Genomic DNA, 71,006 nt, shown 5'->3' with positions numbered 1-71,006 from the left:
GCAGAAGGCTTTCCTCCCAAGATGTCTCTTGTGCACCCTCTATTGACAAAGCTTAAAACTCTGCCAAGTGGCAAAGGAAAACTAAAATTTTAGACTAGGTGCAAAAGGGATGAACTTGGACCTGAGAGACACTAAATTTGTAATCAGCACAAGGAATGTTCATATTTACCTTCCTGATGCTGTTCCTCCAAAAGGTTGCTTAATTAAAATACCTTCCCATCCTTTGTCTTTCTCCTCCTCGGTATGCTGTTCGTAAGTACGTGCAGTTTTGCTTTTTTTTTTTTAGTGTCTAATTTACAAAGAAGTTCCCTAGGTAGAACAGTTTGCTCTGGACTACTAACCTGAAGATTGTTGGTTTAAACCCATGCAGTGGCACTGTGGAAGAATGTCCTGGCAATCTGCTTCTGTAAAAATTACAGCCAAAAAAACCCTATGGAGCAGTTCTACTCTGTAATATGGGGGTCTCCATGGTTTGGAATCAGCTGGATGGTAACTTTTTTTTTTTTTAATTTACATAGAATTTTTTGTTATACGAAGTTAGGGGGAGGAGGGTCCTTTAAAATTTTCTGTTTAGAAAAATGTAATATTGCCTGTTCTTTCCTGACCCTATTCACTTCTTATCAAGAAGGAAAAAGTGATGAGTTTATTTTTGGGTTTGATGTTTCCTCATGATTGGATTCAGGCTGTGAACTTCTGGTTAAGTTGTCCGTTTGTCTCAATCTTGGTGATATTAGCTTTGATCACTTTGTTAAGTGGTGTGTCTTTGGCTTCTGCGCTATTTTTCCCTTTATAATTAATAAGTATCTTGTGAGGAGATACTTTATGCCTATGCGTATATCGTGTTAACTCTGCAAACTTCCACCCATGGTTTCAATATCCATTGATGATTATTGCCCGAATCAGTTATTATGATAATGGCTCCAAATGGCAATTTTCTATTTCTATCATTCCATTTTGGTTGGCTTCCTGTTGTAAGGAAGAGCTTTCCTTCTCTGTTTATTTCCTTCCATGTATTATTATTAAAAAAAATTACTGTTTATTCCAGGCTGAAGGCAAGAATGCTCTCTTGACTGCTGTTTAACATTGAACTGGAACTGGATGTGTCAGCCAATATGGTTAGACCAGAAAATCAGAGGCATGAGAGTTAGGAAAGAAGAAGTAAAACTATACCTCTCTGTAGTTGGTATGGTAGAGAGTTAAGGATAAAACTAAATCAAACAACAACAAATTCAGTAAAGTGGCAGGATGTAAAGTTAACATACAAAATTCAGTAACCTTCATATACGCAAACAAATAACATAATAATCATTAGATAACATAAAGGTAGAGAAAATCATGTTTAAAAGGCAACAAAAATAATATATTTAACAAGAAATATGCAAAATCTATATGAGGAAAACTTTAAAACACTTGAACAGCACAAAAGTAGACTTGAAGAAATGGAAAGATATCTGTTCTTGAATAGGATAACTTAACATAATAAAAATGTCAGTTCTCTGTAAGTTAATTTATAAAATTAATAAAATTCTGATTAAAAACATGAACAAGTGTTCTTAAGGGGCTAGACAAGTTGATACTAATCTCAAAGAAAAAATAAACACAGAAGAACACCCAGGAAAATACTGAAAAATAAAAGCTATGAAATGGGACTATCTCCACTGTTCATTAAAACACACTCTAAAGCCTCTAAACTAAAAACCATGGGGTACTGGTGTATGAAGAGATAGGCAAGCCAGCAGAATTGGAAAGAAACTCCAGAAATAGACCCAAATACATATGGGAATTTACTATACAACAAAGATGGCATCTCAGACCATTGGGACAAAGACGGACTTTTTAATAAATGGTGTTGGGACAACTGGTTAGCCTTTCGCTAAAAGATAAATTAGACCCATGCTTTACACTATCAGAAAAGAATCAACTCCAAATGGATCAGGCGTTTAAATATAAACGATGAAATTATACAGTACTAGGAAAAAAATGGGTGGATTCCTCTTTAACATGGATGCAGGGAAAGGATTTCTAACTATGTGTCAAAAGTCCAGATGCATTAAACTTGACTACATAAAAATAAAAAAGAAACCCTTTTAAGGCCAAACAAACAAGCAAACAAATAATCAGACAGAAATACCCAAAACACCATAATTAAGTCAAAAGACAAGTGAAGATTGAAAGCATTCCCCTTGAGAGCAGGAACAAGAAAAGGATGCCCATCATTACTTCCCATATGCAGTATTGTACTGGAAGTCCTAGCCCAAGCAATAAGGCAAGAAAGGTAGATAATGAGTACTATCCACATTGGTAAGGAAGAAGTAAAACTATCCCTATTTGTGGATGATATGATCCTACACATAGAAAATCCCAGAGATTCTGCAAGAAAGGTATTGAAACTAATAGAAGTGTTCAGCAAACATGAAAATCAGTTGGGTTCCTCTGCACTAACAAGAAGAACGCCAGAAAGGAAATCGAGAAAACAATACCATTTATAGTAGACCCCAAAAGGATAAAATATGCAGGAATAAACTTAACTAGGGATGTAAAAGACGTGTACGAGGAAAACTAAAAAACACTACTGGAAGAAACCAAAACAGGCTTACATAAATGGAAGAACATTCCATGCTCATGGACTGGAAGACTAACATTGTGAAAATGTCAATTCTACTGAAAGTGATCTATACATATAATGCAATCCTGATCCAAATCCCAACATTCCTTAATGAAATGGGAAAACTAATCTCCAACTTTATATGGAAAGGAAAACAGCCTCGAATAGCTAAAGCAATATTGAAGCACAACAAAGTAGGAGGCCTCGCACTTCCCAATCTCAGAACTTGCTATACAGCCACAGAAATCAAAACAGCTGGATACTGATACAATGTCAGACACATAGACTGATGGAACGGAATTAAGAACCCAGAAGTAAATCCATCCATTTATGGACAGCTAATCTTTGACAAAGGCTCAAAATCCACTCAATGGGGAAGAGACAGTCTCTTTAACATAGGGTGCTGGCAAAACTGGATAGCCATTTGCAGAAAAATGAAAGGGGATCCATGCCTCACGCCATACACAAAAACTAACTGAAAAAGAATCGAAGACTTAAAATGTTAAAGCTAAAACTACAAAGTTCCTGGAAGATAAAATAGAGACAAAGCTAGGGATCATAATTTTTGGCATAAATACACTATCAAATATATCTAAAAATGCACAAACGACAGAAGATAAACTAGATAACTTGGACCTCCTAAAAATTAAATATTTATGCTCATCAAAAGACTTTACCAAAACAGTGCAAAGAGAACCTACAGACTGGGAAAATTTTTCTGGCAGTGACATATCTGACAAGGGTCTAATCTCTAAAATATGTAGAAAATTTCAACAACTCAACAACAAAAAGACAAACAATCCAATCGAGAAATGGGCAAAGGACATGAACAGACACTTCACCAAAGAGGAAATTCAGGTGGCTAACAAACGCATGAACAGTTGCTCATGATCATTAAATCAAACTTATTACAACCAACAGCCATGGAAGCAGCAGTCAAGAAATCAAAAGACGCATTGCATTGGGTAAATCTGCTGCACAGGACCACTTCAAAGTGTTGAAGAGCAAGATGTCACCTTGAAGACTAAAGTGCGCCTGACCCAAGCCATGGTATTTTCAATCCCGTCATATGCATGTGAAAGCTGCACAATGAATAAGGAAGACCGAAGAAGAGTTGATGCCTTTGAATTTGGTGTTGGCGAAGGATATTGAATATACTATGGACTGCCAAAAGAACGAACATATCTGTCTTGGAAGAAGTACAACCAGAATGCTCCTTAGAAGCAAGGATGGTGAGACTGCGTCTTACATACTTTGGACATGTTGTCAGGAGGAATCAGTCTATGGAGAAGGATATCATGCTTGGCAAAGTACAGGGTCAGCGGAAAAGAGGAAGACCCTCAATGAGGTGGATTGACACAGTGGCTGCAACAATGGGCTCAAGCATAACAATGATTGTAAGGATGGTGTAGGACTGGGCAGTGTTTCATTCTGTTGTGCATAGGGTTGCTATGAGTCGGAATCGACTCGACGGCACCTAACAACAACAACAACAACAACAACAACAACATTGCGGTCCAGTTGATTTCAACTCAGAGAAACCCAACAGGACAGAGTAGAACTTCCTCATAGGGTTTCCAAGGAGTGGCTGGTGGATTCTAACTGCTGACCTTTTGGCTAGCAGCCAAGCTCTTACCTGCTGTGCCACATGTTAAAGGCTACACATGTTAATTCTGGCGAAGGGAAAGGCAGTACATAATACGGGGCAAGTCTGGACAACATGACCAAGGCAAATGAAGATACTGAGAGATACACAAGAATAAAGGACAACTAAATGCTACAACATACACAATTTTTTAACAATAGTCATAACAAGTACAAAATAAGGGAGTGGTTATATAGGCAGGTTTGTATGCTATATGAGTGTGGGAAGTCGAAAGGAAGTACACGAGTGTGCATATATAGGTATGTTTGTGGGCATAGGTATATACATGTATATGCTGCATATATGTATTCATGCATGCAATAAAGCACTTAGCGGGCACAGTTGTGGGTACTGCTGAGACACACACAAACACTTTGTGAGATTGATCTACTGGGTTTGAAGGCTCAGGACCATAGTTTCGTGGGCCAACTAGGTCAACTGGTATAACTTAGTTCATAAAGATAATACTCTAGATCCTAGTTTGGTGAATAGCATCTGGGGTCTTAAAAACTTGTGAGTGGCCATCTAAGATACAATTATTGGTCCCTTCCCATCCGGAGCAAAAGAGAGTGAAGGAAACTAAAGTCTCAAGGAAGAAATTAGTCCATGGGACTAACAGCCCACGTGAACCCCAGCCTCTTCTAGCCTGAGACCGGAAGAGCTACAGGATGCCCAGCTACCACTACAGACCATTCTGACCAGGGACAGAATAGAAGGTTCCAGTTAGAATGAGAGAGAAATGTAGAACAAAACTCAAATTCATAAATAAGGCCAAATTTACTGGAATGATAGAGACTGGAGGAATCCCCAGACTATCGCCCTAAGACAACCTTTTAACCCGGAATGGAAGCCACTTCTGGAGGTCACTTTTCAGCCAAATAATAGGTTGTCCTATAAAATAATAACACCTGTGAGGAATGTGCTCCTTTGAACAATCAACTACACACGACCAAATGGTCAAAATTTACCCAAAAGCAAAGGTGAGAAGGCAAGGAGGGGCAGGGAAACTGGAGGGATGGGGTAGGTGGAATGGAAATGGGGAGAGTGCTGACACATTGTGGGGATTGTAACCAATGTCATGGAACAATTTGTGTATGAATTATTGAAAGGGAATCTAATTTGCTGTGTAAACTTTCACCTAAAACACAATTAAAAAAAAAAACTGAAACACTATATGAAGGGCTAATATCCCGTTAAACCAAAAATCAAACCCATTGCCACCAAGTCAATTCCAACTCATAGCGACCCTATAGGACAGAGTAGAACTGTTCCATAGGGTTTCCCAAGGAGCAGCTAGTGGATTTGAGCTGCTGAGCTTTCGGTTAGCAGCTGGGCTCTTAACCCTATGCCACAGGGCTCCAATATCCCATCAGAGTACTGTTAAAAATGCAGGGAAAAGACATTTCTCTGATCAGGATGCAGAAAGCTACAATGAACGTAACTCCCTCTCTAACAACAAAAGCAGGCGAACCACACAATCACCATTTAATCAAAATAATCAAAGCTGGGATGACAAGGGAAACCCTGGCGGCGTAGTGCTTAAGTGCTACAGCTGCTAACCAAGAGGTTGGCAGTTCGAATCCGCCAGGCACTCTTTGGAAACTGTCAGGCAGTTCTACTCTGTCCTATAGGGTCACAATGAGTCGGAATCGACTCGACAGCAGTGGGTTTGGTTTGGTTTGGTTTTGGGATGGCAAGATGACCGAATAGACTGAGTTCCTGAGAGGAACAAGTCCCCTCAAGGAGAACCCTCTCCCCCGACCCCACAGGGGTTTGCACTCGCTCAAAAGCTCTTTCCTCTGGCCTGTACTAAGTGCTCAGGTTGGTGAGTACATGGTTTTCTGCTTTATTACTCTCTGAATTTTTCTGTAGGTTTTACGTTTTTGTGATAAAATATTTTTTAAAAAACCCTGAGATTTAAAACAAGTTTTCTCACCCCTGGGGTCAATGTTGAACAACTTGCCTCAATAAACTTGTTTTGAAAAGTTTCTCCCTTTCTGAAAGTCAGCCAATTACAGATTTAATAGAATAAGTACACCACACCCCTGAAGGTCAACTCGACTCATTATCATTATGTATGGAAGTAGATACTGTTTGGCAGCTTAATTGTGATGAAATCACTGAAGCATTTGTAAGAGCAAAGAGTAGAAAGAAATGTTTTTAATTATAACATGTTAGAGATGAAAGATCTATGTAAAAATAAAATACAGTAGTTTGTTTTCCGATCATTAAATTTTCTTTTATGAATCTTTTTGTTCATTTATACATATAGCACTTATTAGAAAACAAGCATCAAACTTGAAGTATGAGCGGTTTAACGCAACGCTGGTGAAAGCCAACTTTTCACTGTGGGAGATCAACAGAATTTTGCATTGATTGAAACAACTAAGTTCACTGACTCATTTTCTTTGTTGTGGAATATTGTTTTTGTAGAAAATGTGGTGTATAGTAAAAATCTTAGTACCCCGCATCCACTAAAAATTTTATAATCCAGGTCATCTCATTCTCATAAACTTGTAGTATTATAGTCACATTTAAAAAGAAGTTACATCATGGATAGTTGAGACACACACATATGTACATAACTCACACATTCTGTCAAATGTGTGAGTAAGCAGAGGAGCAGACACCACAGGTTATCGATGTTTAGGGCCCTCATGTGCCTTACTCCGGCCCTGGAAGTGGCCAAGATACTTGGAAAGATGAAGCTGATAATTTTGTAGTCTCAGTAGACTGGCAGTTCCTCCAACTGGAGCTGAAGAGAGAATGAGAGGTGGGAAGTGGAGACATCGCGTGGACATTTAAAGGCAGCACACTGCAAACTGACGCTGCGCAACTTCCTATTTTCTGGTCCCTATTTTTTTTGGTTTTTATTGGGGTCCCAATGCCATCGAGTCAATTCCAACTCATAGTGACCCTATAGGACGGAGTAGAACTGCCTGATAGAGTTTCCAAGGAGCGCCTGGCGGATACGAACTGCTGACCTTTTGGGTAGCAGCCATAGCACTTAACCACCATGCCACCAGGGAATCAACTCAGTGGCACTGGGTTTGGTTTTTTTTTTTTTTTTTTTTTACTGGGGTCCCGGAAACCCTGGTGGGGTAATGGTTAAGTGCTACGGCTGCTAACCAAAGGGTCAGCAGTTTGAATCTGCCAGGCACTCCTCCAAAAGTCTATGGGGCAGTTCTACTCTGTCCCATAGGGTCACTATGAGTCAGAATCGACTCGATGGAACTGGGTTTGGTTTTGGTTTTTTATTGGGGTCCCAAACTAGAAATCTGGGAGACATCCTCAAGTCCTCCACTTGTGGACCTCACATGCTGTTGTTCACAATGGCATCCTCTTTCACATCCTAAACACTTGATTCTCTTTGTTCCATCACTATTTTCTTCCCGGTAGGAACTTGCCATCTCTAATCTTCACTACTAAGGCATCTTCCTAATTATCCTCATGGTTATTCAGTGTCTTTGTTTCCCTCAAAAATCTGTTGCCGAAGACCTGGACACCCAGAAAGTGGGAGTTGGTTGTGCTATCAGAGTGAATTTTCAGAGACACAAATTTTACAGTCTTGCTGCTCTCCTCAAAATCTTTGATGGCTCCTCATGGAAAAGGTTTAGTGTTTCTATCCTTGAGTTCTTTCCCTCATTTCCAGTTTAGCCTTCTCTCCCCCTCCCCCCAAAGATTGTCAAATTGTGCACATACTCTCTTTCCCAAGTGCCCCTCCCAGGTATTTCTATGGAATTCAGTGTCTACCTCTGCTGCTGTTCTCACCTCATTTGTTTATCCATTCATTCATCATGTTTTTATAAGTGTGACCCTAATGCCTTGCAACATGTTTTCTTCTTTTCAAAACAGGTGATTGAGAGCCTGACATAATTAATGCCAAAATGATACTCCAAGTAACCTATAAGTTTTTTTTTTATTGCACCAGCTGCACTGATCTCTTACCAAAGGGGTGCAGGGCCTTCTCGGCTCTTTTGGCCTCGGTCTCCTCCTCTTGGTTCTCTTGGGGGATGGCCTTCAGCCTGCAAGATGGCAGCTAGGAAGGCAGCCTGGTGCATTTGGTCTGCAACTTACTTTCTTGCTCCTTATCTCACTCAGAGTAAACTTGGGAGGCCAGTTCCACTAGTCGAAAGATATATATATATATATATATATATAGCCTCTTACAAGCATACAGATTAGAGTCCAGATGTCCAGCATGCATATTTTTAGTTTAATAAAGAGTTTCTTATAATTGTTTTGTGATGTATACTCATCTGACCACATGTGGGCTACGTAATCCTTGCAAAATTGATATATAAGCTCTGATGTAGAAATTGCTTTTCGAGATTCCATAAAGACAGTCTGCGTTGCTGTTGGACTTACCGTTGGTGTCACCTCCTAATAAACTGTCTCTCCCTTTCTGACTTGGATTATGTTTCATTGGTTCCACTGCTCCAGGGCACGGACCCCAATTGGGTAACATGAATATGTTTCTGTGGACTTTACAACCAAACCACGATCTCGTTGAGGTCAGAGAGCTTATCTCATCGCATTTTGTATTTCCAGTACCCGGCACATGGATTGACAGACACATCAGAAGGTGCACAATCTAGTTTGTGAGTACAGTATTGTTGATAGTTGCCTGGAGTCGGATTCATGGCGACCCCATGTGTGCAGAGTAAAAGCCTCCATAAGGGTTTCAAGGCTGTGGTCCGTTGGAAGCACATGTCAGGGGGGTCTTCGGAGGTGCCTCTGGTTGGGTTCAAACCGCCCAAAGCCACCTCTTGGCTGCGATCGTTTTTGGCACCCGGGGGCTCCTTTGTGAGTAGTAGGAGTAGCCAGAGAAGCCGTGGAGAGGGCATTGCTGCGGGGAGAAGCACGGCTCTTCTGGTTCTCAGTGCGGACAGCATTCACCTAGGAGGCAGATGAAGCTAGCAGGAGACCTGCACTTTCTTCCGGGTGGACGCGTGCAGGGTCTGAAATGGGGGTGTCAACAGGGTGGACGCGTGTGGGGTCTGAAATGGGGGTGTCAGCAAGGTGCACGCGTGCGGGTTCTGAAAAGCAGGTGTCAGCAGGGGGGACGGGTGCAGGGTCTGAACCAGGGTGTGAGCACGGTGCACGGATGCTGGGTCTGAATCGGGGTGTCAGCAGGGAGGGCGCGTGTGGGGTCTGAATCGGGGTGTCAGCAGGGTGGGGGCATGTGGAGTCTGAAATGGGGGTGTCAGCAGGGTGGATGGGTGCTGGCTCTGAATCGGGATGTCAGCAGGGTGGACGGATGCTGGGTCTGAATGCGGGTGTCAGCAGGGAGGGCGCGTGCGGGGTCTGAAATGGGGGTGTCAGCAGGGAGGGCGCGTGCGGGGTCTGAATCGGGGTGTGAGCAGGGTGGACGCGTGCGGGGTCTGAATCGGGGTGTCAGCAGGGTGGGCGCGTGTGGGGTCTGAATCGGGGTGTCACCAGGGTGGGCGCGTGCGGGGTCTGAATCGGGGTGTCAGCAGGGAGGGCGCGTGCGGGGTCTGAATCGGGGTGTCAGGAGGGAGGGCGCGTGCAGGGTCTGAATCAGGGTGTCAGCAGGGTGGACGGGTGCGGGGTCTGAATCAGGGTGTCAGGAGGGTGGGCGCGTGCGGGGTCTGAACCGGGGTGTCAGGAGGGAGGGCGCGTGCGGGGTCTGAATCGGGGTGTCAGCAGGGAGGGCGCGTGCGGGGTCTGAATCGGGGTGTCAGGAGGGAGGGCGCGTGCAGGGTCTGAATCGGGGTGTGAGCAGGGTGGACGGGTGCGTGGTCTGAATCGGGGTGTCATCAGGGTGGACGGATGCTGGGTCTGAATCGGGGTGTCAGCAGGGTGGATGGGTGCGGGGTCTGAACCGGGGTGTCAGGAGGGAGGGCGCGTGCAGGGTCTGAATCAGGGTGTCAGCAGGGTGGACGGGTGCGGGGTCTGAATCAGGGTGTCAGGAGGGTGGGCGCGTGCGGGGTCTGAACCGGGGTGTCAGGAGGGAGGGCGCGTGCGGGGTCTGAATCGGGGTGTCAGCAGGGAGGGCGCGTGCGGGGTCTGAATCGGGGTGTCAGGAGGGAGGGCGCGTGCAGGGTCTGAATCGGGGTGTGAGCAGGGTGGACGGGTGCGTGGTCTGAATCGGGGTGTCATCAGGGTGGACGGATGCTGGGTCTGAATCGGGGTGTCAGCAGGGTGGATGGGTGCGGGATCTGAATCGGGGTGTCAGCAGGGAGGGCGCGTGCGGGGTCTGAATCGGGGTGTCAGCAGGGTGGATGGGTGCTGGGTCTGAATCAGGGTGTCAGCAGGGTGGGCGCGTGTGGGGTCTGAATCGGGGTGTCACCAGGGTGGGCGCGTGTGGGGTCTGAATCGGGGTGTCAGGAGGGAGGGCGCATGCAGGGTCTGAATCGGGGTGTCAGCAGGGTGGACGGGTGCGGGGTCTGAATCAGGGTGTCAGCAGGGAAGTCGCGTGCGGGGTCTGAATCGGGGTGTCAGCAGGGTGGACGGGTGCGTGGTCTGAATCGGGGTGTCAGCAGGGTGGGCGCGTGCGGGGTCTGAATCGGAGTGTCAGCAGGGTCGACGGGTGCGGAGTCTGAATCGGGGTGTCAGCAGGGTGGGTGCGTGCGGGGTCTGAATCCGGGTGTCAGCAGGGAAGGCGCGTGCGGGGTCTGAATCGGGGTGTCAGCAGGGTGGACGGGTGCGGGGTCTGAATCGGGGTGTCAGCAGGGTGGACGCGTGCGGGGTCTGAATCGGGGTGTCAGCAGGGTGGACGGGTGCGGGGTCTGAATCGGGGTGTCAGCAGGGTGGACGGGTGCGGGGTCTGAATCGGGGTGTCAGCAGGGTGGGCGCGTGCGGGGTCTGAATCGGAGTGTCAGCAGGGTCGACGGGTGCGGAGTCTGAATCGGGGTGTCAGCAGGGTGGACGCGTGCGGGGTCTGAATCGGGGTGTCAGCAGGGTGGACGGGTGCGGGGTCTGAATCGGGGTGTCAGCAGGGTGGACGGGTGCGGGGTCTGACACGCGGTTCCTGTCAGCAGGGAGGCGAAGCGGCCGGATGGCGAGTCGGGAAGTTTGAGGCGCCGCGCGGCCCGCCTCCCTCGCTAGCGTGCCGTGACGTCATCACGGCCGCTCACGTGAGCGTGCCCTGCGTCTGCGTCACGTGTCGGCCGCGGTCACGTGACCGCTGCCGGTGCTGGCTGTGGCCGCCGTCTGCCCGCCGTCGGCCCGGGTCCCGCCGCCGTCTCCGGCGCCGGATGGAGGACGAGGACGAGGAGGCGCGGGCGCTGCTGGCGGGTGGCCCCGACGAGGCCGGCGGAGCGGTCCCCGCGGCCGCCAGGGTGCTGCCGGCCCTCTGCGACCCCAGCCGCTTGGCGCACCGGCTCCTAGTGCTGTCGCTGATGTGCTTCCTGGGCTTCGGTGAGCCGGGGGGCTGATAGCCGAGGGCGCCGCCTTCTCTCGGGCAGACGGAGAGCCCGGGGTCCGCCCCGCGCCCGCTGGTGCCGCGGGGCCTCCTCTCCTCCGTCTGCGCCACCTCGGCCCGGGGACTGCGCCCGGCGAGCCTCCCCCTGCGCCACCTCGGCTCGGGGACTGCGCCCGGCGAGCCTTCCTCTGCGCCATCTCGGGCCCGGGGGACTGCGCCCGGCGAGCCTCCCTCTGCGCCACCTCGGCCCGGGGACTGCGCCCGGCGAGCCTCCCTCTGCGCCACTCGGCCCGGGGACTGCGCCCGGCGAGCCTCCCCCTGCGCCACCTCGGCCCGGAGACTGCTCCCGGTAGCCTCCCTCTGCGCCACCTGGGCCCCGGGGACTGAGCCCGGCGAGCCTCCCCTTGCGCCACCTCGGCCCGGAGACTGAGCCCGGCGAGCCTCTCCCTGCGCCACCTCGGCCCGGGGACTGCGCCCGGCGAGCCTCCCCCTGCGCCACCTCGGCCCGGGGACTGCGCCCGGCGAGCCTCCCTCTGCGCCACCTCGGCCCGGGGACTGAGCCCGGCGACCCTCTCCCTGCGCCACCTCGGCCCGGGGACTGCTCCCGGTAGCCTCCCTCTGCGCCACCTCGGCCCCGGGGACTGCGCCCGGTAGCCTCCCTCTGCGCCACCTCGGCCCGGGGACTGCGCCCGGCGAGTCTCCCTCGGCGCCAACTCGGCCCCCGGGGACTGCGCCCGGCGAGCCTCCCTCTGCGCCACCTGGGCCCCCGGGGACTGCACCCGGCGAGCCTGCCTCTGCGCCACCTCGGGCCTCGGGGACTGCACCCGGCGAGCCTGCCTCTGCGCCACCTCGGGCCTCGGGGACTGCGCCCGGCGAGCCTCCCTCTGCGCCACCTCGGGCCCGGGCATTGACCTGGGCGAGCCTCCCTCTGCACCATCTCGGGCCCGGGCATTGACCTGGGCGAGCCTCCCTCTGCGCCACCTCGGCCCCCGGGGACTGCGCCCGGCGAGTCTCCCTCTGCCACCTTGGCCCCGGGAGCCGCAGAGAAGGATCAGGCCCAGACCTCCACAGCTTCTGTTAGGGCAGTTTGTGCTGGGGAGGAATCTAGGAACTGAGAACACAATGCCCCTACTCTTCTTCAAAAAACAAAACCAAACCAAGCCCAGAACCGTGGAGTCAATTCCGACTCATAGCGATCCTATAGGACAGAGTAGAACTGCTCCATAGAGTTTCCAAGGAGTGCCTGGTGAATTCGAACTGCCTGCCGACCCTTTGATTAGCACTTAATCACTACACCACCAGGGTTTCCACTCCTCTTCCAAGGGAACAAAAAAAAAGCCCTAGTCTTTAAAAAAAAAAAAAAAAATGTAAATGATTTCGTTGGCAGTCTTTTATGTTTCTCACCCTACTCGGGAAGATGTGTGAATGCGGCTTGCTGGTTGCTTCAGAGAGCTTCTCTTGCCCTTCCGCTCTGAAGCAACCACTCTGGCTTGGGGTACGTGATAAGCTTGGCGGTGGGAGGTTGACTTACGAAATCCGATCGTTCTGAGAGCAGTTTCTGAAATAATTTCTACAGCATCTTCCTGTGTTCCAGTTTTTTATACATTCAGCAACTACCGCAATGTCAGTATTAGTTTGGTGCGAAGGGAATCGTGTTTTCCAGGGGGGGCAGTTGGGACCTGTGCAATAAGCAGTTTTAAGGACACAGGTGGACAACTTTTGTGGTATCACTGGGATGTATAAGTAGGTATGAGGGATGCTTTGGCTTCTTAATAATTCTTTCTGTTTTTTCTTTTTTAGAAGAGCTTTAAAGCAAGTAGTGGATGTCTTTTACAAGCTAGTAAAGCTGGAGCCAGAAATTGCTGAATTTAGAAACAAACAAAAAGACAAGAATAGCACCACCAAAGCACTTAAACAGATTGTCCCTATTCAATCATAAAAAACAGACCGTTTTTCGTAATTTCTGGTTACCTGCTTGGGTTTCAGAGCCAGATTCCTATCTATTTAATGACAGTTGTCTTTCCTTTGAACCGGTAGTTTCTGATAATGCGTTTTTGAATAGAGTTAGTGGAGGAATGGAGGCGGTATTATCTTGTAGCCTACCGGAGAACCTGTCAGTTATATTACTTTTAAAATAAATTTGAGTGCATGATGTCAGCCCTCTCGCAACTTCTCTCCCTTCTCGTCCTAATATACATTATTATGTTTTATTTTGATCTTTTAGTATTCTCAGTTTAATTTTCATCATTTTTGTGTTCATTGAATTACTTGATCTTGGGTGTTCTTTTTTGTAGAGTTGTAAGTCTTGTTTCAAGTTCTGGTTTAGTTAGAATAGCTAGAGTCCATTCCTCTGCTCTTATGTATCAAACTCACGAGGAAACTGCTGAAGATGTTTGTAAAATTCCTAGCGTGTGTACTGGTAGCTCTTAAATGAGGAAGATGTAACAGCTTGATGAAGATACTAAAGAACAGTAGGGTGTGAAGTGTAAAACTAAAATGGAAGAACAGTTAATTACTAACTTCTTAATTCAGGTTCCCAATATTTACTGTATCTGCACGCTAAGAATTTGATAATGATTTGGCATGTTTAACTTAGAAAATCCTAACGGATAAGGGCTCATGCGAGTCCTCGAGCCCTTAGTGTAAGCATTTAAAGTCGCCGTTTGAGTAGTCATCAGAACTGGACATTTTTATAAGGACAGTGTTATTATATGATATTTGCTCTTCCCTTTTCTAGGTAGCTATTTTTGCTATGATAATCCTGCTGCCCTTCAGACTCAGATCCAACGGGTAAGTTAATATTTCGCCTGTATTTCTTTTGTTTACGTTGGAGCAGACTTAACCATTGAGCTCTCAGGCTGCCTGGCCTGAAAACATTGTCCACTGACTCCACTTTAACATCTGAGTTGGAGTGAGTGGCTACAAAGGATTAAGTAATAGCACGTGTGACTTTGAACTGTTTCCCTCCTTAGGTGCGTAATTACGTACTGTTTCCACAGTATTGCGCAGCAGTATTAGCAGATTTTTGTTTGCATTTCACTGTCCCATTGCTTGGTCACCAGAATGAAAAGTGATTTGATGGGATAGCTCTTGACTTCTAAATATGTGGTTGTCATTATTTGTTTTTTAAAGTATGGATATTGATTGCAGAAGACTGTCCTGTCAGTAGTATTTCTGTGGTTGTGCATTGTAAAAAATGTATTTAATATTTACACTCATGGGTTTTTAAATAGTCTTTTTTCTTTGTATAGTTTTTTACACTTGCACAGGGAGAAATTTGTAGGTTGGCCCTTTGCATTCTAGAATGGGAAGGAAACGGGGGAGGTGTTGGTGGGGGATAAGGATGGCGTAAGATTATCCGTTTCTATGTGGGAGGAGCCCCCGTTACAGGTAGCAGAGAGGGAATGAGAATGTAGACGATACAGGCAGGTGTCGTGGGGGATCTGTCACAGGGCACCTGAGCCTGGGATCATGAGGCCCCTGAAACAACGTGTCAACGTAGCTTTCACGAGCTTCTCAGAGCAGTTAGTGACTTACAAACGGCTAAGAAACCCCTGCTCCGCACAGAAAGAATTAATGCAGCCGCTTCTTAGTTTAGATTGCTGTGCTTTGATTTGTAAGTTGATGAATGTGTTTGCAAACAGTGGTTTTATCTTCTTTTTGTGCAGGATATGCAGGTGAATACCACGAAGTTCATGCTGCTCTATGCCTGGTATTCTTGGCCCAATGTAGTTCTGTGTTTCTTTGGTGGCTTTTTGATAGACCGAGTATTTGGAATACGGTAAGCGTGAGAAAAATCTTACTTATGGGTAAAAACTGATTATTAGGAAAGTACAGAACTAAGTTAAGGTTATTTCTAGAAAGAACTGAATAAACTTCTCTATCGATAGTAGTGCTAATCTGTGTTCTTGCTTTTTTCCCCCATGATCTTTATCTCTCTCTGGAGTTGGCTTTTGAAAGTTGGTTGGCATTTCCTAAAGTAGTTTACTTGAGGTAAGGACTAGTAAATAATGTGGATGGAAGAACGTAACTCAGTTTTCTGGAGGTAGATTGTACCCACACTGGGGGTCAGACAAAGCAGGGTCTGAATCTCATTACTGCCACTTGCTCCACCTTCAAGCTGTATGACTTCCTGAGCTTCAGTTATCTCATGGTAAAATACAGAAGATAATTCCTGCCTGTTATGGTGGTTATGAGGAGTTAATGAGAGATGAATGTAAAGTACCTGGCATGTAGGTAGTGCGTGCCTCCCTAGCTTCAGTGAGGTTTTCTGCCTCTCTTTGGGCATTGACCTTTTTTGACCACTTCCGTTAGATGCTGAGGAAGGAATAACATTGCAAGCTTTGTCATTTTTCATCCTTGCAGTTCTGTGTGTGTTGTTAGTGCAGACAGTGAGAGGGATATAGACTGGGAATATTTTCGGTAGACAGAGACCAAGATGATGAAGGGTCTTCAGACCGTGCCAGGTGGGTAAGGATTGAAGAACCTGTCAGTGCTTAGACTTGGGGCTTAACTTGAAAATGTTTTGAAGAGTTAGAGCATGAAGGAAGAATTCCGTTTCTTTTGGCTCAGTTCCAAGGTATAGAATTAGCTTGAAACTTCGGGGGAACAGATGCCACTTAGTGTGATGAAGACTGTGCTCGATCACATCGACAGGAGGTGATGTGAATTACCTAGGGGTCATAGTGGCTTTCCCAGGGCTGAAGAACATCCATTGGAATGTGGTGTGGCCATCTCACAAAGATCTTGAGAGAGATTTGAGTTTCAGAAGCACGGTTTACTCAGATGACATTTTAGAAGTCTTTCTATGCTGGCATTTTATTACTCTAAAAAACCGAACCAAACCTGTTGACATCAAGTCGATTCCGACTCCTAGCGACCCAATAGGACAGAGTAGAACTGCCCCATAGAGTTTCCAAGGAGCAGTGGGTGGATTCGAACTGCCAGCCTTTTGCTTAGCAGCTGAGCTCTTAACCACTGCGCCACCAGGGCTCCCACATTATTGATCAATTAGATGTTGATTGTAGTATGTTAGGTTGGGTGTATCTGTAGCTGTATTAACATGGTTGATTTTTGTTCTTTTAAAAATAGCTTTTCATTGTCAAGAATTATAACCATTTAAAATTATCTAATTTGGAATTTTTAGAATCAATCCTAAACTATTAATAAAAGTTTTACAAAGATTTTCCATATTTTACGGTTTTGACCCTCAGAACTTTTTTTTCCCTAATTTATATTGTGCTTTAAGTGAAAGTTTACAAATCAAGTCAGTCTCTCATACAAAAATTTATGTACATCTTGCTATATGCTCCTAATTGCTCTGCCCCTAATGAGACAGTATACCCCTTCTCTCCACTCTATATTTTCATGTCCATTTGGCCAGCTTCTGACTCCCTCTGCCCTCTCATCTCCTCTCCACACAGGAGATGCCCACATAGTCTCATGTGTCTGCTTGATCCAAGAAGCTCATTCTTCACCAGTATCATTTTCTGTCCCGTTGTCCAGTCCAATCCGTGTCTGAAGAGTTGGCTTTGGGAATGGTTCCTGTCTTGGAGTAACAGAAGGTCCAGGGACCATAACCTCTGGGGTCCTTCTAGTCTCAGTCAGACCATTAGGTCTGGCCTTTTTATGAGAATTTGGGGTCTGCATCTCACTGCCCTCCTGCTCCATCAGGATTTCTCTGTTGAGTTTCCTGTCCTGGCAGTCATCAGTTGTGGCCAGGCTAGTTCTTCTGGTGTCAGGCTGATGTAGTCTCTGGTTTATGTGGCCCTTTCTGTCTCTTGGGCTCATAATTACCCTGTGTCTTTGGTGTTCTTCATTCTTCTTTGCTCCAGGTGGGTTGAGACCAATTGATGGATCTTAGATGGCTGCTTGCTAGCGTTTAAGACCTTGGGAATTTCTTAAAGATTATTTGATAAATCTTGTTTAAGAGATGACAGTGGACTAATTTAGCATATGCATTACTGAAGACTAGAATCCCTGCAGGAAGTCTAGACTTCTGTAGGTCAGCATTCATTTGTGCAGGTCAGGGAAGTTGCTGACATCCGAAGCAGACCAGCACTTCATTTTTCTTTCCTTGGAGGAAACGCAGAGGGTGGTAAAAAGCATCAAGGTGAATATTACTGAAGGACTTGGTAATTGAATTAACGGCAATGTACTCTTAACTCATACCCGTTTTCTTTGTGTGTGTGTGTCTCTCTCTCTCTGACAGATGGGGCACCATTATTTTTAGCTGCTTTGTTTGCATTGGACAGGTAAGGAAGGCCAAACTGTTCATGGATCATGTGACAGTGGCTTTTGAATTCTTGTCTCCTTCCACCAGCAAAGATGTGTTTAATGAATACCTGATGTAATTAAGCAGGGCCCACAAATGGCCGTGTGGTATAATGCATAATTCTCTTTTAAGCCTCAAGACAGGTTAACAGTAATGCTTTGATTTCATAGACTTACTAAGGAAGAATATTAAAATTAATGTAGAGGGTGTGATTCGTCATGAGTTATTATTGTTTCTCTTTAATACCTGGAATTTACTTTTTCATTGACAGCAGAATTCTGCCTTTTAGGTGGTTTTTGCTCTGGGTGGAATATTTAATGCCTTTTGGCTGATGGAATTTGGAAGGTTTATATTTGGGTAAGTTCTGCATAATTTTATTTGTCCTAACGTATTACTGTTTTAGAGTTTATCAATACATTAAGGATTTAGAAAAAAAATTGTTCTGGAGAATTACTTCAAATCCTTGAAATCTCGCCACATCTGCATAAGCCACATACTCTCAGTTGTCTTAATTTTCTTTTAAAATAAGCAAAAATTTTGAGTGGTTGTAGTTAACTCTGTGTGGAGTTTGAATATTCAGTAATTCTCCAGAAATGTGATATTTTTCCTAGAAGTTTTTGCTTGCTCTGTTGTATTGAAGAATATGATTTAAACCTCACTTAAAAGCGTGTGGACTGTCAGGTCCTGAGTTGGTAATTCATGGACATTTCACTGTTCCTTAGTAGGTGATGTGCAGGTCTATTTTGGAACCTGTTCAGGAGGCTCGCAGGAGCAGAGTTCCCAAAGGCTGGTTGCTCTCCGTGGGTGTCAGCATCTGCTCAGTTAGCCCATTCTGAGTTCAGCCTCGGGCTTCCTGCCCTGAGGGGTGCAGACAGCAGAACTTATTCAGGCTCCAGCTTAAAAGCATAGCTTATTCACGCTTTCCACGGGGCCCGGGGACACGTGGGCATATGTGACATACCCCAAGAGAGCGCTAAGTAAGAGAGAAGGGAACAAAATGTATATGAAAATTTGAAAGGAATTCAGGGAGGGAAATGTGGTCACTAATGGCCTCACGGTGGAAGTAGCCTTGGTAGAAGTCTACAGGATTCAGGTTAGTAGGAGAGCGGGAAAATATTTCGAACTAAGTGGTAAAGAGGGTTCAGAGGTAGGATATGGAGGAAGGGAAGATCCTGTCTGGAAGCTTGGAGGGGCAGTGATGAGTACAGGAGACTAACTGAAGGAAAGTTAAAACCCAGGAGGTAAGAGAACGTTGAGCATGGAAGGTGAATTGGGGGATGATTGATGGAGAGCTTATGTATTAGCCTGAAGAGTATAAATTTGTGTGTTCACAGAGCAGGCCAGACTCCCTGTATTGGCTGTTGGCAGCTACTGTAAGTGCACCACCAGCTGCCAGTGAGTCAATCCTGCCTCCTGGCGACCCGGGTGGCACAAATAGTTACATGCTCAACGACTAATGGAAAGGTTGGCGCTTTGAACCCACCCAGAGCTCGTTGGAAGAAAGGTCACAGCCTCGAAAGCCCTGTGGAGCAGATCTGCTCTGCACACGTGGGGTCGCCATGACAGTCATTATTTCAGCGTATTGAAGTTCCCCAAAACGCGTGTAAGATAACCATTCACTGTGCTCATGGGCTTTGTGGGGCAGCTGTTTGGACAGGCCTGCGTGGATGTCTTGTCAGTGCCCCGTGATGTCTGGGGCCTCAGCTGGAAAGACTCATTGAAGGCTGGGACTGGCATCATCTAAAGGCTTGTAGATGCACGTGTCTGGCGCCTGGACTTCGGTGATTTGAAGACGAGGGCAGCTGCCTGGAGCACCTGAATGTGCGCTTGGCTTTCTCATAGCGTGGCAAACTCAGGGTAGCTGGTCGTCTTACAGGGTGGCTCAGGGCTCCAAGTGCCAGTGTTGGAGTGAAAGGCACGTGCCCTTTTATACCTGTGAAATCACAGCATCCCTCCCACCATATCAGCTAGTTGACGCAGTCACAGCCCACCTAGTTTCAGGGGGAGGGGACCTAGGGCCCACGCGTTGATAAGAGGATTAGTAAAAAATTTCGGGACCATGTTTTAACACTTTGTATTATCTTAATTTTGTTTTTATTACCTTAATTATACTTTTTTTTTTTTTAAAAGCTACGACTTTTCCTTTAACTGTGGTATTTGTTTAAAAGCTGTGACTTTTCCTTTCCTGTTCATTTTTAGAACTGGCGGGGAGTCCTTAGCAGTGGCCCAGAACACCTACGCTGTGAGTTGGTTTAAAGGCAAAGAATTAAACCTGGTGTTTGGACTCCAGCTTAGCATGGCCAGAATTGTAAGTATGCTGATAAAAGTAATGAAGCTAAATAGGGAGCAAGAGATCGAATCTTGTAGTTATCCCTTAAAAATCACAGCATGGCGTGTGTGTGGGGGGGGCGGGAGTGGTAAATTAAGTATTTTAGGAAATAAGGTGTCGATTTTTTCTGTTTCTGTCTAGAATAGAGTGTAGCATTTACCTTACTTTAAGGCAGTTCTAACCTTATTCCAGGTAGGGGACAGTCTAATGGCTAACAGAATGCCTGTTGGTTCTGAGAATCTGTGCTTTGGACAGGATTCTGTAGGTTTTGTTGCCTAATTTCTTAGCTGTTTTCAGCATCTCTGCAGAGTCCTCACATGTGGTCACTCAGGCTCTGCTCCTATATCACCTGATTGGGAGATGCTTGTTCTGTGATGAGGCAGCCCATCGACTTTTGCTTTAGCTGTGGCTTTCTGAAGCTCAGCCTCGTACAGAGGTGAAATGTACCTTGATGTGGCTGCTAATGATTGCTCCCAGCTTTGCCCTCTGCAGTTACGTTGCCCTTCTCCCTGTGACAGCGCTTTACCTATTTGAAGACTGCTGTTTAAGTTCTTGCTCGTTTCCTGTAGCTGTTAAGCCATGTGTCGTGGTTTCCTGCCTCTTCACCACGGAGCTCAGGCCTCTCTGGACATACCTCCATAAGCCAGTACTCCTCCTAGCGTTTGGAGCCTAGAAATGGTCATGGTTCCAGGTTGGGTCTGATCAGGGGGCACCCAGGGAGACAACAGCATGCTGTTATTAATGTAACCTGTAAGGTGGTTTGGCAGCCCTAAATTCTGTTAGTTTTTTCCTCGTAAAGTCCCATGAGTAGAGATTTTTTGTTTTTCATCTTTGCCCTTAAAAATCAAGATTTCGTGCTGTGTTGCTGGCATTGACTTCGGAGGAAGATGCCAGGCAGACTTTAGCAGCTAGAAGGGGCGAGGAAACAGATCCTTCCCTGAAGCCTCCAGAAAGAACGCAGCTTTGCCGACTGCTTGATTTTAGCCTAGTGAGACCTGGGTCAGACTTGTGAACTGTAGAACTGTGAGATAATAAGCTTGTTTTAAACCACTGAGTCTGTGGTGCTTCATTACAGCAACAAGCAGAAACATACGATCGTGAAGTCCTGCGTATCCACCACCCAACTCTCAGATTCTAACGTTTGATGCTCGGTGCCCCAGATTCTCACTTAACACTGTAGCAAATATCCTTGTTTAAAAAAATATTTTTTTCAAAGACTAATAAATGACAACCGTAATTCCTTTTTAAAAAAATTTAGTGTAGTAAAATATATATAACAAGACATTTTACATTTTAACTGTCTTTACGTGTAAATCGAGTGATGTTAGTTCTATTCGTCATGTTGTACAACCGTGACCACTACCCATTTGCCAGTGTTTGTCATCTCCCTAAACAAAATGGGTCCTCCTTAACCAGTAACTGCCCACTGCCCCCTCCCCTGCCCCTGGTAACCCCTGATAAACTCGCCTCTCAATGGATTTGCCTAGTCTAGATACTTCACAAAAGTGGGATCATAGAATATCTGTCCTTTAGTGTCTGATGTATTTCACTCTATAATGTTCTCAAGGTTCCTCCACGTTGTAGCAGGTATGAGAACTTCATTTCACTTTGTGGCCGAGTAATATTTCATTGTATGTATGTGTGTACCACATTTTATTTGTCTATTCATCTGTCGACGGACACTTGGGTTTATTTTTCTCCCTGTGTTTCGGCTGTTATGAATATAACAGTGCAGTGAACATTGGTGAGTCTCACCTTTGGGTATGTACCTAGGAGTGGAATTCCTGGGTCATGTGATAATTCTACGTTTTAAGTTTTTGAGGAACCGCCAAACTGTGTTCCACAGCAGCTGCACCATTTTACGTTCCCACCAGCAGTGGCTGAGGGGTTCCAGTTTCTCCGTATTCTTGCCAACAGTTGTTACTTTCTGTTTTTCTGGTAACAGCCACCGTCGTGGGGATGCAATGGTATCTCATTGCTCTGTCGATTGGTGTTTCCCTGGCCAGTGACGTTGGGCGTGTGCTCATCGACCGCCTGTCATCCTAGGAGAAATAGCTGTTCGAGCTCTTGGTGCAACCCTTTTTATACTTGTTTTTTTCTTCCCTAAGAGCATGTTAGAAACATATTCATGCTATTTACTGGTCTTTGAAGGCTTCAGTTTTAGTGGCAGTATACTGTGTTTTTCTAAACTTAGGTTTTTCTTTTTTTTTAATTTTTCACTATTATGAATAGTGCTGTAGTAAGATGCTTTTTCTGCAAAACTTGTCTGCATTTCTGATTGTTTCCTTAGGCTAAAAGCTGCTAGATGAAATTACTGAGTCAGAGAATTTGTTAGGGTTTGTTGAGACACATTTCCACATTATCCTTCTAGCAAACTTTGTCTCTCCATCTGTGGGCTATGAGAGGATCAACTCCCAGTTTTGTATTCTCCTTCCCTGATTTATTTTTCTTGCTTTTTAATACACTTCTGACTGTTTAGTATATTACGTGTTTTACTTTCTTTACCCCAGTGAAATGTGAACTCTATGTGAGCTAGAAATGTTTCTGATTTGTTCTTTATTGTATTCCCAATGCCTAGAACAGTGACAGGCCTGTAATAACCAAACTAAGCCCCATTGCTGTGGAGTTGATTCCAACTCATAGAGCCCTACAGGACAGCGTAGAACTGCCTCATAGGGTTTCCAAGGCTGTAATCTTTGCAGAAGCAGACTGCCACATCTTTCTCCCGTAGAGCAGGTGGTGGGTTCAAACAACCACCGACCTTCCAGTTAGCAGCTGAGCACTTAACCACTGTGCTACTATTACATTCCCAATACCTAGAACAGAGACCAGCATGTAATTGCTGGATGAATATAGAAGTGAATGAGGATATTATCTACTGTGACTTACACCATGCCATTTAGATGGAGGAGGAATTCCTTGCAGGTCTCCATACCAGGAGAAACTGCTTTTTCTGAGTTACTTGCGTATTTTTGTCTTAGGTACCCTGTGAGTTTGGTAACTCACTGTGTCCTTTTTACTATGGCTCTAACCCACCCATTGCCGTCGAGTCGATTCGGACTCATTGGCTCTAGGACATTCTAAAGCTATGCTATTTTGCCTACTAGCATTTTCTGTAAATTGACATCTTTGTGTAGTAACCTTTATCTGTGGCTTTATCTTAGTTTGCTACTTTTTTCTTTAAAAAAAAAAAAACCCGTTGCTCTTGAGTCGATTCTGACCCACAGCAACACTGTAGGACAGAGTAGAACTGCCCCATAGGTTTCCAAGGAGCGGCTGGTGGATTCGAACTGCCAACCTTTTGGTTAGCAGCCAAGCTCTTAACCACTGCTCCACCAGGGCTCCTTTTTCCTTATAGTGGTTTAAAAACAAAAAAATGATATGCTATTCAAGGGGGATCCTATTATACATATTTTTCTAAGTCACCTGAGATCCATTTTTTGAACAAAGCAAGGTATACGTAATTGAGTGTTCTGTTGACTTCTTCCTCTCTGTTAGGGAAGTACGGTCAACATGAACCTCATGGGATGGCTGTATTCCAAGGTGGAAGCTTCGCTGGGCTCTGCCGGTCACACAACCCTTGGAGTCACACTTATGATCGGTGAGTGAGCCCTGATGGCCCACGTCTCCTGTTTCCTGAAAGCTTGTCGCCGGAAGTGTGCTGGCAGAGTGGGAAGGACTCTGCTGGAGTCGATGCTAGACTACTTCACTTACAGTTTTGCCTACACGGTTCACCAGTTCTTTGACTTAACTAGAAAGAACAGATCATTTGCCCTGTCTGTATTTTAATTTTCACTTCCTTAAAATTGCAGATCTTACTTTGCCTGTCTACTTCAGCATTGTTGTGATGAGCAGGTGAAATAGTGTATGTGAGTACTCATTGAAAGCGCTCTGGGAGTTTAGAAATGTAAATTAATGATCTGTAGCAGAAGGTGGAATTGTTTTCTTTTGGTCAGTTTCACTCAGTAGGTATATAGGGCTTAGGGTTTGTAGAAGTCAGAGGTGATGGGACATGGTCGAATGCCCGCTAATTTGGGCGTCAGGAGCCTGGCTTCTAGTCTGGCTCTAACTGGCTCTGTGATCTTGGACAAGGAAGTGGACTTTACTGAGTCTTAGGTTTCTCTTGTGTAAAGTGGAGGGTACTTGGCCAGAGACTGGACCGATACCTTCTGTCCCTCAGTTCCCTTAGCCAAGGCTCCATTGTTACTCGCTGCTGGGTAGGTGACTGAGCAATGTATGCGGCCCTCTAGATTCACCAGCCGTGCTTTTTCTCTGAGCAGTGTACTTGTCTGTCAGTCTCTGGTGTGTAAACAGCTTCCTGCAGGGCCCTAGAAAGACCTGGAGTGGTGGGGTGAAAGCTGTGTGCCCAGGATTTGCATATCCTTTGTTCCCTGTGGAGCCCTGGTGGTTCAGTGGTTAAGAGCTATGGCTGCTAGAAAAAAGGTCTGCTGACCAAAAACGGTCTGCTGACCGAAAACGGTCTGCTGACCGAAAAAGGTCTGCTGACCGAAAAAGGTCTGCTGACCGAAAAAGGCCTGCTGACCAAAAAAGACCTCCTCACCAAAAAATCTGCTAACCACAAAAGGTTGGCAGTTGGAATCTGCCAGTCCTTCCTTGGAAACCCTATGGGGCAGTTCTACTCTGTCCTCTAGGGCCACTATGAGTCGAAATTGACTTGACGACAATGAGTTTGGTTTGGTTGTTCCCTTGGTGGCACAGTGGTTAAAGCACTTGGCCACTAACCAAAAAGGTCAGAGGTTTTAACCCATCAGCTGCTCCGAGGGAGAAAGATGTGGCAGTCTGCTATAAAGATTTACAGCCTTGGAAACACCGTGGGGTAACTATTCTGTCCTATAGGATCTCTGTGAGTCAGAATCGACTTGACGGCAGTGGGTTTGGTTTTGTTCCCTATAACCCCTTGATAGAGCCTGGTAGAAAGGAAACAGTGGAGAAGTAATCCTAAAAGGGCAGACCTGTACCTAAAGACTCTTTCTTTCTTCCTCCTTCCTCTCTAATCCTTTACCTTACTTAAAACCTTCCTCACTCTCAAATGCTTCCCAGTGTTCTGTCCAGTTCCGCACACAATGGAGAACTTTAGTATTTTAGAGCCAGAGGAAGACCTGGGCAATCAAAGTCTCTTATTTTCTAAATGGGAACGTTGAAGTCCCGAAAGGCTAAGTTCTGTGTCCAAGATCATTCCCCTCGTTGGTGCCAGCACTAGAACCCATGTTTCCTGACTCTCATTTCAGTGGTTTTTCATCTGGACCATGTTACGCCAGCCACTTAAAGTTCCATTTATAGTCTTCCCTTAAAAATTCTTGAGAAGGGTAAATTTGTTCACTCCTGTGATTCACTTGAGTGGTATGAGGTCAGCATTAGTGAGTAATGCTGAATACTCAGAGGAAGGAGAGGCGGAGAGCCGTGCCACGCGAGGATGGGCCCTTTGGGCCGCAGAGGATAGGCGCCAGGGTTGTAGTCTTAGACGTGAAGCAGGAGGAGGATGGGGCGGTTACAGACTCAGCCTCCTGTTTCATCTTTTCCCTGGCCTCCTGGCCTCCTTGGATGATTGGTGCTTAGAGATGCTGTTGGCTGAAACGAGGACTAAGTTCTTAGCGTGTCATCAGCTTCCCCCAGTCCGTGTTGTGTTACAGGACTGGACTGGTTTGTTCTTGTCTTTTTCCTTCATTTTCCAGCCTTCTTATAGTGATAGTGTCTGCCATCTGAGTGCTTCAGTCACGTGGGCGTTACTGTGTGTGTCTTCAGACACCATCCCTTTCCATGGCTTAGTTTTCTGCATTTGTCACATGCTGCTCTGGAGAGCCTTCGGTCTGATTCTCTCTAAAAATCTCTCTCTCTCTGTTTTAATTACAGGAGGCGTAACGTGTATTCTTTCACTAATCTGTGCCTTGGCCCTTGCTTACTTGGATCAGAGAGCAGAAAGAATCCTTCATAAAGAGCAAGGAAAAACAGGTCAGTCTAAACTGAAAAAACAAAAACGAAGCACCCTGGGGAATTACAGCCTTTTGAGGTGATTTACAGTGAGAGAAGTTTCTAACGCGAGGTGGTAAACCCAGTGGGGGCTTTATACATATTTGTTTTCTTTAGAAATCCTACATCCAGCTGTCTTAATTTTGGGGTACGTGTTTCTTCCTGGAACGCAGGTGGCAGTATCCAGATCACGCAGGGTTGTGTCTTTGCAAAGGATTGTTTTTCCCGGGAGTGGTAGATATAAATCTTTAGTTCTGCTTTTGCTGGTGTTTTTTTTTTAATTCCGTTGTGGTAAATACATGTAACAAAACACTTGGCATTGTGACTTTTTAAGTGTAAGTCGAGTGACATTAATTGCATTCACCATGTTCCACAGGCGTCTCACTGTTCACTTCCAGATGTTTGTCATCACCCAAATAGCACAGAACTCCTTAAGCAATACCCCCCACGTTGCCTCTCACCAGCCCTTGGTAACCGCTGACAGCTTTGTGTCGCCACGAATTTGCCCACTCTAGATATTTTACATGAGTGGAGTCATAGGATATTTGGCCTTTTGTGTCTGACTGACTTCTCTCAGCATAACGTGTTCAGGGCCCATCCACGTCGTAGTGTGTGTTAGTACTTTGTTCCTTTATGAATGAGTGACGCTCCGCTGTATAAATGGACCGCGTTATGTTTATCTATTCGTCTGTTGGTGGATACTCGGGTTTTTTCCACATTTTGGGTTTTGTAAATAATGTTGCAATGAAATTGGCGTTCAAGTATGTTTGAGTCCCCAGTTTCACTTCTTTTGGGAAATTCTTTTAGGAGTGAAATTGCTGGATCATATTGTGACTCTGTGTTCGACGTTCTGAGGAACTGTTCATACCCTCCCTAGCAATTCACAAGTGTTCGCACGCACTTCTCCACACCCTCACAAACACTTGTTGGTTTCCATTTTTCTGATAATAGCCACGGTTGTGCATGTGAAGTGGCATCTCCTTGTTGGTTTCTTTTTTTTTTTTTTAAGTTTTATTTGTATATTTTTATTGTTGTAAAAATATAAGTAACACATTTCATTGTGGTTTTGGTTTGCATTTCCCTAATGACTAACAGCATCGAGCATCTCTTCATGTGCTTCTTGGTTGTTTGTATTTCTTCTTCAAGTCCTTTGCCTGTTTTTCAGCTGGGTTGTTAGACTTTTTGTTGTTGAGGTATAGAAGCTCATGTGTTCTTCAGTTATCCCAGTAACTATGTGTCAGTAACTTACCGAGAAAAGTAATTTTTTAACTGAATTGCAAAGGTTAATCTCATGAATAAAAAAAAATTCTTAACTAGATGAAAGCCCCTTAGATATTAAAATTATGTTGACAGCATCTACCCTTTCTCTTGTAAGGTGAAGTTATTAAGCTCACTGACGTGAAAGACTTCTCTTTACCCCTGTGGCTCATATTTATCATCTGCGTCTCCTACTATGTGGTGGTGTTTCCTTTTATTGGACTCGGGAAGTGAGTATTCTGTTGCATTCCATGTTTGTTGGCTAAATTATATGAACTCAATCACATAAATGCAATGTTATGTGCCGTATTGGTTTAGCAGTATATCACGTTCTCTGGATATAGTTTATATTTATACAGGAGTTGTTTTTCATCCTGGGATACCACTCACCTTCCTAACTTAAGGGTTAGTATTGGTGTGAAGCTTCTATTACTCTTCAGAAGACATGCCTAGTGGTTTTTTAAGTCACAATATTGATTTGTTTTAATAGTTGATTTTGGACTAGTATTTTTTTTTTTTTTTTTTATTTCCTCTGTACTCTGTGATTAGGGAGCCTCGTGTAGAATGGAGACAGGCTCACACTGAACTGTGGCAGGGTTGGGTGTGTGGGGGGAACATCTCCAAGTACTGGGTTGTACTGCAGCCAGACTCAGATTCAGGGTTCAAAGCTTCGTCTTTTCATTCTCTCTTCATTTTCATTGCCAGCTGCTTGAACAGAACAACATGTGTGTAAGTGTGTTTGTGGGGGTGCATCTTTGCACCCCTAACCTTTAAATTCAGTTTATAATTTTAAATAATTTGAGAAAAGAACCCTATTTATTATTTAGAGAGCGCCTGTCCAGTACTACTTTGAAGGAAAGGAAGCAAGTCTTCATACATCTAGTTTTGTGAAAATTTGTGTGTATTGGTTGTTGAAGAAGAAAAAAAAAAGGCATCATCATGTTTTGTTTAGTAGGGAAGTATTTATATAAACACTGAAGCTTTAGCAGGTTACTTGAAAATGAATATCAAAAAGACGGAAAAATGATATCAGGAAAGAATTATTTGCTCAACTTGGAATTATTTTTATTTTGCCTTTAATTTTGAAAACAGAGTACCTTATTTTTGCAAATAGTGTGCCCACATAAATAACACACACACACACACACACACACACACACACACACACACAATGCACATGGCATAGCTCACACACAGAAATAATGAAGGGGATTTGCACCGTTAAAAAAATGTGTAATGTGTGTTATTTGCATGAAAACACATTGGTTCTCAGGTGCTTACTTTGGTCTCTCTTCTTTCAATTTTAGAGTTTTCTTTATGGAGAAATTCAAATTTTCCTCCCAGGCAGCAAGTGCAATTAACAGGTACTTCATTAATTCCGAAAGTGTTTATTGCACTGTGGGGTCTTTAATTATAACCAGATGTTGTAAGAGGAAAAGGAATGTGATGTGATTTAATATCCTTGCTGTGAATGAAATCCAGGACTTACGGGACCTGAATCCTGAGCGACTGTCTTTGCGTTAATGGAAAACCAAAGAATCTTATACTGCCCTTCATGTTTTATATTTACCTTGACCGGTGATTGGGAAGGGAGAGCGTTTTACAGTGTTCAATTAAGTGAGCGTTTTGTGTTGCCTAGTGTTCTGTACTTGCTGGAATTTTTTTTTTTTTTTTTTAAATCTGTTGTATCTCATTAAGTATCTCATCTGTTCTCTGGGCAGTGTGGTATATGTCATATCTGCTCCCCTGTCCCCAGTATTTGGGCTTCTGGTGGACAAAACAGGAAAGAACATCATCTGGGTTCTGTGTGCGGTGGCGACCACCCTTGTTTCCCACATGATGCTGGCCTTTACGCTGTGGAACCCCTGGATTGCTATGGTAAGGTACGCGGTGATATCTCGGGTTTCAGGGCTTCAACGAGGGTGCTGTGAAGGCCACGTCGGGGGCACGCTCAGCTGGCTCTTACGGCAACGGGGAGGGCAATGGTTGATCTTAATTTCTATAAAATAAATATTTTAAAAGTATAAATTTATTAATGCATAGGGTGTTTCTTATCTCATTTGTCTTACTCAGGGTAACCTCAAACCTGAAATAAAATAGCCTTATAAAGATCTAAATGCTTATTAGTTTCCTTTTTCCCTTTGCATTTCATTAAAAAGAAGCCATTACATGATAGGTAGAAAAAAAAAAAAAAAATCGATCCAGGATCCCTGATTTTATATTCTTGGGCTCTTAACAGATCAAAAAACGGTAATGAATTGATATAGTTTGTGTGGCTCAGGATGTGGTTTTCAGACCATCGGGCCGAAGTGCTGTATTTCTTACCTGTTGGACAGAGACATGTCTCTGAGCGCAGTGTTTGTGCACTCGGTGAGGATTTCCGCAGGACAAATGCCTGGAAGTAGAAATCTACAGCAAAGCCTACACACCAGCATCTTGACGGGTCTGTGAAATTGCTGCTCACGTAACCGTAAATGATTTATAGAAACCCGTTGCTTTCGAGTCAGTTTCGACTCGTCGCAACTCTGCAGGACAGAGGAGAACTGTCCCATAGGGTTTCCAAGGAGAGCTTGGTGGATCCCAACTGCTTGTCTTCTGGTTAGCAGCCGAGCCCTTAACCTTACAATATTTATGGCTTTACCAGTAGTATACGAATGTGTCCGCTTCTTAGTATCCTTGTCAGTATTGGACATTAACCCAGTACCAGTGCCGTCGAGTTGATTCCGGCTCATAGCGACCCTATAGGACAGAGTGGAACTGCCCCACAGAGTTTCCAAGGAGCGCCAGGTGGATTCGAACCGCCAACCCCTTGGTTAGCAGCCATAGCATTTTAACCACTACACAACCAGGGTTGGACATGGGTGATATTTTAATTTTTGTCAATATGATAGGTATGAAGGATGTGTTACTTTAATTTAAACAAAGGTTTTTTTTTTTTTTTTAAATAGAGAGTTAGGCGACGTTTGACAAACAGTAGCTCTCCGGTTTCGTATTGATGACCTAGATGGTGGATAGTGGGTTTTCGGCCTGATGTTGCCTTGGCTGCTGGATTTGTAATTCCTGGTACATACTGGGAGAGTAGCTTTCCTGAAACGTGGGGAGTAACTTTCTGCAAATTAGCTTTATTAGCTTGCTTGGCCCTTGACTGCACCTGGACCCCAGCCAGTTATTTACGCGTATAATACAATGACAACTGAAAATGGTAAAGGCGGTGCGTGTGGGTCTTGTCACTAGAGGTGTGCTTGTGGAGAGGGCCAGAACCCCTTAGTAGATTATGGATATGAGATTTAGCTTAATTGTAATAAAACTTGTGTGAATATTTACGTATCTGTTGTTACGCCACTCTTGATTATCTGCATCACGGGAAGGTCTCCTTCTGGCTGATGTAAGACTTCCTCATTTTTGTGCCCTTTTCTGTATTGCTTTGTCTAGTGTCTCATGGGTGTCTCCTATTCGTTGCTCGCCTGTGCATTATGGCCAATGGTGGCTTACGTAGTTCCTGAACACCAGCTGGGGACTGCGTATGGCTTGTAAGTATTTGACCATGGATCATATAATGTCTCTCTCTGCTGTGTCAGTTATCAGTTAACACTTCAGGTCTCCAGAATCTAGTCATCTTCAGGTCTGGGACAGCTCTGAACCTGGAAATACTGGAAAAATCCATTAATCTATTCAAGTTAAGGTGTGGCAACAAAGGGCTCTAAGCCTTCAGCAAGAGAGCTGGCCGCATTCCTAGATCAAAACCGCAAGAGCTGATAGCTGAGATTACAGTCCCACCACCTGTTTGTCTCAGAGCTTCTCTGTGAAAAGTTGACATCTAGTTTCTGGTCCCCAAAAGCAGAAGGTTGGTGTTGAGGTGGCCCCTGCTTTTGTTCCGCAGCAGGGTGTTGAGTGCATTCTGTGTGAAACGAGGCAAGGCCCCCTGAATGTGAGCATACAGCCCATAGTGGAGACAGTTGTGGAGTAAGAGGTGTGTGAGAACAAGGAGGCTGTGACTGCCTGCCTGGGGCCGAGGGAAGCTTCACAGCAGAGGCAGCTAAGGTGGCAAGATGGATAGGAGTTCCCCCACAGGTGAGGGCGGGAGACAGGTGGGAAGGCATGGGTGGAGGGACAGCAGAACCCTGCAGTGTGGACAGACTTGGCCTGGTCACCGGTGGTGGGTGGGGATCCAGGGAAATGGTGAGGGTGGAGCTGGACAGAGCGATTGGGTAGGTCAGAGAGAGAGAGAGGTCAGAATAATCTTCATTCAGGGATAACTTGATTAATTTGGTATTTTAAGCAAGCTAACTGGAGAAAGAACTGGTGGCAGAGAGGCCTGGTGAACATCAGTTCTAATTCTCCTGGTGGGAGTGAGAAGGGCTTGAGTGAAGGCTGGGGTAGTAGTGATAAGGGCTGGAGGGTGTGTTTGGGATTTGTGGGGAGAAGCAGTCTCGGCCGACTCCTGCTGAGATCAGGCTCCCAGGTGGATAAGCACGTTTATTGTGTTCCATCTGAAATATGCATCTGCTCCTTGCCTGGAACTGAGAATATCAGGACCCTGGGTCATCAGCTTGAAAGGTTAAACTCTCTTTCATGTGGTCAATTTTTTTTAATAGCCAAAATATGAAGAATATGTTAAGAAAATTGTTCTAAAGGGTTTAAGTTCTGCCAGATAACATATGTTGTTGTTGTTAGGTGCCGTCAAGTTGGTTCCGACTCATAGCGACCCTGTGTACAAAAGAACGAAACACTCCCCATCCTGTGCCATCCTCACAATCATTATGCTTAAGTCCATTGTTGCAGCCACTCTCTCAGTCCATCTCGTTGAAAGTCTTCCTCTTTTTTGCTTACTCTCTACTTTACCAAGCATGATGTCCTTCTCCAGGGACTGATCCCCACTGACAACATCTCCAAAGTATGTGAGATGTAGTTTCGCCATTCTTGCTTCTAAGGAGCATTCTGGTTGTACTTCTTCCAAGACAGATTTGAATACTGATGGCATAGCTTTCAGCATCACAGCAACACACAAGCCCGCACAGGACAACAACCTGACAGACACGTGGGGGAGATAACACAGAGCTTTAGAAAATGACTGCCCTGCTGTTATAGCCACATCGCCTTATAGTTGAAGTTTTGTTTTTAGTAATTTGAAAGTTTCCTTATTTTTTGGAAGCGTGGTTTGGGAATGCAGTCTAAAACACAGCTCTTAGGTTACTGAAAAAAAAAAGCATCCTAAAAATTAAGTAGACGAGAAGACTGCAGAGACCATCCTGTTGCTGTCACAGAGACGTTTCTTCCTTTTCTTTGTAACTGCCTCTGGTTACAGGTGACAACGTGAAGACTTAGTCCTAACTCTGCTTTGATGTTTTTATGCTGTTTACGTAGTACTTGGGGCTCCTGTTCCATTAAGGCCAAGTTTCATTAGATAAAGCTTTTTTCAAAGTTCGAGAATCTCCACTTTTGCCCTGATAATTCCTACTGTCCGCCTTTTTTGGAGAGTTCTTTTAACTGGTCAACCGTAGCAGTTCTTCAGCAGTTTGAGCCTCCGATCATTCACCTAAAATGTAGATTTAATTTATATATGTGTTTTTTTTTATATGTGCAGTCACGTGTACATAGCTTCTTCGTAAGCAACAGGCAGCATTGAGGCTGAGGTGAATGTCAGATTTGGGAACTGATCCCGGGAACTCCTGCATGATCTGGGGAGACTCTTTGACTGACCCCCTGGGGTTCCTCGTTTCTTAAAGGGGCATACGTTATCTGAGTGCCTCTTTGGTGTCAGGAGCTGGGCTTACTTCTGGAAACACAGCGATAAGGTACGGCGCCTGCCTTTGAGCTCATATAAGATAGAGTTGTGGTCTTTTTAGACCTTGTTTAAAGTCTAATTTTCCTCAAAAGTCAGGTTAGAATGATACTTATTGGGGTAATTTGTAAGAAAGACACTAGCAGTATGTGGTTTACAGATACTAATATTTACAGTAAAGTCTGTGCATGAAGACTTTTGAAAGTGACGTGTTTTCTATGTCTGCAGCATGCAGTCCATTCAGAACCTGGGACTGGCGATTGTTTCCATCATTGCTGGCGTCATATTAGATACCCGGGGATATTTATTTTTAGAAGTTTTCTTCATTGCCTGTGTTTCTGGTAAGTATGCCATGTGGCAACATTTAGTTTATTTTAATATGTAGTGGCGGGAGAAAGGTGTAAAGGTTGGAATCTTGGAAACCCTATGGGGCAGTTCTACTCCGTCCTGTAGGGTTGCTATGAGCCGGAATTGACTTCAAGGCACCTGACGAGAACAACACAGCGTGTAGTGGAATGTTCTTATTTTTACTTTTAAGTTTTTGTTGTTGTCGTTCTTTTTTCCACCCTGTTAAGCCAAATCTTAAGACATATTTCTCAAAGTTGTCAAATTCTTACCCTGTGGATCGGTTTCCCAGCTAGTGGCTTTCTAGTTCTCTGAGAATTCACAAACCTTTTTCAGGAGATTCCAGCCCTGAAAGGCAGCAAGGGAGCCTGCTTCACAGTCTGTTTTAAACATGTATGGTTTTTAAAAAACGTTTTCCCCTTTAAAATGGACCTGTGTGATGAGCCCTGAGCAAGTCCTTACTGTGAATGTGTAGACGGTAGTGTAATTTACGTGTGCGTGCTCATGGTTTGTTTATTAGACATCTTAAAATTGCTTTTATTCTTAGTTCTGTTACTTAATACTTGTAATAAACCACTGGTTAAAAATAGGAAGCATTAGGAAATTGTTGAAACAGTATAAAAATTAATCAGCGGCTTTCCAAAGATAACCTTCGCCATACGCATAAATGGTGTTCATTTGAAAAAAATTCTTTTATCCCAAGATGTCGTTTACGCTTCAGTAACGTGTTTAAGATTCTAAAGACAGTGAAGATTTTATCAGACTCGATTTTCACTTACAGGAAATACAGAATGTCTGTACTTGAAATCATGATTTTATAAACAAGCACCTCAGATTTTAAAAACAGTTTTTTTTTTTTTAAAGCAAATTATATGAGTTGAAAACCTTAGGTCATAAATTGTTTTTTGTCTGTTTTTTTTTATATTGCATAATGTGGCTTAATTCCAGTTCACAGTTCAGTGTATGTATGGTTCTGAAACCAAACACCTTGCCATTTAAAAATGTTTTTGTTGCCGTATTGTTTGAAAGTGAACTGTGTGGCTCGTTTAAAGGAAAAAGCCAAGCACCTGGCTTTCTGAGCTCTTTCCTGACCCTGGGGTTCTGGGCATCTGATGGCCATGTCCTAATGTCCGGTTATTTAAAGATGAACGTGGTGTTTTCAAACCTAAACCCCCTAAAAGGCTACTTCTGTTTGGGTCCCTGTAAACAGCAGGCAGCATGGGGCTGGCAGCAGTTTGGGGCAGAGCCGGGAAGCAGCAGTGTTTGCAGAGGAGGAGGAGTTGCGGGGTGGCCCCTGGCTCGTCTCCCTTCTGTAGGATCTTGGCTTTTCTGTTTGTGGCCCTGCTGCCCCCGTATCAGATAACCCATGGAGAATGTGGTTTGCAACTTACTTTTAATGCTTTTTGAAAATAAAAATAATGTGAATAGTGTTTTTATTTTAAATGCTAGTTAGTACAGGTTTGATTGTATCTGAGTTTTACTTTATGATTACATAGGAGTCATTGAGGAGAAATACGTATTTTTTTAAGGACCCTGTGTTTTTTTTATATCATCCCTAGTGTCACTTTTATCTGTGGTCTTACTCTATCTGGTGAATCGTGCACGAGGTAAGTACAGTTCTGTTATTTTATTCTCAAACCCCATGGGATCGTCTGTGGGGACACTGGGTTGTCTGCACACCTCCTCGGAGGCCAGTGCTTTCACTCGTGTAAAGACGTTTATCCACAGTAATGTCCGGTGATGTGTAGTAGCCCTTTGCGATTATTAAAACTGCTGTCCTGTTCCTCCTGACCACTCACAGTGACGGAAACACAGCTAAATCATGTAACGTCCTGTTACGTATACTGGACCTTCATGTTTATTAAAACTGTTGCCCTGTTCCTCCTGACCACTCACAGTGACGGAAACACAGCTAAATCGTGTAACGTCCTGTTACGTATACTGGACCTTCATGTTTATTAAAACTGTTGCCCTGTTCCTCCTGACCACTCACAGTGACAGAAACATGTTTAATCATGTAACATATAATCACGTGTACTGGCCCTTCATTATCGTTACAACTGTTGCCTTCTTCCTTCTGACCAGTTCAGTATAAGTTTTGTAATTTAGTATTTTCATGTAATTTTTATGTTGTCATAAAGAGATAATGACACTTTTTTCATGGCCCGGTGTATCTGAAGTCCCTCTTGTGTTATGGTCTTATTTTAAAAAAACAAAATAGAAGTAAGCAAGTTTATAGCAGCAGTTTGCATTTTAAGGTTGAAAGTGTTTCATTTAGAGCTAAAAATTACGGATTTTTTTTTCTTTTGCTGATGTATACCGTATGTGCTGGGGCTTTGTTCTTTGTTCTTTATGAAGTTAGGATGTTGGCATTTTCAGGTTTTCTGTCTTGCTCCTAAAGGGTGTTATATACTTGTTAGTTGCCTTCGAGTGGATTCTGACTCATGGCGGCTCCATGTGTGCAGAGTAGAGCTCCTCTGTAGGGTTTTCAAGGTGGTGACCTTTCAGAAGCGGATCACCAGGCTTGTTTTCCCAGGGCCCTCTGCCTTTCAGCTCGTAGTTGAGAGCTTAACTGTTTGTGCTGCCTAGGGATTCTGTTACATACTTAGCAGAATGTAATATGCATGCAGTTTAAATAATTTTAGGCCACTTCCTTTAATTTCCCTTAATTTTCACTATTATCAAATGTTAATTCCATGTTAATAAAATCCAGAAGCAATATGTAAATAAAAACTTAAAAAAAAAGCTTAAAAAAATGGGTATTATTTGTATCACGTATGGATTCTTTACTTAAAATCATTTTTTTCCTTTGGGAGGGTTTCAGTAGATAAATCAGTTCTTTTTCATCTTCCATAGCTTTTTCTGTTACTTAAAATAAGGCGTATCTGCAAATGTTTAAGGAACCCTGGTGGTGCAATGGGTAAGCGCTTGGCGGCCAAATGAAGGATTGGCAGTTGGAACCCACCGTTAACTCTGCAGGAGAAAAGAGCTGGTGATCTGCTCCTTTAAAGATGACAGCCCAGGAGACCCTGTGGGGCAGTTCTGCTCTGTCCTGTAGGGTCTCTGTGAGTTGGAGTCAACTTGACAACAAACAACAAACACTCGAATGTTTGTGTATTTGAATTTTACGCTTATAATGCTTATATTGAAAAGATTCCATGTTTGTTTGTGTTTCAGGTGGGAACCTAAATTATTCTGCAAAACAAAGGGAAGAAATGAAACTTTCCCATACTGAGTAAGTATTAAAAAAGAGAAAAGTTGTGTTTGTTGAAACTCTTACATATTAGCATTTTATTTTAAGATACTGAGTTTGGATTTTTTCTTGAGTTTTAAGTGCTGACAATTATGTCTGGGACTATTAAAACAAAACTCTTAATTTGTTTCAGAAAAATTATAAAGTGGATCTCAAGGGACGAAAAAGAATTGGGCTTTAAATTGTCTTCTAGTACAGAGAAGCCTGTAGTACTTACAGTTTATTGGAGGAAAGGCCTTTGTTAAATTCTGATGCTGGATTTACCCCTCCATTCTCTCTGCTGTTTTCCTTCTCTTTAGTTGTTGATAGGCTAAGGCGCCTACTCTTTGTGATCCTGTGTACAACACAGTGAAACACTGCCAGGGCCTGCACCATCCTCATAGCTGTTCCTGTGTTTGAGCCCATTGTTGCAGCCACTGTGTCATTTCTTAGTAGTTGAGATAATTTTTTATTTTTTTCTGTGTTGTAGTGGTTCTTTTTCCTGTCGTCGTTTCTTATGTTTTAGATGTTGAATTTTTTATGGTTGTTTTAATTTATTTGTAAATACATATACCACATGAGTGTAAGTGTTGTGACTTTTTGAGAGGGCAAAGTCTGGTAGAACAAGCTTGTTTTTGAGGAGAGGTGGAATTCTTGACCATTTAGCCTCTCAAATTTACTTGGTGGCAGTCTCTAAGATTTTTTAAATTAATATTGCTTTGAGTCTGTGTCATCAGTTTTCGTTTTTCCAACCGGGTTCACAACTTCTTACCGTTTAGTTTTTATTCATTCTATTAGTTTTGTAATTTGCCTTTGAAGATATATCTTAAATCTTGACTTGAATTAATATGTTTAATCATTTTGTACTTAAATCACATTTTTTTTGTACACGTTCTAGCCGTGTTTCTTGAATGCAGTTGTTGAGTGCCATCAAGCCCCTTCTGACTCCTGTCGGCCCTGTAGGACACACTAGAGTTGCCTTAGGGTGTCCGAGGCTGTAACCTTTACAGGAGCAGGTTGCCAGGTCTTTTCTCCTGTGGAGCTGCTAGTGGATTTGAACCACTGACCATTTAGTTCTCAGATGAGTGCTTAAATGTTGTGCCACCAGGGCTTCTTCTTGAATGTAGAAATACTATTAGTTTATTCAGATTTAAACCCCCCCCCCCCGCCAATTTTGCTGAATTATTTTGTTCTCTCTACTATGTTTGGTCAATAAGTACGTAATTATTATCAACAAGAAATGATGCTGTAATTTTTCCTTAGATATTTCTTTATCTTTGTTCCAACTTGACTAGCTATTGCCAACATTTCTACTAAAATTAAATAGAGGTTGTGAAAGGAACCATTTTTCTCTTCTGTTTTGAGGGGAAATGAGTGAGTGGACTCACCATTAAAATCAGTGGTTCTTTAGTTTTTGTTAAGAGAAACTTGTCATGTAATTTGTTAGCATTTTAAGAAAGCTTAGATAGTGTATATGCTTTCATCCTTGCTTCATCTTACGGAGAATTCTGTTTTTAATTTCTCTTCTTCATGAACTTCGTAAATTCTTTTACTTCTATCAGTGTACTTTCCCGCATTAAGCCGCATTGGAGAATTCTTCCAGTGTGTTATACATTATTTCTTTAGTGATAAAAGAAATGAAAATTAAGGAAGCAATGGTAGACCTTTTTTTTTTTTTCCACTTGAAAATTGGCAAATGCTAATAAGAAAGAAAAAGGTAATTCCTAGAAAGCCGTGGCTGCAGGGAGGGACCCTCAAAACCAGGCGGTGTTTTCGGAAAACACCTGGGAACGTATCAGGACTCTTTTGACATAGCGATTCTGTTTCTAGGTGTGCATGTTAAGAAAATAAGGTGTTACAAGTTTTAACACCTTTACGACGGTCATGTTTGTTACATCAGAGAATCAGAAACAACAGAAAGATCCCAAAATGGAGAAATGATGAAATATATTGACATATTCGTCAATATTGTCAGTGCTCCTCAGAGTCATGTTTTAGAAGGATTTCTGATGTTAGAGGTACTTACCTACCACGTGCTAGGTGAACAAAAGATAAAAATGAATATGTAGCATCCTGAATTTTAATTCAAGAAAAAGTATTCTTCAAAGACTGTTCAAGAAAAAGTAAACCCAATTATTTGTGCGTAATAGAAAAACATGCTGAAGGGCAAAACCCCAAAATATTAACAATTACTTTTGAATATTAGGGTTATCTGTTTATTTTTTCTTTGCTTTTCTATGTTTACCAAATTTTGCTAACAGCGATCCTGTGTTTCTTTTCTGATCAGGAAGAAAAATTAAAAAAAAAAAAAAAAATCACAAAACCTGTAAACCTTTACCGTTTGGCACTATGTGACTTGCAGTGTTTGTGGTTTTCATTTTGTGAACCAGGTGAGGCTTCCTGGCATGTTCTCCCTGTTTTGATAATTGATGGTATTGTGTTTTGCAGATGAGAAGTTTAAATGACATAAGAAGTGGCCGCACACACCACTGGCTTGAAAACCTCCATTGCTCTTTTATTTAGAACTTAGTGGTTAGGGAGAATAATGGACTGGAAAAACATTGTATATGTATTTCTGATGCACCTTTTCCAGAGTACGTTTGTGGGACTGTTATGGCCTGTTCCCTTTGTACTGTGTGTCCCTGAGGAATTCTGTTCTAAGAATGGGCTGATCAACAGTGGACGGTCAGAAACTTGCTCTGGGGCATCCAGGTGGATCCAGTAAGGACAGTAAATAATGGAAAACATTGACTTTGAGATAATTTTCACTAAGTGTGTCTTAGGGAATGGCCTATTTTTTTTTAATTTTAAAGCAAAAAAATTTGGGGGGTTATGAAGGGCTCTTTTATACAGAATTAAAGCATGACGTTGAGACTTCTTATCCTGTTACGTTTGTAGAAGATACTTTTATGTGGGGAAGTACCCTCGTAGTCACAAACAGCAGGTCCTGTTCTGCTTCTTTGCTCGTGGGAGGTCGCTGAGCAGTGACCGTTTGAGCTTTGTTACCTCTGTTACTGGGGACCCTAAACACATTGGGACATAATTTTGTGGTACAAACTTTTTTCCAATTTTTTTTTTGTTATAATCTAATTACGGAAAAGTGTCCTTCAAATTATGATGATGATTGCGTATCTACATGGATAAATAAAACTATTATAAAAGGGAAAGTTGATGTCTACTAACTTTTGTTTTTTAAAAATATTAAATGCTGATTTTGCTCTTTCTTCATATGGAAGATCATCTTTCTTACGGAAACCTAAATTGGAATAAAGAAAATTTGTGTAATTATCATCAGTAATATTATGAAGTAGCTTTTATTGAAGTCGAGGAATTTTGTTTTGCTGTCTGTGGGCGTGAAGATACTGCAGACAATCAAATTAAGCTGACATACTTAACTAATTACACTGTTTAAAACAAATGGTCTAACATTGTATGCTTATTCCGGAACAGAATGTAAGCACACTCCTACTGGAAGATCTCCTGAAACTGTGACCCACAGATGCTTTGTTAACCCAGAGCTGAAACCATTCCCGAAGCCCACTCTTCAGACAAAGATTAGACAGGTCCATAAAACAAAAAGTACACACGAGGAATGTGCTTCTTAGTTCACTCAGATACACGAGACCAAGTGGGTGGCCCCTGTCCAAAAGCAGGATGAGAAGGCGGGAAGGAACGGGAGCTGCTTGAATGGACACAGGGAACCCGGGGTGGAAAGGGGGAGTGTGCTGTCACATTGTGGGCATTGCACCCAGTGTCACAAAACAACATGCTTACACGTTTTTTTTAATGAGACATTAACTTGAGCTGTAAACCTTCACTTAAATCACAGTAGAAGTTTCCAAATTGAAAACAAAACAAAAAAAATGAAAGTGCACCCCTTTACAGGGTGAGTTGATTTACACCCCTTTGTTTTGATGTAGGGCTTATTACTTTCCTTACTCAGTTGTTAGGCCTTCAGGCTCTGCCCTGTGCCTGTTCTAGCAGGTAAGGGTGAACATCGGCCTCCTGGGTGGGTGACGGTGAGGTGCTGGAGGCCTGGCGCCCTCTGGCCTCTGACTGACTCTCCAGGACACTGTGCTGCAGCCACAAGGGGTTTTCCACATTTCTTCAAAGGGGCCATGTTCCTTCTCTTCTAGGGGGTTTTGTCCACGCTGTTTCCTTTGCTGAGAATGTTTTCTTCGGGGTGCACTGTGGTCTTGTACTAGATTTATAGCAGAAAACTGTAGCTTCCAGCCTGGAATTGTTCTTCCTTGTGGAAACTGTTGGAGACTCTTTGGGCCAAATCAACTTCTGAAATTCCTGTGGTCTTCCAAACTTTGTTCTTTTTCTTAGCTTACCTCAGCTTATAATGAAGAATTTGTGATTGTGTGTATGCGTTTGTGTCCAATGGCTGTTTCTCTCTGTCTCCTCCTTTGACTGTAAGCCCCAGGAGGGCAGGCATGTGTCTGTTTTCTTAACAGTGACTGTATCTATAGTGTGTAGCCTAAAGTAGGCACAAATGTTTATTGAGTGTTGTGTGAATGAAAGGAGAGTAAAGTGGAGTAAGCTTTTGGAGTATAAATTGGCAGCGTGAATGAAAGACCTGGAAGGGGAAGATGGTGGGCTGCATACCTTTTGGCATGGTAATCCCATTTCTGATCATTTATCCTAAGGAAACATATGGTAGCATGTGTATGTATTTTTAAAAAGTATCTTTATTACAAGATTGTGTGTAATGGAGTAAAATAGGAAACAACCCAGATTTATGAAGACTGGTTAAGTTCATCAGTCACAGCCTTAAAACGAAATACTAAGCAGTCACTGAATGGTTTTGTTGGAGACCGCAGAATGCTGTCAGTGGTACTTCGACGAAAGCGAACACAAACATGTCTGAAGGATCTGCACACGACTGACCTGGGTGATGACTTTTTGGGGGCTTACATATATTTTCTAATTTTTCAACAATACTTAATTTGTAATAAAAGTTTAAATAAAGTTGAGAAAGCACAAAGAACGAAATGCACAAGCGTGAGTGCTGTTGTTTGAGGAAAGCCGTGGTGGTGAGGAGTGAGGAAGGGAATCCCTGGTGGTGAGGAGAGAGGGAGGGAAGCCATGGTGGTGAGGAGAGAGGAAGGGAAGCCCTGGTGGTGAGGAGAGAGGAAGGGAAGCCGTGGTGGTGAGGAGAGAGGGAGGGAAGCCGTGGTGGTGAGGAGAGAGGGAGGGAAGCCCTGGTGGTGAGGAGAGAGGAAGGGAAGCCCTGGTGGTGAGGAGAGAGGAAGGGAAGCCGTGGTGGTGAGGAGAGAGGGAGGGAAGCCGTGGTGGTGAGGAGAGAGGGAGGGAAGCCCTGGTGGTGAGGAGAGAGGGAGGGAAGCCCTGGTGGTGAGGAGAGAGGAAGGGAAGCCGTGGTGGTGAGGAGAGAGGGAGGGAAGCCGTGGTGGTGAGGAGAGAGGAAGGGAAGCCGTGGTGGTGAGGAGAGAGGAAGGGAAGCCGTGGTGGTGAGGAGAGAGGAAGGGAAGCCGTGGTGGTGAGGAGAGAGGGAGGGAAGCCGTGGTGGTGAGGAGAGAGGGAGGGAAGCCGTGGTGGTGAGGAGAGAGGAAGGGAAGCCCTGGTGGTGAGGAGAGAGGGAGGGAAGCCGTGGTGGTGAGGAGAGAGGGAGGGAAGCCCTGGTGGTGAGGAGAGAGGAAGGGAAGCCATGGTGGTGAGGAGAGAAGAAGGGAAGCTGTGGTGGTGAGGAGAGAGGGAGGGAGGGAAGCCGTGGTGGTGAGGAGAGAGGGAGGGAAGCCGTGGTGGTGAGGAGAGAGAGAGGGAAGCCCTGGTGGTGAGGAGAGAGGGAGGGAAGCCCTGGTGGTGAGGAGAGAGGGAGGGAGGGAAGCCCTGGTGGTGAGGAGAGAGGAAGGGAAGCTGTGGTGGTGAGGAGAGAGGGAGGGAAGCCGTGGTGGTGAGGAGAGAGAAAGGGAAGCCCTGGTGGTGAGGAGAGAGGAAGGGAAGCCGTGGTGGTGAGGAGAGAGGGAGGGAAGCCGTGGTGGTGAGGAGAGAGGGAGGGAAGCCGTGGTGGTGAGGAGAGAGGGAGGGAAGCCCTGGTGGTGAGGAGAGAGGAAGGGAAGCCCTGGTGGTGAGGAGAGAGGGAGGGAAGCCCTGGTGGTGAGGAGAAAGGGAGGGAAGCCGTGGTGGTGAGGAGAGAGGGAGGGAAGCCTTGGTGGTGAGGAGAGGGGGAGGGAACAGGTAGAGCCTTCGCAGAGCTGGAGGTGCAGGTGGGAATCAAGCAGGACCCTGAGTAAGAATCTGCAGTGACAGGGAGAAGATTGCAGGTGGAGGGAACAGGGGCCAAGGATAGATTGGGATAAAGGAGAAATGGATGGCCCTAGTGTTCAGTGGTAGCAAAGAACTGCTCCAAATAGGGTGCAGGCCATCCATGATATCTGGAATACTTCACCCTCAGTCTACTACCCCTTGTTTCTGCCATTTGAATGGTCTTGAGTGCCCGGAAGGGATTAGGGTGCAGGCCCTGAGCTGAGATTTGCTGCCAAGAGGCTGATATCCCCCTGGGGGAGCCCCAGTAAAACAGTTTGGAGACTTAGAAATACTCAAAGGCCCCTGACATCACACAGGCCAGACAGCCAGACTCATTACAGCTCGGTGTTTAACCTCACATGTGTTTGTGTGCAGGGCATGGCCTCTTGGGCACATGTCCTCTCCTGGTGGGTCTTCGTCAGCCCCACACCTTGACAACTGCCCTGCCTTATCTACTCACCAGATTTACCTTATTTTTTCCACAGGTTTGATGGCACATCAATTGTGTGATGAAAATCAGTGGACATGCAGGACATTCTGTTTGGGATTAGTGTATACCTTGTAAGAGTTTATCTTTTTCCTGTTGGAAGAAGATCACGTTGGTGCATGTCTCCCAAGTTTTATTAGGTGGTAGCTTTCTGAGCTTCTGTTGCCTTGTTAGTAAAATAGATGATCACCAGGGTTCCTTCCAGTGCTGATATTCTTAGTTTATGAAACATAAGACTGTGGTTAATATTGTATGTTGAATGTGTATTCATTGATGGATGACCCAAAACCGTGTCTACAGATAGATCTAGCCATACCTTGCATTTAGGTGATTGGTTGGGCCTGTGATCATGGAGCAAGCGTGGCCCGCTAGGATTGAGTCCACATCCCTTGAACACTATGGTGAGCAAATGAAGGACCCTGGACAGGCAACACGAGGCCCACAGGAATTTCTAGGATACAATGGCTTGTTCACAAAGAGCTGAAAGTGTGGGCTCGAGGCACTTTCAAGACTTTTTGCAAGGCTCTCTCCTCCTTCTCCCCCTTTCCCCCAGAAAATATTGAGGCCTGTTCAGTTTTTGAAGGAAAACTTACTGTTTGGGGGTTCTGTATGATCACGTTTAGGTAGTTTTTAACCTTTCAAAGCAAAGCCTATCTGCTCTTGGGAAGAGGTAAATAAAAGTTTCAGGACAAAAGGGGAATTCCCTCTCTCCCCGCTAGTACAGCCCAGATTTCACAGGCTTAAGTGGACAAGAGAGAGGGAGAGGGGAGAAGGGCAGAGCCGCTGGAGTAAGGTGGGCGGGGATAGGATAAAAGGGGAGGGAGGCCAGGTGTGAACTGGCAGCAACAGGGAGTTGGGAGAGCTGGACTGAGAGAGACTTGGCTGGAGGAGGATGTGTTACAACCTCAAGCCATGGGCAAGAGACATGGAGGGGCAGAAAGGCGGGCCTGGAGATGGGCCATCTTAGGGTTTTAGAGACTTTGCCCAGGAAATGCACTGAGAGTGTTAGAGGGGAAACAAGCGTTCTCCAGGTTCTGGTGGGGTCTGTGGAGGTGCGTGCAGGCTCTGTGAGTGAGGGAGTGCAGGAAATGGGTCTAAGAGGACACCCGTGTTTAATGAACTAGAAATGTTTCCCATGACTTAGTTTTATTTTTACAGTCCTGTGAATTTTAATAGATACAGATTTGTGTCACTACCACTACCATCAGGATACAGAGCAAACAGTTCCTTCATGAACATTTGAAAGAGAAAGTAATATAACTGCCTTTTGAGATGATATATGTACACCTTTTGTGCGGAAATATTTGAGAGTTATTTTTAGGAAGTTTTAGATGATTTTGCAGCACTTGGATTTTACCAATGTTTCTGTCGCCGGGTGAATAAGTGAAGTTTTTGTGATCACGCTATTGAAATGTGCATGCTGTATTTCAGAGACTTTTGAGATGCTCGGCTTTGCCTTTTAACATCTCTGATACTGGGCTGTGTCTTGTCTTTGATTGCATCTTACGATCCAGAGGAAAAGCAGGCACGATGCTGTGTAGGATATACACTGTCTTCTGGGCTGTCATTCGTTTGTGACATCATTGACTCTAACACTCTTTACTAGAGCTGGCAAATTAGAGATGTGGAAAACGTGGCTACCTGTCCTCAACGGTGGCATCCACGAGGGAAGGCAGTGGGCAGAGCCACTGGTGATTCAGTGATTGTGATGAGATCCGTCACAGAGCAACGGCCAGAGGCTTAGCAGGGTTCAGACAACCTAGGATGCTTCACAGATTCTCAGAGGAGATGGTCTTTGAGCTGCAGCAGAGAGGATGAGTAGGATGATTCACTGAAGGAGAAGCATGAGTGGGGGGAGGAGAGACCCTGAGCTCCTCCTGAGAATGCCGGAATGAGGGGTGGGGGTGAGCGGAAATGGGGCGGAAGGGTATGTGGGGAGCCTGGGGGTAAGAGGCAGAGGGCCAAGGGCCTTTTAGTCCATGTTCAGAGTTTTACCTTAATCCGGAAGCTAAATGGGAGCTTCTGGAAGATTGTTTTGCTGGAGATTGTCAAGATAGGATATGCATTTTAGAAAGACCGCCATGGGAGCCATGGGAAGGGCATGGGGTTGGAGTGGAGGGGAATGAGTGTGGAGGCAGGAGGATGGCTAGATTGTAGCAGGGAAGCTGGAGAAAGGTGATGGGATTTGAGCTAAGGCAGTGCTGTGGAGATTGAAAGGAGAGAGGACAGGCTCTGGTTACTCGTGGGAGGTAGGACTGACAGAATGCGGTCATTTGCTGGATGTGAAGTGGGGGAGAGGGCAGAATTAGGACAACTCCCAGGTTTCTGGCTTGCATGGGTGATGGTGCCATTTAACCAGAAAATCACAGGAGAGGAGGGGCAGGCTTGGGAGGAGAGTGAGTTCTCTTGGGCCTTAGGGAGCTTGCAGTGCCTGAGGGTCTGTTGTATGGACAGAAATATGGGCCCTCAAGTTGTCAGTGGGATTGCCAGGAAGAGTGGGGGGATGAGGAGAGTACCAGAGACTGACCTGGGCACACCTGCCTACAGGGTGCGAGGAGGAAGAGGTGAGAGAAGGGAGCGGGTGACAGCGCTACCCTTGCAAGAAACTAGGAGAGCACAAGGAGTCTTCAGTGGCCGTTCTTTGATTGTTGGGTTGATGCCTTATCAAGGTCCGTCTGTTCACGTGCTTTTCTGTTTGGGGAGTGGAACATTCTCAGACTTGTGATTTCTTGATTTTCTTGGAGTGGTATTTTTTGCTTTTTGTTCGTGATTTAACCACTATGAAAATGCCCAGCTATAGGTTGCTGCAAGAACGTAAGCTCTGCTTCTTCTCATGGAGTTCTTTTTGGGGCCATTACCTTTGAAGTTGTTTGATACAAATAATAATAATAACAAGCTGGAAGATCCAAGTACTACAGTGATTCAAGGAGTAAGAGATAATGAGAGTATATCCTTTAGTAAGCTCAGGTTATGCTTAATTGCTAACAGTTTTGTGAAAATTTTCCTCTTTATTGTCTCTGAAATGTGGGCTAAGAAGACAAAGTGAGAATACTTGCAGGCATCCTGTGTCCTGGAATTGCTTTGCACTGGGGCTTGTGAGCGTTTGAACAAATAAATCCCAAATAACTTGTGATTTAGTTTTATGGGCACACACTCATAAATTGGATCTGGGCAGTAATTTCAGAGAAACGTACACAGGAGAATCATTTGTTTTCATTTATTCCAGAAAGATGCAGTGAGTACCCAGATGTTCAAGCCTCTGCTGGCTGCTGCAGGCGAGCCACTCCAAGCCCACGGGCCACTAAGATGATTTAAACAGAGCCTGTCGTACTCATAGAATGGGAGACATGCCTTAACAGGCAAGGATGGTGGTTCACAGGAGGGAGAGGGCCTTCTGAAGGGTGATTGGGGAGGCTTCTTGGAAGAGGTGGCATTTGAGCTATTTGCCGAGGGATAACTCATCATTCTCTTTGACTAGCCTGTTACATGTGACACCCTCGACTACTCTCTTGAAACTGTTCCCTCATTTGATTTTCTGATGCTGCGCTATGCAGCACCAGCTCCTCCTACCCCTGCAATCCCCGTCTAGACCTTTTATGGTTCCTGTCCCTTCTAGGTCCTCTATTTTCACTTCTCCCTCGGAGTAAAAATGGCGTCAGAGGTCCTTTAACTTCACAGGAGGAGAGAGAATCACCATCAGCAACATCAGTCCGAGGGTGATGATTCCCCCGAGGTGGAGGTTAGACCTACCTCTACTCTCCAACCTTTTTTACTGGTTCTGACACCAGCTGTCCCTGCCATGGCACTCTGTTCTTCTCTGCTGGGTTCAATAATTTGTAGCAATGGCCACAGAACTCACAGACCATACTCACCATTATGGGGTTTATTAGGGAGGTGACAGGTTACAATTCAGGATCAGGATCAACTTGAGTCAAACAGGAACAACTCAGGATACAGTTCTTCCATCAGGACAGCTTTTTCTCAGAAATGCTTGCAGGCAGACCTCTCCCTCCACCCTTGGCCAGGCCTCTTTCTCTGCCCTTGGGTTCTGCCCTGCTCAGGTATATGCAACAAAGCTCTTTAAGTTCCCGCAGGCACCCCATTCTACCAGGAAGCCTCCTGCCCAAAGGCACATAGCTCTGGGCTCAGCGAGTAGGCAAGCCTAGCCTGCTGGTCCGTTGCTGCTGCTGCCTCGTACCATCTCCAGTGTTATAGCTCTCTCTCTGTCTCCTGGGTCTAGGAGGTTCTCAATTTAGGGACCCTAGGTCCAAAAGTTGTGCACTGCTCCCGGCTCTTCTCGATGATAGTATGGTCCCCCTCTAACCTCTGGAATCGACTCCCTTTAAGCCTAGTGGGATAGCAAAACTGACCAATCCCCTACAAGGGTGCCATGCTCCTTATTTGCATTAGCAAAACTGTCCAATCCCCTTGGTGGGCCATAAGCACCTTATTTGCATAGTAATGCCCAAACATTTTGTGGGAGTTACAAGACCATGGCTAGAAGGGCCATGTAAAAGTAATTCACTGCTCCGCAGTCAGATATGGCATTTATTTCTGCAGCTTTGAGCATTTGCCTACACAGGTAACTCTAAACCTAGAGCTTGAGCCTAAGGTGTCTGAAATGTCTTCCTACATTTTTAACTTGAGGTTTCATTAGCAGTTCACATTTAACTTGTCTGAATCTGAACACTTCCTCCCAGTACACAGCTCTACCTTCTTCCTTCCTTGCTTCCTTGCTTCCGTCCTCCCTCCCTCCCTCCCTCTTACCTTCTGCCTTTCCTTATTTGCTCCCCCACCCACTGTTGAGTGCCTGTACTACATGCCAGGTGCTATCTTACCAATCTTTTGATTACTCAGGCTTGGAATCTTAGAGCCATCTTTGTTACATCTTCCTTACCACTCATGTCTAAGTAATCATTTTATTTATCTTCATTTTCCCAATATCTTTGAAATTCTTTTTAGCTCTACTCATGCCACCCTAGTTCAGCCCATTGTTTATATGCTTGGATTACTGCAATAGTCTTCTAAATGTTGATTATCGTCCTACTCCTCATTACCAACATCACAATTGCTTACTGAGTGTCCATTGTGCTCAGAATGTTGCTAGGATGACATGTTCAATAGATTAAAAAATGGAGTAGTGAGGGAGATAAAGCAGACATAAAATGATAAAGTAGTCCGTCATCAACTCCAAGATGATAAGCCCAGTGAGTGAGTCAGCAGTTCAGGGTGAGATCAGAGGCAGTTGGAGGAAGTAGACCCCAAGGTCCATGAGAAGATGAGTACTTAGGCATTTGTAGAAGGTTTGGGGAGGTGGCTGAGTGGTAGGTGGTGGCCCCATGGTAAACATGTGAAGCGTGGAAACCCGTATGGAGTGGGCAGGAGGGCTGGGACTGGACTGAGATGGGTCTGGTATATTCGCATAAAGAGTCTGGGCTTTACCCTATAGAACTGAGGACATGAGAGGGAACTGACAGAATCAGGGTGGGGTGTGACATGTGAAAAATGCTGTCCTGAAACCTAGAGGTGTTGTGTGGAATGGCTTTCAAGAACTAGAAGACTGTGTAGAAGTCTGTGACGTTTTGTTTCTTTTCTCTAATTCATTCAAAAATAAGGGGCTGCCTGGTTAAACTTCGACATCAGAACTTTGACCATCTCACCCTCCTGTTGAAATATCCGTGGTGCTTCCTGTCTTGAGGAGTGGTTCTTACACTGGCTTTGGGGACCTTCGTACTACACTTCCGCCTGCCCTTCCAGCATTGCCCCCGCTGCTGCGCTTCAGGAGCCCAGTCAGCCCTCACACAATTTAAACGTGCTCCCAATGGCCCCACTTTCCATAGTCTCCACTGTCTGGGAAATTCTGCTGATCAACATTTCACCCAGCCATCAGGACACTAGTAATGCTTTCTGTGGCCCTCTCAGCCTAATGTGCTCTCACCCCGTTGAAGCTCCCCTAATACTTATTGCCTGTAGTGTTCATTTCTTGATTAATCAACAACTGACATGCTTTCTTCTGTAGCTGCTTTGAACTGCTAGTTAGTGCTCATATTGTTTATATGTTTTGTGTTTCTCCAGCAGTCTGAAACTTCCTTAAGGGCTGGGACTGTGCTTAGCACTTTTGGCTATACGCTCCCCACCAAAAAAAAAAAAAAACAAACAAAAAACCTGTTGGTGTCTAGTCAATTCTGACTCATAGCGACCCTATAGGACAGAGTAGAGCTACCCCATAGGGTTTCCAGGGAGCAGCTGGTGGATTCAAACTGCCGACCTTTTGGTTAGCAGCCGAACACATAGCCACTGTGCCACCAGGGCTCTGCTTTTGGCTATAGCCAGTGTATTTTCATCTAACAGAGCCCAATCATGGTATTTTGAACATTATAATCAGTATCTGTTGACCTCATATTTTGTTTTAATCTGTCCAAACAGCCAGGATGACTATGGGACATGCTAGGACCCAGGGGATTAACAGATTTGAGGGTTCCAGCTGTCACAGGTGATGGTCATGGAACAGGCAAATTCAGGAAGAACTTTTGTTTCTTCCGGTTTGTTTGTCCCCTTCGCTAACCACTAGGGAAGTGGGGAACATCCCCTTGACTTATATGTTGGATAGTGGGTTCCCAGCATCTCTTAAAATGGAGCCTTTTTCCCAGAAGAAATAGTCTAGTTTGTTTCTCCTGTCTTGAAATAACGGCCCCGGAAAACCAAGACAGAGTGTCAACTAAATTAAAGTTAAAAGCTTTGGTCCCAATTTTCCAGAAATAAGTTAAAAATGGATGCTTACACTTGGCTGCTAAGTAGGTCAAAAGAACCCACAGAAGCAGAAGTAGCCTTACTTAGATGAGGGAATTAGTTGTGAGCACACAGTTAAGCAAAGACTAAAAGCTGGAAAACATTGGCCAGGGGTGTAAAGTACTTGCTTTTCAGATGAAGGGAACATTTACTTAGGTTCTGGAGTAGCTTTCTTCCACCTCCAGGGTGAACCAGCTGGGGGCATTCGAGGGTAGTGCCTTCGGGAGGCTTGGGATAGCTTTAAACATGGCCAGGCAGCTTGGTGCTCAGTTCTCCAACAAGGTTCAATCTTATATCCTTGTAGGGCATGATAATTGGGGCTGTAAGTCGGCTGCAGCTTCTCTGCGTGTTTTGCAAAGAGAGGGACAAAAATTAATAATACGAGGAAGAGAGCTGAGAGAATGTTCAGAAGAGCAAATGGTTTTAAGCTCTCTCAGCTGCTTCAGAAGCATGCATTTATATGGAAACAGCTGACCTGCTAATTAGAAAACATCCTTGCCTGTTCATTAAACTAATTATCGTAAGGAATTCTGCTAGGCAACTCTTAGTCTAGCTCTAATTATAGTGTGCCCTAGTTCTAGAAAGCAATAAACTGCATCTTTTAAAATAAAATATTATAATTCAGACACACACGGTTTACTCAGATATTTCCTGTAATTGGAGTGGGATCATAGTGAGGGAGGTTTTAAAAAAAGGTTTATCTTTCTCTTCATAATTAATTATTAGATAATGTGTGTTTAGATCTGCAAACTCCTTGGAGATGATTATTATTTAAATATAAGAGTTTTTTTTTTTTTTAAGGTTTTCTTTTTGGTTTACCTTGAATCTTAAATAATTTTTTTTAGGAGATGAACATATTTTGGTTTAAGACAACGGTAGGACTTTTCTGCCATAAAATGAGATGATACCATGTTCAAATAAAAATAAGGCAATTCGCAGTCCACGCATCCTTGACCTTCCGCTTTGCCCCACAGAGTTTTTCTAGCAAGAATGCTGGTTAAGAGGTATGGGATAAGGGCTCCTGCAGGACCCCCCTTGGTCTGCAGATGACAGCAGCTATGTGAACAGGTGACAGGCTGGTGCTGCCAAGGAGAACTCGGGCTGGCTCTTGACTAGCATTTGGGTGGGTCCATAGGTGTGATGCTTAAGAGCATGAACTTCCAAGCCAGTGCTGAGTTCGAATCCTCTGTCCAGCACTGAACTGGGCATTCGCCACCTGGGTGACTGTGAGCACATTGCTGAATTCTGGGTGCCTCGCTTTCCTTAGGGTTCTTTTGCGAGTGGTAAATAAGTTCATGTAAAGTGCCCTTACACAGTAAGGGTGCCATTCGCTCCTTCACTTTCTCATTCACCCATTCATTCATTCATTTATTTCCCCTGTTATGCCCTTGCCACGTACCAGGTGTGGCTGTGAGGCTGGTGATAGGGTTGGAGCTGTGAGTAAGAAAGACAAGGTCCTTGTCCTCATGGGGCTTACATTCTAGTGGGAAGAGACAGACCACACAATAAACAAGTCGAGGTATAATAGAAGCTGTGAAGACAAGAGATGGGGAAACACAGGAGAGGGTGATTGGGTTCTGGGGAGAGAGGGCAGTGTTAGCTAGGTGGGCAAGAGAGGCCTCTGAGGTGACATTTCAGCTAAGACCTGAATGACAAGAAATAAATGCCAGCTCTCATTATAATAAAGTTCTCCTTTGTGTGGGTGGCTGTCTCCACATTCTTATTTTAAAATCTCTTACCCCTGGTGGTGCAGTGGTTAAAGCATTCAGCTGCTAGCCCAGAGGTTGGTGGTTCGAACCCACCAGCTGCTCCATGGGAGAAAAATGTGGCAGTCTGCTTCTGTAAAGATTTACAGCCTTGGAAACCCTATGGGGCAGTTCTGCTTTTTCCAGTAGGGCCGCTGTGAGTTGGAATTGACTCGACAGCAGTGGGTTTGAGTTTGTTGGAATTGACTCGACAGCAGTGGGTTTGAGTTTGACCATCAATATAAAATTCTTTTCAGCGGGGCGCTTCTAGGAGGCCTTGAACCCTCTCCTCCAGCACATGGCTATTACTAACGAGTCATTGTCAGTATCATTGGAGCTTGTTTTCTCCAGCTTCATCTGGCTAGTACCCAGATCTGCCCGCCTCCAGGTACCTCTCCCTCGGCTGCAGCTGGGGGTGCACCCACCTCGTTAGGCCTCAGTTCCTGGAAACGCCTGACCCTGTTCCTACCCAACAGAAAGTACAGGACTGGGTTGAGGCAGCTGCTCATGCTTACCAGAGGCCTCCACACCTTGTAGGCCATGCTGGCCACCATCTGGAGCTGGCAGTCTTGGGAGGGCAGGAAGCGAATGATGAGGTAGCAAGAGCGTGTGATGTGGAAGGGCACAAAGCAGAGGGTGAAGAGGCCGCACACTAGCAGGATGGTGCGGACGGACTTGGCCCGGGCTGCATGGCCCGTCCTCTCCAGGACCTCCTCTGGTTTGATGAGCCTCCGGACCATCAGTGAGTAGCATGCCAGAATGACCATGGAGGGAAAGACAAAGCCAGACAACGTCAGCGCCATGCTGTACACAAAATACTGATCAAAGCTCTCTGGGTTGGTTGTATCGTAGCAGATCACCTGGCCGTTCTGGTAGCTCGTGTGGGAGAAGGCCAGCGTGGGCAGCAGCTGCAGCACCACCAGGGCCCAGGTGGCGGCGGTGCCCAGCAAGGCATGCTGTCGGGTCCGGTAGGGCAGGGAGCGCAGCGGGTGGCATACGCCCAGGAAGCGGTGCACGGAGATGCAGGTCAGCAGCAGAATGCAGCTGTAGAGGTTGGTGTAGAACAAGAAGCGCACCAGCCTGCAGAGCAGCTCCCCAAAGGGCCATCTGTCACCCAGGGAGTAAGTGATGATGAGGAAGGGCAGGGTCAGCACGTAGAGCAGGTCAGCCACCATCAGGTTCACCAGGTAGATGGTAGCACAGCTCCAGCGCTTGGTCTGGCGCCAGGAGAGCCACAAGACAGTGCTGTTGAGGGGCAGCGCCAGCACGAAGATGATGCTGTAGCTCAGGGACAGGTAGATTTGCTTGTAGTCCTCCGGAAAGTAGCAGAAACCTTGCTCCTTTGAAGCATTCCTATCCAGCTTCTCCATCTCCTGGGAGGCTCCTTCAGGAGCACAGCTCTGCCACTGCTCCTGCTTCTGCTTCCCCTGGGAGGAAACAAAATGGAGAGAGAGCTTCGTAACCTCGTGGGTGCCAACCTCTGCCCGACCTGGTCTTCTACTGCGGGACTCTGTGTTCCCACGTCTGGCCAGAGTCGTCATTTGAGGGACATCTGCAGGAAAAGAGAGTTAGACTCAGGAGAAAAACAATCCTCAAAAGCAGGGTGTCTAGACTTACCAGGTCCAAAGGGCTGGCCTTGCATTGACTTGTCCGCTCCCCGCTTTAGGTCAGGTACACATGGCAGCGGAGACGCTTATGTCTTTTAAGTGGGGCTCACAGAATCTCTGGCTTCATGACTCCACCTTTTGCCGGAATCCTTTGCATAGAGTCAGGAAATCTTGAGGGGTAGGGTATGGGGGTGGGGGGATACTCCAGCTGGAGAGGCTACTGTAATCCGGGGTGATGCTGCCCACAGCGTGGTGCTTCCTAACCGCATGTACCATGGTGGAGCAGAAAGTGATGCTGAGGGTTTAGGGAGGATTAGGGAAAGCTGGGGTTTTGCCTACAGGCTCTGCTGGAGGATTTGGATTTGTATCTGTTTCAGGGATTATTAACTACACATTTGAATGCAGAGGCTGATTTCCTTAATAACTTTATCAGCATTTCCAACATCCAAGAAAACAAATCTGAGCCATGAAGCCAGGTGCAGCTTCTTCCTTGTTCCCAGCCCTGCTGACCAAGCAGTTCCAATAGCTGGGCCCCAGTGCTAAGAGAGTTCTGTGCTGAGCCTGCGTGGTTCCCTCAGATTAGAGGTGTCCGTGGGTCCATCAGCCAACTAGCATTGAGCCTCTGGTACACCCTTAACTCCGTTCTGGGTCCTGCGTGTGAACTGAAAGACGTTTAATCCTGGTTCCTTGTCTTCAGAAGACTTAACATTCAGAAAGACGAGTGAATTAAGGGGAAGAGAGAAAGGTTTAAGACAGGAAATTTTGGGCCAAATTTAGCATTGACTGTAAACTCCATAATATGGAGAGCTTTAATCTCCACAGAGCAACAGAGCATTCATTCATTCACTGAGTCAGCCGACAAACATTTACTGAGGTTTGTTGGGCGAGGCACTAGGGACACGAAGATGAACAAAACACAGCTCCCCAGGATCTCACAGACTGATGGGGAAGACAAGTGGATATAGTTAATGGTAACTCAGTGTGAAACAGAGTCAACAAAATACCATGAAAACCAGAGGATGTCACCAGTCCTCCCCTAAGGGGACTGAGTGAAGACTTCTTAGAATAGGTGGCATTTGTGCGGCCTCAAGGAAGAACAAATCTAGTCGCTGCCTGAGATGGAGGGAGGGACATTCTGGGTCAGGGACTATCACCCCAAAGGGATGGGAGCCTGAAGGCATGGTGTGTCCTGGGGATGTGGAGAAGACCACAGATGCCACCGTAAGGAGAGTGTTTGAGGCAGGATCGTGATGTGATGGGACTGTGGATCAGGGAAAGGTACCAGAAGTAAAGTAGAGCTGGGCTTCTTAAGAGCAGGGAGAAGCCTGCCAGACCAGCACCAGTCTGGAGCAGTGGGTGCAGGGGAGCAGACCAGAGCGGGGCTGGTGCAGTGGGTACAGTTGATCAGACCAGCACCCACAAAGGCCTGCGTGTGGGGTGGGGGCGCGGAGGGACCTGATGGAGAGATTCTTCAGAGGCATGAGCCCCAGGACCCACTGGACGTGGGCGTGAGCCAGAGGGAGGAGTTGAGGGTGTCCCTGAGGCCTGGGATGAGGACAAAACTGAGCACTGGCATCCTGAGGTCATGAGGCGAGGTGATGGGCTCTGGTGGGGGCTCACCTCTTTCAAAATCGACCTGACCAGCAAAGCAAGGAAGCTTTCTGGCTGGGTGAGTAAAATGGACGCAATTCTCATTCATTTTATTGCCTGTAATCTTTCATTTTGGGGGCTGGTGAGTGCTTTGTGGTTACCAGCGAAGCTGCCCTCCCAGCTCGGTGTGGGCTCTCAGAGGGAAGCCGAGGAAGGAAACCAGCCTTGATTTAACACTGGCTTTTTTTTTTTTTTTGGCCTGGCAGCGTTCTTGTTTTCACGGGTGTGATTTTATTAATCCTCTGGACAACCTTGGGAGTGGGGCGTTAGCGCTCGCATTTTCTGATGAGGAAATTGAGACCAGGGAAAACAACCCCTTATGGCTCATTAGGTGAGACCTTTAATCTGGTTGGCAGTGCCCCTAATCTGGATTAGGATCTCCCAGGGCTGCTTTTTTTTTTTTTTTCCTACTTTGTTTTTTTCTTTTTTTAATTGTGCTTTAAGTGAAAGTTTGTAGTTCAAGATAGTTTCTCATACAAAAATTTATACACACATTGTTATGTGACCCTAGTTGCTCTGCCCACAATGTGACAGCACACTCCTCCTTTCCACCCCAGATTTCCCGTGTCCCTTTACCAGCTCCCGTCCCTTTCTGCCTTCTCATCTCGCCTCTGGACAGGAGCTGCCCACTTAGCCTCAAGTAGCTACTTGAGCTAAGAAGCACACTCTTCACGAGTATCATTTTATATCTTATAATTCAGCCTAATCTTTGTCTGAAGAGTTGGCTCCAGAAACGGTTTTAGTTTTGGGCTAACAGAGAGTCCGGAGGCCATGTCTTCTAGGGTCCATCCAGTCTCGGTCAGACCATTAAATCTGATCTTTTTGCTAGAATTTGAGTTATGCACCCCACTTTTCTGCTGCCCCGTCGTGTTCCTTGTCAGGGTGGTCATTGGTGGTAGCCGGGCACCATCTAGTTCTTCTGGTCTCAGGCTGATGGAGCCTCGGGTTTATGTGGCCCATTCTGTCTCTTGGGCTAATATTTTCCTGGTATCTTTGGTGGTAGTCATTCTCCTTTGCTCCAGGTAGATTGGGACCAATTGATGCATCTTAGATGGCTGCTCGCTAGCTTTTAAGACACCAGCCGCCACTCACCAAAGTGGGATGCAGAACATTTTCTTAATAAATTTTGTCTGTCAGTTGACCTAGATGTCCCCTGAAACCATGGCTCCCACGCCCGCCCCTGCTACTCTGTCCCTTGAAGTGTTTGGCTGTATTCAGGAAACCTCTTAGCTTTTGGTTTAGTCCAGTTGTGCAGACTTCCCCAGGGCTACTTTGATGTAGTGAAAAGTGCTCGGATCCCTGCTCTATTAGGGACTAATGGGAGTCCCTGGCGATGGAAGTGGTTAATGCATTCCGTAGCTAACTGAATTGTTGGCGATTCAAGTCCTCCCAGCGGCACCTCAGAAAAAAGGTTTGGTGGCCTACCTCTGAAAAACAAGCCCTTGAAAGCCCTATGGAGCACAGTTTCACTTTGACACACATGGGGTTACTATGAGTCAGAACTGACATGAAGGACTGGTAACCAGGACCAGGAGTACAGTCTGAAGCAAGTTACCACATCTCTCTGAGCCACGGTTTCCTCTGCTGTAAGACATGAAAAGTCTTTTTCTCTACAGAGATTGCTGTGAGGAGTATTCAGGGGAGGGACAAGTGCCCCACAGGCCCCCACAATGGGGAGACCCCTCCTTTTCCCTCTTCTCCTAGAGAGTCTGGTACCCTGGACGCCTGAGCGCTTTGTTTATGTGGGCAGATGGGAGGGCAGTGTAGTTTTGCTACCCCATAACTGGACAAAGCCACTTTTCCTCCTGGCCACTCCTTCCGCTTCAGCACTTCCAGGTCCAACCTGGAGGAACAACTTTTGGAAGGACAAGTTTTTAAGCGAGAGGATGGCCATGCTTCAGTCAGGCCCTGGGTGTGAGGGAACTATACAGCCTTTGGACTAGTGCGTCGTCGAGGCTGCTGGGACGAAGGAAAGAAGGTGGAGAAAAACCCTGGCCATTGAAGGGTTGAGTAACTTGCTGAGGGCTGTGACAATGTTGACCCCTTCTTCACACCTCTCTTCCCTGACTGCCCTGCCATTTGCTGGTCTTTCTTCTGCCTCTCTAGAGCCCCTCTGTCCTTCACTGGGGTGCAGAACTGAAAGGCTGTGGAGCTATTCACAGAATAAAAGAAAAGATCCAGAGAAGACAGAACCAAGCTGGAGAGAGAAAGAATGTGGGGGACAGTTGTCACGATGGATGGGATTCTAAGGAAAAATGATGTGTACAGAGGGTTTCTAGGAATGGAGTCTGTGCTGTATAACATAATTTACCCCCTTTGTCACCATGTCTTCATTAGCCTTCGGAAACACTGACAGGATTGGAGCCAGAATTGGTTTCTTTTAAATGGGCTCAGTGGTGAGATGGGCCTTGAGGAAAGAATGTGGCAAGAATCTCAAATGCATGGGCTAAATGGGACCATGTCTTATGTCACGTTGCATTGGGCTAATCTGCAAAAGACCTCTTTAAAGTGTTAGAGAGCAAAGGTGTCACTTTAAGGGCTAAGGTGCGCCTGACTCAAACCATAGTGTTTTCATTGGCCTCCTATGCATGCAAAAGCTGGGCGATGAATAAGGAAGACCAAAGAAGAGCTGACGCCTTTGAATTATGGTGTTGGCAAAGAATATTGTATATACCACGGACTGTCAGCAGAACAAACAAGCCTATCTTGGAAGAAATAGAGCCAGAGTACTCCTTGGAATCGAGGATGGCAAGATTTTGTCTCAAGTACTTTGGACATGTTATCAGGAGGGACCAGTCCCTGGAGGAGGATATCATGCTTGGTAAAGCATAAAAACCCGAAAAACCTGCTGCTGTTGAGTCGATTCCAACTCATAGTGACCCCGTAGGACAGAGTTGAACTGCACCATAGAGTTTCCAAGGAGCGCCTGGCAGATTCGAACTGCTGACCTCTTGGATAGCAGCCGTAGCACTTAACCACTATGCCACCAGGGTTTCCTGGTAAAGCATAGGGTCAGTGAAAAAGAAGAAGGACCTCAATGAGATGGATTGACACTGTGGCTGCAACAATGGGCCCAAGTATAACAATTGTGAGGATGGCGCAGGACCAGGCAGTGTTTCCTTCTTTTGTACACAGGGTCACTGTGAGTCAGAGCCAACTGAACGGTGCCAAACAACAACAACACATCTTATGACCTTGAGCCCAGGGCTCTTCTCGCTGTGTCTCTAGGAGCCTGGATGAATTTCTGTCCTGCTGCTGGACAGGCCACTCCAGAGTCGCCTCTGCTGCCCCTGGGCAAGTCATTCTGGGAGCGGTGGTGAACTCTCAGTGCCATGGTGGACATCTAAAAGGGGACAAGGAAGCCTTCATCATTTAACGGTTTGAAATAGTTATCACCGTCCAGGAAAATGACATGGCTAAGATGAAAAAGACGTTCTCTGTCTTTTAACAATTGTTTATAAGATACGTATTTCAGGAGTTCTGAAACGGGAACAGTTAGGAGTAAATTTGAGTAACCACAAAATGGTACTACCTTTCAGTTGTAGAGGTGTGGTTGTTGGTGTGGTAGGGTCCCCTAAAAAAGATTTTAGACCAAAGGAATAGGCATTGCTTGTTTTCATGTTAAAATGCCACTATTGGTATTGCAGATTTAAATCTTTGATTTTAATATTTAATATTTTACCTGTATTTGGAGACCTTTCCTAAGCAAATGAAGCCATTCAATGGAGTCTCACAAATGCCTTCAGGCAGTAAAAGTCTGTTTTTGCAAGCTATTCTGAAGAACTGTTAATATATACATTTCTTAATTTACAAAGATGAATTAAACCCAAAAACCCAGTGCCGTCAATCTTTTAGAGAGTCATTATTCACATCACAACAAAATTATTTGATTTTTCAATGGGTGTATTTAAATGGGGGCCCCAGGTACACTTAAATATTATTTTACTAATTTGGTCTGTTTAAGGGAAAGAGAGACTGTGTGTGTGTGAGTGTGTGTGGTGTGTGTGTATGTGTGGCATGTGTGAGTGTGTGGTGTGTACGAGTGTGTGTGAGTGGGTGTGTGTAGTGTGTAGTGTGTATGAGTATGAGAGTGGTGTGTGTGTGTGTGGTGTGTGTGTGGTGTGTGTGTATGTGAGTGGGTGTGTGTGTGTGGTGTGTGGTGTGTCTGTATGTGTGTGTATGTGTGGCGTGTGAGTGGTGTGTACGAGTGTGTGAGTGGGTGTGTGTGGTATGTATGAGTGTGAGAGTGGTGTGTGTGTGTGGTGTGTGTGTGGTGTGTGTGTATGTGAGTGGGTGTGTGTGAGTGTGTGGTGTGTGGTGTGTCTGTATGTGTGTGTATGTGTGGCGTGTGAGTGGTGTGTACGAGTGTGTGAGTGGGTGTGTGTGGTATGTATGAGTGTGAGAGTGGTGTGTGTATGTGTGGTGTGTGACTGTGTGGTGTGTGAGAGTGTGTGTGTGACTGAGAATGTGTGTCCACGTGCATGTATTGGGGCTGGGAACAGGTGCAGGAGCAGAAGGTGGGGCGGTGGAGACAGGAACGTGAACCGCAGTTGCTGAATGATGATGCGTTAGCAAGGGAAGGAAAGATAAATAATCTCTGAAATTACTATTTTAATGGGAAACATTATTGTACTTATAAAAACTTGATTTTCATATGCTTTTCAAATGCATTTGTTACTTAAAATGAAGTATACCTGAATTTTATATTTAATTTTTATAAGGAGTTAAAAAATAAGCTATCTGACTTTGAATATAGCCCCAATTTCTTTTCTCTATGGTATAAATATAGTCTAAGGTAAAATTCCATGTTTTTTTAAAAAATTAGGGTAAGTTAGATTGTAATTAAAGAAAACATTGGGTATATTGGTTTTAAATGAAATATTTCTTTATATTTGAGGGACAAAGTCCATTTGCTAAAGAAAAATAGTTTATTGAACTGTTCTATTTCATAAGGAAGTAACCTGTGAAGCTTAACATGTTCTAGAAAGTGGTGGAAACTAGATCTAGGAAGCTCTGAGCTGGAATTAATGTCCCATTTGTGTACTGGGGTCTGAATTGGGATTCCTAGTTCAAGAAGGTCAGGCATCTTAACAATTTAATTTTCTTTAAATTAGTAAGTGATTTACTTTGAAATTAAATGCTGTGGAGTCGATTCCGGCTCTATAGGACGGAGTAGAACTGCCCCATAGGGTTTCCAAGGCTGTAATCTTTATGGAAGCAGACTGCTGCATCTTTCTCCCTTGGAGTGCCTGGTGGGTTCCAACCACTGACCTTGTGGTTAGCAGCTGAGCACTTTAAGCACTGCACCACCAGTGTTCCTCTTACTTTGAATGAATTAATTACTTTTCTTAAAGGGTGTGTTTCAAATCAACTAGACAGTTTGGTGTTATTTGGCCAGTTGACCACTGGGTGGTGACGAAGACCGGCAGACAGGTAACCATTTTTTTTCCCCAAACGGAAGCCGGAACTGAGATTTGGGCTCCAGTCCAGGCTTTAGCAGCTGTGGATGGGATGTAATCCACTGAGAACATGCAGAGCATCCACCCCCCAGACCATCCCCGTTGGTCTCTGGTCTGCGGTTACTGTTAGGTTTCCACAGTGAACTGCAGTTAGAGGCAGGTGAAGCTGCCTGTCACTGTGATGGGTATTACAAGCATCCTGTGAGATGACATGGCGGGCATTGTTCTCCCCATTTTACAGCTGAGGAAGTGGAGGTTTAGAGAGAACAAGTGGACGTTGTGTCTGTGAAGCCTTGGGGAAGGCCTGGACTTGTTTCACAAAGAAGACCCAGCAAACTTCCAGGTTCCCAGGAAATGTTTTCTTACGTTCCCACCCCCACTGCCACCCCCTCAAAAAAAGAAAGAGAAAGAAGATGTGGACGTAAACACGCAGGTTATCCCCGAAGTCACTAGATGTAGTTCCTTTGACAAAGACAACAGAACCCTAGCTCAAAAAGCTTAGATCTGGACCAATGAGCACCAATTGCCACCAAATCGAGTCCAACTCATAGAGACCCCCCGTGTGTCAGAGTGCAACTGTGCTCTATAGGGTTTTCAGTGGCTGGTTTTCGGAAGTTGATTGCTAGGTTTCCTTCTGAGGTGCTTCTGGGTGGACCTGAACCTCCAACTTTGTGGTTAGCAGCTGAACAACTTAATCATTTGTACCACCCACGGATAATATTAATAGCAAAGAGAGATACAAAAGAATATATATATGTATACATAATTTTAAAAAAACAACAACCCTGCCAAGAATGAGACCTGCACAGCAACCCTCTACCCAGTTCTAAACTATACCTCGAGTCTTAAGATAAGGGTGCTGACGTTAGCTTTCTACTGATGGGGTATTTTTACAGGTTTATGCCTGCTGGGTGCCTGGATCCCTCTTCTGTGCTTGAGTTGTTCCAATGTAGGTGTCCATGGGCTTTTATTTTTTCATGATGAAAGCAAATTAGATCCTTTAAATAACTTAGAAGGCTGTCCAGAGACGGAGAGAACCTAATTTCGATAATTAATTATTATGGCAGCTTGCACATCTTTGTTTTCTGTTGACAAGCACCTGACATCATTGGCAGCTTCAAACTGGTGTAAACACAGGAAGTGCTTGGGAAACATGGATCTAATGTTTTATTGTCACAACAGAGAAGGTGGCTGCCTCGATACTGATGTTACGTCCACCTGGGAAACATAATCGCTGCTGTTCTCTTTTTAATGTTCAGGTGTGTGACACCCCCAGACTGACTTGTAAATGAGAATCTTTAACTTTAATTAACGATGTGATAAAAATAACTGTAGTTATATTGTGGAAGCCCATCACTGCCTCTGGGCTCAAGGCCCTGAAAGGGGACCTTTATTGTATTTTCTCCTTTTACTTACCATAAGACAAAGATCTTTCAGTGTATCACAACCGAGTTTTCCCTGTGCGATGGGTATGAAGAAACGTAGAAAGCTGCTTTGGTTTGGGGCAGGAGAGGTTCTGTAGCGGAGCCTGGGACTCAGGGGCTAGTGGCCAAGTTGCCCAGGACAACTTAAGGCTAGAAGGCTTGTATCCCAGGGCCCCTCCGTTGACCCAGTCTTACCCTCAGGTAGCAAATGCCCTTTGCTGCTGGGCCCTACAGTGCTTGGTAAAAGTGGGCACATGCTGACGTGATGTCCGCCATTGGAGCCTTTCCTGGGGACGACTGTTGCTGGGGTTGCTCTGGACACTCCACACTTCAGGAGCAGGGAGGACGGAGTTAGTAGTTTCTCAGAAAGCAGAGATTAGGCTAAAGGCTTGTGGGTTACCATAGTATTGGGGGTGCCATCCCGGGGAGCAGGAGTGAGGGGCCAGGGGGGTGATCCCGCAAAGGAGGGAGAACCAGTATGCCGATTTGAGGATATGTTATTGAGTCCAAACTCACTGTCTTTGAGTCGATTCTGACTCATAGCGACCTTACAGGACAGAGTAGAACTGCCCCCTTGTTTCCAAAGCTGTAATTTTTATGGAAGCAGACTGCCGCATCTTTCTCCCTTGGAGCAGCTGGTGGGTTCAAACCACCAACCTCTCAGTTAGCAGCCAAGCACTTTAACCACTGTGCCATCAGGGCTTCATAGATATATATCTATATCTATCTATATCTACATATAAACTGAAACCAAACCCTTTGCCATCCAGTCTATTCTGACTCACAGCCATCCTATAGGACAGAATAGAATTGCCCCATGGGGTTTCCAAGGGAGTAATCTTTATGGAAGCTGACTGCCACATCTTTATCCCATGGAGTGGCTGGTGGGTTAGAACTGCCTACCTTTCAGTTAGCAGCCAAGTGCTTAACCACTGCACTGCCAGGGCTCCTTGTTATTGACTCAGCCCCCCACAAAAGGCACCTGAGTACTCAATCCCAAGAGACTCCCCTTTGAGAACCTGAATCAACATCACCTCAGGGAAGACTTTCTAGGGGTAGAAAGAGGGACCATTTACCCACGAGCTTCTCTCTCACTGGACGAAGGTTTGCCCCTGAGCTGGTAAACCCACCCCACTTCACGAGGAGGGACTTCTGCTCTATCTGGACCTGACCCTTCTGGGTGAAGTGATTCTTCCAGTCTCTTCTTGCTCGTGGTTTCTATTGAGTTGTCTGTCACTTTGTTACTGATTTCTAGGAGTTCTTACATTTCTGGATTAAAATCTTCTCAGATGCTAACGTTAAAATATCTTTTCCTACTTTGTGGCTTGGCGTTTCCCTGTTTTAATGGTATTTATTTATTTTAAGGGACAGAGTTCCTAATTTTAAAATAGTCCAAATTATTAGTTTCTTTTCTGCGGTTAATGCTGTTAGTATCTGGTTTAAGAATCTTTCTCTACCCTGAAATCATAGTCTCCTATATTTTCATAAGAAAGCCTTTCCCATGTAGGTCTAACTGATTTTGGCCCACTAAAGGGTTTAATGTTTGTGTGAGCATCTCTCTAGCTCTCTTTCTGTATCTGTGTGTGAGAAACATGATCGGATTTGCATTTTGAAAAAAAAAATCACTGTTTGGTGTTTGGCGAGCAGGCAGCAGGCAGACAGTTTAGGAGGCCATGCTGCCAGGCTAGGGGAGCCATGATGGCGGCTTTGAGTAGAGTGGTGAGGGCGGCAGTGGGGAGACATGGGTGGATTCAGTAGATATTTAGGCGGTAAAACGATATGACTTGGTGATGAATTAAGTATGGGGGTAAAAAAAAAAAAGGAGGGGCTAAAGACCACTCATGATTTTTTTCTCTGATGTTACCAACCAGTGCTTCCCTTAAGATTGTGTCTGTTACTTTATTGCCTCTCTTTATTCACAGTTTCTGGGTGATACAAACGGTTAACACACTTGAATGCTAACCAAAATTTGGAGGTCTGAGTCCACCCATAGACACCTCAAAAAAAAGGCCTGGTGATCTACCTTTGTAAAAATCAGCCATTGAAAACCCTACGGAGCACAGCTCTACTCTGACACACCTGGGATCTCCATGGGTTGGAATACACTTGATAGCAATGGTTTGTTCTCTGTATTCAGTTGCCGCATCTTCCTTTCTTCTCCTGACCCTGTCTTCTCTTTGGACATCCTTGGTTTCTGCTACTGTTGGAGATGGCTAACTGGACAAGGAGCCAAGACGTTTCCCCAAGAGACTCTGGTTGGTCAGTTACTCACTAACTCTTCTGTTTGGGCGGGACTCTCACACAGTGTGGGGTCAGCACACATACTGGCCCTGTGTTCTGGCCAGGGGCTGATGCAATGGGGCTTGCAGAGCTGGGGCAGGCCTGCGCTCTGGAGATAGACATTAAGGGGCTTGAGAAAGACAGTTCCCTGTAGAGAGGGCTGCAAGCAGCTGGTGCCTGGTGTGGCCTCTGAGTACAGAGCACCATCAGAAAGGGAAGACACACTTAAGAGAATGAGTTTTCTTTTCTTGCCAAACCCCATTTTTCTTTAATAACATCTAAATTATGAGCTTGCTTTCTGAAACACATACTCATAATAGAAAATTTTCGTGAGTCTGAAACTGCAGAATAACAAACACTGATAGCAAATACAGTATTTGAAGCTGGGCTCCAAAAAGAGAGTTTATTTATTAATATTATATCAGCCAGAGCTTTGGCTCTGAGATATTTTGTTTGTGCATAAACCATAAATTTGTGTTGACAGTCCTATTAATGATGGAATATGGTTATGTATGTTTATGGTAAAAGAACAAAATGAATATTTTTTGCACCTCATTGTATGCAGAGCAGATTGGAAACAGTGATAGTAGAGAATGAAAGGGGCCTTGCTGTCATGTTCGGTGGAATACATCAGAGCCCATGTCTCCAAAAAGCAGCACAGTGAAATACGAGGTGAAGGTGTGCAGTTGCAAGGAGATTCATTTAAACACGAAGCTCACGTATTAATATTCTCATTGATTTATTTTCATGCCAATATGTTCTGACATAAATACGGTGATCTATAGTGTATCGACCATAAAAGTCAACATTATTTTTAATGCTGACTCAGGGAAATAAAACCTCATTGTTAGTGCTGATATATACGGTATGTTATCCTTTAGAAAAATTAACCTGTCCTGCTCCCAACTGAGCTAAAGGAGAGGGATGCACTTTAGTGATCGCTGACATTTTGTGGGTGTTTTGCTTTATGGCCAGTGTCCAGTTCTCGATGGAATCGGCCCACGATGTGAAGTAAAAACGCCAGTCGCCAGGGAGTCGACTCCCACTCATGGCGAGCCACGTGTGTCAGAGTAAAGCTGTGCTCCACAGGGTTTCAACGGGAGATTTTTCAGAACCAGACCACCAGGCCTTTATTCTGAGGCACTTCTGGATGGACCTGGACCTCCAGCCTTTGGGTTAGCAGCAGAGCGTGTTGACCGTTTGCACCACCCAGGGACTCCAGTGTGAAGTGAAGATCCATGCATATTCAACACTCTTCAGGAAAGACTGTGAGGAATGGCAACTAATCAGTAAAGATCTTTCCCATCCAGAGAACCAAAAGGCCTGTGACACTCCCCTGGGCAGATTCCCATGGAGCCCATAACTTGTATCTTTTGGAAAATGGCGAAAACGATGCCAAGTGTAGAAGTGGCATACCAAACCAGAACCAAACCTATTGCTGTCAAGTCGATTCTGACTTATAGCGACCCTAAAAGACAGAGTAGAACTGCCCCATAGAGTTTCCAAGGAATGCCTGGTGGATTCGAACTGCTGACCTTTTGGTTAGCAGCTCAAGCAAGAGGAGATGTAGGGAGAGCGTCAACCTTGGGTGATCAAAGAGAAGAGACTCACTAACCACAATAGTGATACGGCCTTCGGTGAAATCATTGCTATGAAATCAAAATCAAGCCCGAGAGAACTTAATTTAGCAGCACAGGAGAGACTGAAGATGAGACCCAGGTAGATTTGGATGACTTCTACTTCCACTAAAGTTTCAGAACAGTACAAGTTTGCTGAAAATAACAAAATACTGAGAATTTTAGAGCTAGAGGGCACCAGGGTATCAGGCAGGCATAATCACTTGATAGATGAAAGGACTGTTAAGCCTAAGAGATGAAGTGAGCCATTTGTCCAAGGACACACAGCTGGTTAGTGGCTGAGCTGTATCTGGAATCTGGATCTCCTGGTTCTCTGTCCAAGGCTCTATCTACTCCACTTTGTTAATTAGAAGCATGACTGACAATGGATATTCTCCAGGGACCCCCGATTCTGGATCCTGTGCACCACTGCACTGACACTGATCATATCAAGGTTCCCACTGGCCTCCATGTTGCCAAATCCGAAGGAAATTTTTCTGACACAATTTACTGAGCTTCTAATCAGCATATAAGGGGGAATTGGTGATTAAGCGGTAGAATTCTTGCCTTCCATGTGGGAGACCCAGGTTCAATTCCCAGCTAAGACACCCCAAGTGTGGCCATCACCCACCTGTCAGTGAGGGCTTATGTGGAGCTTCCAGACTAAGACAGATTAGGAAGAAAGGTCAGGCTATCTGCTTCCTGAAATCAGCCAATAAAAGCCCTATGGATCGTAACAGCCCAATCTCTAACCAATTGTGGGGATGGTGCAGGACTGGGCAGTGTTTTGTTCCATTGTGCATGGGGTTGCCATGAGTTGGGGGCCAAGTTGATGACAGCTATCAACAACAATCAGCGTATGGTGCAGTCGAACACTCCTGGAAGCAGTCTATTTTCTTGCTTTCTCCATTAGTTAGGACTTCATTACTAGTGAGAGAAATTCATGCCAAAGTTGATCAAGCAAAGTGGTAATTTATTGACTCATATAATCACACTATCCTGATGAGACTGGCTTTAGGAATAGCCTGACACAGAAGCCAAGATGACGCTACTAGGATCTGCTTTTTCTGTATATATTTTTCAGCTCCATTTCCTCCAAGTTCCTCCATTTTCATAATACCCTCACCTTGTAGTGACAAGATAGCTGCCAGAGGCTCTACTCTTTCATTTATTCGTGTGCAAATCCAGAAGGAAAAATCATGCCTTAGCCAGCAAGTCCTGGGGTTAGCACTGATTGGCTCTGTTTCCAGGACTTTGAATCAATTCTTCCCAGTTCAGTCATGGCTGAGGAGGTGAAACGGGAACAGACCCCAATTTTTAAATTTTTAAAATTTAGGTGAACCAGAACAATAACTGGAACGGGAAAAATTATGGATCGAAGCCCTGCTAGAAACCTAATCTCCCTCTTAGAAAACAAGGGCAGCGTATGCATTGCATAGCAACCAAATCTCTTGCCCGTAGGATTTTGAGAAGAGCTGGAGACAGTAGTGCCCTGATCAAATATGGCGGCTGACCATGCAGCTTTGAATGTGTGTCGCTGTCCACAGTCCTGCCAGTAATCCAGTCTCCCTCATCAGGCTCCTGAAAGGGCTCACTATGCCTCTTCCAAGTCTGCTGTTCCAGGGCTTTGATCTGTGATTTTTCCCTTTCTAGTTAGCCTTCTGGACCACTCAAATTGTAAAAATTCAGGTCTGTTCCGGTTTCGCTTCATTGGCCATGACTGAACCGGTTCAAAGCCCTGGTCTTGTCCTAACCCTGTGCCCATACCTGAACCAACCACCTTGGCCAGGGGAATGGAATGTATTGATTGGCCTAAGTCTAGGTTAAATGATCCACCCCTCAATCTTAAAGGAGAATTGGCTTTATTCAAATCGCATATATTTAAAATGGAGGAAGGGTGAGTCTCCTGAAGTGTTTGGGGTCCTGTTACCTTGAGAAAGGAGCCCTCATGGTGCAGTGGTTGTCTTCTCTTTCATGTCTGTGCCTGCTCTGGAGGGGATTTCGTCCAGAAGATTGCCTTATCCCAAAACATTTTGAGTCAACTTGGCTAATATTGTAGTGAAATTGCAGGCCATGGATTTTATTGTGAGAAATCATGAGAAGAAAAAGATTGGTGACACTGAGAATGCAGTGCTCTGGGCTGCTCCTTATCCTTCGCTCTAAGGATAAGGGACAAGGTTGATGAGTATTTACAAACAGTCAGCATAAAGGTACAAAGAATAAAGTGTATTGGCCAGACGGGTTAAAAGTCTTTTTAAGATGACGAAGAGAAACCAGATAACTGGGAGCTCCTAAAAATCAAACACCTATGCTCATCTAAAGACTTCATCAAAAGAGTAAAAAGACCACCTACAGAATGGGAAAAAATTTTCAGCTATGACATCTCCGACCAGCGCCTGATCTCCAAAATCTATATGATTCTGTTAAAACTCAACCACAAAAAGACAAACAACCCAATTAAAAATTGGGCAAAGGATATGAACACACACTTCACTAAAGAAGATATTCAGGCAGCTGACAGATACATGAGGAAACGCTCACGATCATTAGCCATTAGAGAAATGCAAATTAAAACTATGATGAGATTCCATCTCACTCCAACAAGGCTGGCATTAATCCAAAAAACACAAAATAATAAATGTTGGAGAGGCCATGGAGAGATTGGAACTCTTATACACTGCTGGTGGGAATGTAAAATGGCACACCACTTTGGAAATCGATCTGGCGTTTCCTTAAAAAGCTAGAAATAGAACTATCATCCACCCACTGCCAATAAAACCCAGAAATCCCACTCCCTGGAATATATCCTAGACAAATAACAGCCTTTACACGAACAGATATATGCACACCCATGTTTACTGCAGCACTGTTTACAATAGCAAAAAGCTGGAAGCAACCAAGGTGTCCAGCAACAGACAATGGATAAATAAATTGTGGTATATTCACACAATGGAATACTACGCATTGATAAAGAACGATGAATCTGTGAAACATGTCATAACATGGAGGAACCTGGAAGGCATTACGCTGAGTGAAATTAGATGCAAAAGGACAAATATTGTATAAGAGCACTATTATAAGATCTTGAGAAAAAGTTTAAACTGAGAAGAACACATTCTTTTGTGGTTATGAGGGGGAGGAGGGAGGGAAGGTGGGAGAGGGTTATTTACTGATTAGATAGTAGATAAGAACTACTTTAGGTGAAGGGAAGGACAACACTCAATACAAGGGAGGTCAGCTCAACTGGACTGGACCAAAAGCAAAGAAGTTTCCTGAATAAACTGAATGCTTTGAAGGTCAGTGGAGCAAAGGCGGGAGTTTGGGGACTATGGCTTCAGGGGACATCTAAGTCAATTGGCAAAATAAATTCTCTTAAGAAAAAAAAAAGTCTTTTTAAGGTTAGATCTATATATACTACAAACCCTTCTCGTAGTGAAATTGAATTTCTGGCTGATTTGTTTGCTGGGAAGGTAAGGAAATTTCCCAGGATATATCACTTTTTTACAACAGAGCTTTGTTGTAATCATCTATGGAATATAATCTTTAACCCCAAGGCTACAGTTACAGCAAAGCTTGTTTTACATATTTGTTGTGGGGAATTACATTCCTTCACTATATGTCTGCTGTAAGAAATACTACATTCATTCACTCTATGTCTGGTATAGTAGTAGTAGAGTAGTCTGGGCTGGATTTATGAACCTGAGCTGTTCAGTTCCTATCAGCACTGTTAATGACCTTGCTAAGTTTATTCTGTAGGTCTATTTCTATGTACATTCATAAACCCAATTTTTAGTAAGAAACGAATAAGGCCCTTTGTCTGGACTTTTTTGTTATAGGTTTTTTTTGAGAAAAACGATTTGAGATATTTGAAAAATAATTTCTAAACAATATGTAAATCTTGTTTTCTTCATACCCTCTATATCATGCTTGGTACAATAGAAGGTCAACAAAAAAGAGGAAGACCCACAATGAGATGAACTGACACAGTGGCTACAATAATAGGCTCAAACATAATGATTGTGAGGATGGCGCAGGACAGGACAGATTTTGTTCTGTTGTACATGGAGTCACCGTGAGTCGGAACTGACTCGAAAGCACCTAATAAAAACTACCAGATATCTTGATAACCCCCTAATTCATACCCACAGCTCTTCTCTGTCCCCTAAGTCTCGGACTTGAATATTCAACTGCCCACTTGGCACCACTTGGATTTTTGGCAGTTTTCACCAGCCTAACGTGGCCAGAATCGGCCTCCTGATTTCCTCTCCTTTCTCCATCAGATCCGCTCCTGCTCAACATTCCTCACGATTGCAGGAAACGGCAGTTACGTGTCCAGTTGTTCAGACAGAACGTTTGGCCCTAGGACCCCTATCATGGGTCCCTTTCCCTGAAGGCCTGTCTGTGCCTTGAACACGTCATGCTCTTTCATGCCCCAGTGTCTTTGCAATTCCTGCCCTGGTTGGTTGGAGCACACTTTCTCCAACTCTTTCTTTGCATGGCTGAATCCATCTGACCCTCCAGATCTCTGCTAAAATGTCACGTCTCTGAGAGAGGTTTTGTGCTGTAATACCATTATAGCACCTTATCTATTTCCCATATATTTTTTTCTACAAAATCTGTGTTTATTATTTTCCTTAGTTTTTTGTCTGTCTCCACCACTAAGATATAAATTAATTGAGGTCAGGGACCTTGCTATCTTGTTCTTCTTTATATCCGCAGAGCCTAATAGTGCCTTGCATGTTGCAGGTACTCGAGCAATATTAGTTGAATAAGGGATTGCCTGTTTACTGCCCCAGAGGGGAGGGAGGGAGGGAGCTTGCTCTGCTTCTCCCACC

The 71,006-nt window shown here is 44.9% G+C and overlaps 1 protein-coding gene and 1 pseudogene across 3 annotated transcripts; one reads left to right on the top strand and one right to left on the bottom strand.

Annotated features, from left to right (window-relative positions):
• The first annotated feature begins 11,396 nt into the window (after window positions 1–11,396).
• MFSD1 (major facilitator superfamily domain containing 1) lies at window positions 11,397–41,833 on the top strand. Of its 3 annotated transcripts, XM_049867380.1 has the most exons (16): window positions 11,397–11,633; window positions 14,375–14,427; window positions 15,306–15,418; window positions 17,849–17,891; window positions 18,201–18,268; window positions 20,111–20,219; window positions 23,739–23,841; window positions 26,112–26,210; window positions 27,604–27,715; window positions 28,793–28,849; window positions 29,207–29,363; window positions 30,918–31,015; window positions 33,496–33,608; window positions 35,172–35,219; window positions 36,790–36,847; window positions 39,293–41,833. In XM_049867380.1, the coding sequence occupies exons 1-16, from the start codon at window positions 11,471–11,473 to the stop codon at window positions 39,294–39,296; spliced, it is 1,398 nt and encodes a 465-aa protein (XP_049723337.1). In that variant the 5' UTR covers window positions 11,397–11,470; the 3' UTR covers window positions 39,297–41,833. The 3 variants fall into 3 exon arrangements, with proteins under 3 accessions (XP_049723337.1, XP_049723338.1, XP_049723339.1); XM_049867381.1 differs by lacking the exon at window positions 39,293–41,833 and having other exon boundaries at window positions 36,790–36,851; XM_049867382.1 differs by lacking the exons at window positions 35,172–35,219; window positions 36,790–36,847; window positions 39,293–41,833 and having other exon boundaries at window positions 29,207–29,368; window positions 33,496–33,586.
• Window positions 41,834–52,488: 10,655 nt separating this feature from the next.
• Window positions 52,489–54,018, bottom strand: LOC126066217 (somatostatin receptor type 1-like; annotated as a pseudogene).
• Window positions 54,019–71,006: the final 16,988 nt, after the last annotated feature.

Source organism: Elephas maximus, chromosome 23, assembly GCF_024166365.1.
Source record: "Elephas maximus indicus isolate mEleMax1 chromosome 23, mEleMax1 primary haplotype, whole genome shotgun sequence".
Classification (NCBI taxonomy): Eukaryota; Metazoa; Chordata; class Mammalia; order Proboscidea; family Elephantidae; genus Elephas; species Elephas maximus.
The sequence above is the reverse complement of the archived record's forward strand: the minus strand, read 5'-3'. Positions and strand labels throughout refer to the sequence as shown.

Coding starts and splice junctions, on each gene's coding strand:
- MFSD1 (XM_049867380.1), top strand. CDS start 11,471: ATGGAGGACGAGGACGAGGAGGCGCGGGCGCTGCTGGCGGGTGGCCCC. Junction 17,892..18,200: donor GCTTTGTTTGCATTGGACAG/GTAAGGAAGGCC, acceptor TCTGCCTTTTAG/GTGGTTTTTGCTCTGGGTGG. Junction 28,850..29,206: donor GCAGCAAGTGCAATTAACAG/GTACTTCATTAA, acceptor TTCTCTGGGCAG/TGTGGTATATGTCATATCTG.